The sequence below is a fragment of the Lycorma delicatula genome, chromosome 3 (genome assembly GCF_047948215.1).
Source record: "Lycorma delicatula isolate Av1 chromosome 3, ASM4794821v1, whole genome shotgun sequence".
NCBI lineage: Eukaryota > Metazoa > Arthropoda > Insecta > Hemiptera > Fulgoridae > Lycorma > Lycorma delicatula.
Genome location: NC_134457.1, coordinates 133394416 through 133466504, shown reverse-complemented (window position 1 = coordinate 133466504; position 72089 = coordinate 133394416). Strand labels below are relative to the sequence as shown.

The 72089-nt window shown below is 30.7% G+C and overlaps 1 protein-coding gene and 1 long non-coding RNA gene across 4 annotated transcripts in view; one reads left to right on the top strand and one right to left on the bottom strand.

Annotated features, from left to right (window-relative positions):
• LOC142322015 (epoxide hydrolase 4-like) overlaps positions 1-16706 on the top strand; it is an 18994-nt gene extending 2288 nt beyond the window's left edge. For all 3 annotated transcript variants that reach the window (XM_075360595.1, XM_075360594.1, XM_075360596.1), the window contains exons 3-5: positions 4876-4988; positions 6344-6512; positions 12392-16706. In XM_075360595.1, the coding sequence (XP_075216710.1) occupies positions 4876-4988; positions 6344-6512; positions 12392-12575 (466 nt within the window). In that variant the 3' untranslated portion in view covers positions 12576-16706. The remainder of the gene's footprint in view (positions 1-4875; positions 4989-6343; positions 6513-12391) is intronic.
• Positions 16707-33715: 17009 nt separating this feature from the next.
• LOC142322014 (uncharacterized) lies at positions 33716-57106 on the bottom strand. The gene is made up of 4 exons (XR_012755762.1): positions 56966-57106; positions 55124-55217; positions 42737-42869; positions 33716-34105 (listed from the first exon to the last, which is right to left on the bottom strand). It is a non-coding gene; the product is annotated as an uncharacterized LOC142322014 (long non-coding RNA).
• Positions 57107-72089: the final 14983 nt, after the last annotated feature.

The following is a 72089-nucleotide window of genomic DNA, read 5'->3' as shown; positions in this document are numbered from 1 at the left end:
ATTAGCATTATATAAGTAAATAATAAGTACCATCAACGTCCACCTTGGTAAATACGTTGTAATATATTTAGGTTATGCCAGCTTCTGTGATGCAAGTGGTAGTGTCTTGGCCTTTCATCTGGAGGTCCCACAGAATAAGAAAAGAATATATATATATTTTAATTTTAAAGATTATGGGATCATACTAATAGAATAATTATGTAATTTCATAGCCAACATAAACAAATCAAGGCAATAAGTACAGTGTTTATTATTTTCAATTATTTTTATTTTCTCAGGAAAAGTTAAGCATCATTTAATTTTCTCTTTTTTAAACAAAAAGTCAGTGTGAGAAAATGAATAAATAAATAAATTAAGTAAAAATCACCATAAATTTTTAGCTGTATGCAAATGACAATTGCTAATATTTTTTATGCTTGAAAAGTTAAGTTTAATTATTTATTTATTCATTCTCTTATATATATAATTTCCCACACAAAAGGATACTAATTTATTTTTATACATTGGAAAACGAGAAAATACTAAAAAGCGATTTACAATAACTTTTTAACTTAAAATTTAAACTATATGACCATTTTGATAGTTTAACGATCATAATCATTGAATATATAAGAAATGTATAAAAAAGTAAATAAAAGAAATGATAATATTTACACAGTGATATTTAAAAAAAGGTATTTCTACGGGCGTTTATAAAATAAAAATAAAGAAAATTCAGAAGTCAATTCCTTAACTTTCCTGTCCTCATCGGTCAGGATATAATTCAGTTTTGGAAAAACTGTGTGGCATAGCCAGCAAGTTTAATCACAAAATTAATTTACTAAATTAATTAGTTTAATCACAATTTTATGTTTTTAATTTTTGTAAAATTTGGAGGTTCATGCAACAGCAGGCCTTTTTAATGATTAAAATTGAATAAATAAATAAATTGATTAAATAAATTAAAATTAATTTTTAAAAAAAAATTAAATTTTTTTAAATTTGGGAGCTCCCCATCAGGGGAGGGATATTAAGTTATCTTAATGACTTTATTGTTTAACACATTCAGATCATGGATACTGGTATTCTATGGCGATTGGGTTTCAATTAACCACATATCTCAGGTACAGTTGACTTTTTTTTTAATCACCATAACGTAATACTTCAGAGGATGATATGTATGAATGTGCAATCTTGTACAGTCTCAGTTCGACCATTCCTGAGATGTGTGGTTAATTGAAACCCAACCACCAAAGAACACCGGTATCCACGATCTAGTATTCAAAACCATGTAAAAATATCAGGCTTTACTAGAACTTGAACGCTGTAACTCTCGACTTCCAAATCAGCTGATTTGGGAAGACGCGTTAACTACTAGACCAAACCGATGGGTTATTTTCATAGACCTATATCATACATCTTGCCACTCTTTTAGTTTGGTTGTATTATATGATATGTTAAGTTTTTTGGTGAAATCTGTCAAAAAGAATTATAAAATATAATTTAAACAATTAAGGAGAAAATATTTTTTTTAAATTAATTTTAAATAAAATAATATTATTGCAAACTTTAATCATTTAAAAACTAAATAAAATATAAATATTGTGATATTGAATATTAATATCGGCACCAATATATATATATATATATTTTTTTTTTCATATGGAGTAGTGTCCCAAGAATTATCTGAACAATTTGGATGTCTTATTAAAAAAAAAGTGATAGTGCTATCAGTGAATGGTTGGGCTCTCTTTAACGGGTAACTCAAAGTTTTCCTCTGCAAATACTACATAGCACTTCATACGTAACTGCATATGTCGTCAGTCGCTATGAATTCACAGATGAAAGCACTGTGTGTAGAGTAGATTATTGAACCAAAATCCGACATAAAAGTTTGATGCAATTTTAGAACTCTGTATAACTTACAGCCTCCCTCTAGAACAAGTATTCGTGTATGGCATGATAAATTTAAAGAAACTGGCAGTATTCAACATAAGTGCAGGCAAGCCTAGTACATCAGATGAAAAAACAGACCATTCATCAGTCTTTTGTTCACAGACCTGGAAATTCAATTCTAAGTGCAGCGTACGAGTTAAATCTTCCGTGAACTACCGTTCATGATGTTTTGAAATTATTAAAATTGCGACATTATAAATTACAAATATTGCAGCACATTATACCACTAGTTCATACTGCTATAAAAGAATTTGCTGTGGAAATGATTGAAAGATTTGAAAGTGATAATTTTTAAGTTAACTCTTAAATAAATGATTTTTTGTTTTCATTTTAAAAAATAAACATATAAAGCATATTATATTATTAAAATACCAAAAATTAGGGAAAAATATTTTTAAAATGGCATTTTTTATAAATAAATAAAAATACTCTACGTACGTAGTAGAAATGCAACATGTATTAGAGGTCCTACATTTAATTCCTTATTAGAAGTCTATGCTATCACGCATGTTCCCTACTTACACTAAATGCTAACATAACACTGGAAGAAATAAGCTTACCTTCATTATTTTCTAGTAGATTATTTATTGGTTAATTAATTTTTATTGTTTTTAACAACACAGATTCATTTCAACTAGTTTTCACAATAAATTATTTTATCACTTGATCATGAGTGCTTTTAAATTTTAACTTTTCAAAAGTGTCTCATATAGATCACTTTTTACTGTCTCAGAGCACTTATATTACTACGATTAAACTGCACTTTAATTACACACTTTATAATCACTCGAGAAAAGATTTCAGCCGGTTTTTCACCTTGGAATGCAAAAAACAGATCACTGAACGTTGCTCAACTAATGTGGAAACTTCAAGCAGCACGTCATCGTTAAATGCAATATTTGAGGTTATAAACCAAACAATTTTTATTCCTCAGCTGTTCCCAGCTCATCCCAATGATGCCAATCCAAAGTCGTGAAAGTACAAAACTCCTCCTTCAAATTGTTTCATTTCTACATCAATTTGTCTCTTTAATTATTGAATGTCCCTCTTATAAATATATATATATTTCACTTTCTTGTGGACACGATAACTGTCATAATTTTGCGTCAATCATTTTCAAATTGATACAAAATAGACAACGACCTAAAATCCCTGTCGAGTTCGTTAATGGGCAAAATTGGATCATGGTGGTGGAAATGGAGGGGGCTTTTTCGATAAAATAAAATATCTATAACGTTTTTATTAATCGTTTAAAGGTTCCTACTATTCTTTGAATGTGGGCCTTTTCTTTCTTTTTCCTGTTTAGCATCCGGTAATTACCGTTCAGGTAGATTATAAATTATTTGTGCTCTTTAACACTGTAGGGCCCGCATATAGATTTGAATATTAGTCAGGAAAGGGAAGTGGTACAAGACTACCAGGGGAAAAAGATATTGGAATACATTGGTAATATTGTGTCGTATTTTTCCTAAGAGTGCCAACCATATTTTGTACTTGGATAACTTATATTTCTATAAAATAAAACTATCTTAGCAAAACGTGTTATGTACTGACTGGGCACGTACTTCAAAATATACTACCAAATTGTAAATTACCGGATAAAAAAGAGTTCATAAATATATATCTCGAAATAATTTATAAATGTAAGTCTTGTACAGTCTCAGTTATACCATACCTGAGATGTGTGGTTAATTGAAACCCAAACACCAAAGAACACCGGTATCCACGATCTAGTATTCAAATCCGTATAAATATAACTGACATTACTAGGACTTGAACGCTGCAACTCTCTACTTCCAAATCATCTGATTTGGTAAGACTAGTTCACCACTAGACCAACCTGGTTGGTTTTGAATAAGAGCCTAAAACTTAATAAGGAATGTTTTTTGATATAACCAACCATTGGCCCAGGGGGTGGAAAAATGGGTTTTTGAAGACAAAAAATCATACTTCCTTTAATAGGCACAGCATTGAATCAGTTTAAAGTGATCCAAACATTACCTAAAACTTTTGTCTGAAACAATTTTTGATATGACCAACCCTTACGGTAAGGTATGAACAAAATTTTTCTGGAATTGTAAGAAGATGGGTCTTGTATGCTAAACATGAGAAACTTTTTTTCTCATGCAACCATTGTCGTGTTGAGTAAATTTGAAGTTTTTCGTTACTTTAAGATGGAAATCTTTTGTATCCCCTATTTGCACTGGTGAAATCTACCTCCACCTTTTTTGATTTTGTCAGTTGTTGAAGCCATGTTTGTTTAATAAACTGATTCATGTATCTTAGCAAAATTAAACAATGTCAGGTGCAGATTCACCACATGCTGTTGGTTTTATTAGCATTTAATAACCACAGCTATACTACTATTTAAGAGCAACATTAATAATTGTAAAGATACAATTAGAAACAGCTCAATGTTTAATTATAGTTAGTTAAAGAACATTAGCTACTGTAAGAGTTTTTCCTTTATTGTGACTGTAACATGAAGAACAAATTGTAAAGGTAGAAAAAAATTGTTAATATGATTAATTTAATATTGCTATTTAAATATTTTTTTATTTTTCTAATGTGTATATCTGTTCAACTAGTGAACAATAAGCAAACCCTCCCCATGGCCCAGTGAGATGAGGATGATATGTATTATTTGTAAATGAGGTGAAATCTTGTACAGACTCAGGTCGACCATTCCTGAGACATGTGGTTAATTGAACTCCAACCACTGAAGTACACCAGTAATCTGTCTAGTATTCAAATCCATATAAAAGCAATTTACTTTACTAGGATTTGAACCTTAGAACCATCGGCTTTGATAATCAGCTGTTAACAACTGATTTGGAAAAATTAATTTTCCATTAGACTAAGTCGATAGGCCTTTTTTTTAAATATTTAACAATGCACAATGGTATTTTTATTAACATTTAATTAAATTTAACTGCATAGGATAATTGCACCAGATCTACGGGGAAATGGTGATTCTGAGAAACCAGCTGGAAGAAAGTATTATCAGATAAAATACCTTGTTGAAGATGTAAAAAATCTTATTAATGCTTTAGGTAAATATATATTTTTTATTTATTTATTTTTTTTTAATTACTATAATATCTAAGTAACATGACAGCACTTATATTACATTTACTGCTAGAATTTAAAAGTTGGATGCTTCTAATAGGATCCTAAAATTATTATTACCTACAAATAACAAGTATTAATGAACAGTAACAGTAATATAAAATTATCGTAACTTAACAAAATGTATAATCAATGTCAGGATGCTTTCATGGTTTTTGTATCAGGTTTGAATCAGATTGTAAATAATTTATAAATAAAGTAGAACTAATCAAGAAGGGAATGTAAAAGCTCCCTTATACAAATGAAAAACAACAAATATATTAAAATTCAAATAAAAGCCTGACTTCAAAAATTGGAGTTTATCAATTTTGGCTATATCTTTACTTAAAATATTGCCAGGCTGGAATTAAGAAAGACAATCTGCTATCAGAGTAGCATACTCTGGACCAGAACTTACTCAGGACCAGGGTTAATAAATTGTTAGTAGCTGTTTTTAACCTCATGACTTGTAAAAGTCAATATTTAAATAAGGCTTAAAAAAGACTTCTTTCAACTGACACTTTATCTTCTGACACATATTGTGTCAGATGGCTGAGACCAAGTTTATATATGGCCCATCCACTATAAAGTAAGTACATGACATACAAAAAGCACCAATCTAAGTCTCTCTCTTAATCATGATGTTCATTACATAGCCAGTCCCTACAATGAACAGAGAAAGTTTCATTCATAGAGCTGAATGTCATATAAATGTCTGTAAAACTTGGCATGTTGATATGCAGCCATACATTTAATTAATGAAGCAGATTACAGGAAATAACTTCTTATCTTACTTTCGTTAGTAAGACATGGGACATGGCCGACATGGGATGCTTATTATTTTTGAGAATGCTTATGTAATTCTCAGAATGAATTGTAACTCACATTAGGTCATCTACAACCATTACGGTTGTAATAATTAACACCTATAACATGTTTGAAATTATGCTTTTGATTTCTAAATCATTGATTACATATAAAGATGTAATTTATATCTACTTTTAGCAATTTCATAAAACTACATTCTTTGGTTTCTATTTTATTTTAATTAATTAATGAACATAACTTCAGGAAGCAATATTAAAATATTTGGTGTTACTTTTTGGAAAAACTTTTTTTTCTGTTTTATAAAAGCAAAGTTTTTCCTTTTGAGCTTTATTAATAAAACAACAACATAAAAAATTTGTTATATAATGGTCTGTGACATCTAATATTTAATTGTTTTATTTGTGTGTTTTTTGTTTTGTTTTTTTTTTTTTAGAAACTAATACTAAATATTTTTGTATTTCAATCATTTCAGGACGTGAAAAAGCCACAATAGTAGCTCATGATTGGGGTGGCATAATTGCATGGTTCTTTGTCATGATTTACAGTCAAATGGTAGACAGTTATGTAATAATGAATGCACCACATCCCATTATATTTAGAAAATTTATTTCAACTAGTTTTACACAATTAAGGATGTCATGGTAATATAACTAGATGTAATTATATATTAGAATTAATTTTTTTTATTTGCTATTCAACTAGATTGAAGCATGTCTACAATCCTTTCTTTTCCAAAATATTTTTAAAATGGTTTGGAAATATATCTGTATTCCATCTGATATTTTGGATTCTAATCTGCTTCAGATTTGAAATTTTTCAAATACTTTGACTATTTTCTATACCACACTACCACTTTTAACTTTCATGCCTATACAGTGAAAAAAAATGCTAGTATATTGTATTTTAGCCCCATCCAGAAACCCAAACTTTCATAAAATATTTGATCGGATGGATGCCTAATGGAAAGCTTGAAGCCCTAATATCCATACCACTGTTAATCTCATTTCCAGTTCTGCTTCAGTTAGACAATTTCTCCACATCTCATCTACATTCAGTATCCTTTCTTTCCAGTCCAGAGTGTCTCGTGCATAATGGTTTTCACACTCACTGAATCCATACTAGGGATATGGAAGACTAATAATAGGTAGTATACATTTGAATAGAATAATGGAAATTATGGTAGGCTTATGAGTTAGGCTTTAATATAATTTTTTTAATATAATTTTTATGTAATTGAAAAAATAATATGGTATTTTTTTTTATCATTTCAATATAAATAAAGAAAAAAAAAGTTGAACTATATAAATTTGACAACCGTCACTGACTCATTCATTACAGATTATCCAGTTCCTGAATAAGTAAAAAGTTAAAATTTATCAGTTACTCGCAAGTCCAAAAAAAAGTAAAATGAATTTTCGATATGATATGAAATTAGTACGCTAAAATCCAACATAGCATATTCCAAAAACGTAATTTTTCAGATATCGCAAAAAATTATTTAGGAATTTTCTGAAGCAAATTTAAAAAAATTACATTGTTCTGATGTAATTTTTTTAAATTAAAACAATAACAAAAATAGCAAAGTGATGATACTCTTGAAGACACCACAATTCACCATGTACAATTAACGGCCCGACAGCCCATAATCCTTTTGACCAATCCTTCTAAGCTTGTGCATTACAGAGACGGCATCCACCACTACTTGTTTAATATGTGCCTAAACAGCAACATTTCGTCAAACAAAACACCTAGGTAATTTTGAACCCTAACTTGACTGATTACACAGACTTTATATTTAATGTGGGGGTTTCGACTGTATGGTAATTTGTCTGCTCCCTTCAGAAGCATATACTTTGTCTTGGCACAGAAATTTTTTAAATTTTGATTGTCCATTCAGCCTTCTGCAGCTGACAAGGCCACCTGCACTCTTTCTTCCAGTTGTGGTCATTAATTTTTTTTACCATGAACTGAAATAGACAGTCATCGGTGAAAGCCTGGGCCGTGACCCGTTCTGGGAATGTCAGTCTCAGAAATCCATCAAAAATCAGGTTCCACAGCAGGGGATTAGAATGAAACCTTGTGGGCTTCCCCTGGTTACAAATTTTTCCACAACTAGGCATGCGTCTTTGTGAACAGAGCCATGCAGATAGATAAATAGTCTCAGACCACGACCTGCAGGGCTTCAGGAACATTGCGACATTCCAAAACTCATAGAGGCTAGAACTCCAACACAAGGAAGGAAGTGATCATATCAATGCTTTCCATTCATATCGATGCTTCCCTGGAGCCGTTCCACAACCAGCCGTACCAGCAACTTACCGAGAGCCAGCAAGAGGCTGATGGGTTGATAACTGCTGACCTCACTAGGATCCCTTCCAGGTTTTAAGAGCACCCTCAACATAACCAGCTTCCAACAAGTGAGAAAGCAACCCCAGGTAAGGCACCTTGAGAACAATCTACCAAGTGACTCTCTTATGACAAGCAAAAGATGGTGAAAAAATCTGGGTCAAGTTGGTCAATCCTAGTAAATTTCTCATTGCCATTAGAGAAATCACCCAGTCTGTATCAACAGAATCCACAGCCTGCATGTCAGGAAAGGGTGTCCATCCCCCCTAACGCCGATTCTGCTTCACCCTTCAGAGCATCTGGAAATAGAGTAAACAGAAATGCCACAGAAATCTGGTAAATCTGAAACAGAAATCCACAGAAATGTAAACAGAAATCTGGTAAGTTGCCCCAGGTATTAAAATGTGGTCTTGGCCATCAAACCCACATCAGACACTAGACAGAATGTGCAATGGCTTTGGCCGGTAATATGATTTCACAAGCTGCCAGGGGCTGCCTACCCTGCATCTCGCGCATGTAGTCAACATTTGATTATATACATTTGGCACATGTCTTGCCAACATTTGAGTTTGGCTTCCTTGATGGCATGAACATATTTTCCATGTAATTGCTGGTACATCTACCATGCGCTTGTGGTATTCCACAACCACATCATTGATGCTACTGCAGTGATGGTACTGTTTCCTAACCAGATGTAACCCTTGCACACAGCATGCTAAGGTCAGAGGACACCACTTTTTTCTAAGTCTCACTGCGAATAGCAGACGGTCCATCAGATCATGTGAGCATCATATGATCCTTGGATCATATGATGTTTGATTCTAGCGTATCAAATATAAACCACCAGTAATTAGATAAGTTAAACTTACCATATTAATATCCAATAGTTGATATTCACAACCAAATTGACAAATTATAAAATGAATAGGTTTTAATGTATTTATAGAATTCAATACCAACTGAAGATCCTGCAAAAATCGTATTGGATATTAATATGGTAAGTTTAACACTACCATCCATTCCCTGAAATGTGAATTTAGAAGTGGTCATCCAGACACAAAATGATTAAAATAAGCCTAAAAATTTGTTAAAAAGAGTTTAAGCAAAACATTATTAAATATTGTATTTATTTATCATTAAGTTATCAGTCATTTGACTGATTTGATATGATCCTCTTCCTTGTTTTAGTTCAGTGGTAATTTTTTAATAACATAATTAAGTATAGTATTAATCAGTCACTAACTTGAAAGCATAAAATTTGATTCATAATTCCCTACAATGAAAAATTTGAACTAAAAATATAAGGTCTGTGTAGTGTTCTATATTTAATTAAAACGGTACTCATTTATGAAATGAAATCTCATTTATCTCTGAAATTATAGCAGTTTTAAAGGAAATCAATTGATTTCCTTTAAACAGGTTGTGAAGATGCTTTTTGAAAATGGAGTCCTTTGTAGAGTGATTTATTGCAACTGTTACAGAATTTCATGAAATACGCATAGATTGAAACTATAATTATACAGAAAAAAGGTTTAAAGTTTATAATATGGGGTAAACCTTAATATTTCTCAATAAATTGTTAATAAGATAGATATGTTATATTGAATATAAGCATTTTCTTTTTGTAGTAAATACACCCTAACAATCTGACTTGAATGTTTAGAAGATTCTAACAAAGTTTCTCTTCTCTCCTCTCATTCATCTTAAGATCTCTCTATTACATACTTTATCAACCCATCTAATTTTCAATTACTACTTCCTGTAACACCACATTACACGTCTTTTTCTTTTTGTTTTTCCTATTGACCAGGGTCTTCCAACCATTAAATACTATATTATACATAACATTTTTAAGAATTCTTTCTAATCCATTGATGTATTGCGTCTAACTGCTGCGTCCAGGTGCAAAGCCTCTTTTCTTTATTACAGAAAAATATCTTCTTTCAAATAGTTCTTAAAGTTGGTACAATATAGTTTGTTCTTGCACACTAGCCGAGCCTGCAAATACAATATTTTGCTAAGGAATCAAATTAGTTTTTTTAACTTATTCTGTAACATAATTTATGGAATATACATTTTGTCTAATCTTTTGAGTCAGAGAACCTATTTTAAAAAGTAAAAATTTGAAACTCATATGCAAAATGTTTCTAAAATGGCAGGATGGCTATACTGTTTCAGATACTGCTTTTAAAACCAAACAAAAAATATCCTTAGGAAAAATGGCAGTTTCTCCTTCATTCTCTCCCTGTCCGTCATTTTATTATTTTTATATAAAAATTTATATCTCAAGTTCGGATAGAGGAACACATTAGTGATATGGTAAACGTCTTGGTAATAGTTATAAAATTAGCAAAAAATTATGACTTATATACCTTTGCAATTTACAAAATGGCAGCCGTGTTTATTTTTCAATCCCATATTTCTCCATAAATATTAGTTTTATCAAAATTTGGTAAAATATAAAGCCTTTTATTTTGAAGAAAATGAAGTTTTATGTTTTAAAATGTGATAACAAATAGTCAAGATATGGCGAAAATTGATGTATTTAAATTAATGTTGTAATTTTCATGAGCTCCACTTTGCATTCAATTTGATTAAATATGAATTGTTTTTATTTATTGTTAACTCTAGTATCAAATTAAGTAATAATTTTCTCACAATAAAATTTAATATTAAATAATTTGATACTAATTTACAATACTAGAATTAACAATAAATAAAAAGAATATTTAATCAAATTGAACACAAAGTGGAGGACACTAAAACAGACACAAAATTAAAACATTAATTTCCCACCATAACTCGGCTCTTTGTTAACCGATCTAAAAAAAAAATAATGTCATTTTGTTGAAAATAAAAAGCTTAATATTTTAGCAGAAACATACATTTTGAAAAAAGTAATATTTATGGAGATATAACTGATTGAAAATAAACATGGCCACCATTTTGTAATTTGCGACGGTATTTAAGTCATGATTTTTTGTTAGTTTAAAAATTTATTCGAACTTTAAACTATTTGAACTTGAGATACAAATTTTAATATAAAAATAATAAAATGGTGGACACAGGGAGAACGAAGGAGAAATTGCCATTTTTCCTAAGGATATTTTTTGTTTAGTTTTACAAGTAGAATCCGAAAAAGTACAGCCAGCCCATCATTTTAGAAACACTGTATATATAAAGTTGAAGATTTTCCTCTTTTCACATACCTAAACCTTCCTTAAGAAATGTTCTATAGAAAGGTGAAAACCACATCAGAATCTTTCCCACCAGTTCTCCATATTTTAAAATAATTGTTAAGAGACTTGAGTTTTGTCTGCATTAAAGCTTTTCTTGTTTATGCAAATCGCTTTTGATTTCTGCTTTACTTCGATCCTTGTTATTTTTAATAACTGATTAACAAAATTGTAATTTCTATTGTAAGATAAATATATTATATTTATCTTAACATATAATTCATCATGTTGCTTTTCATCATATTAAATTACTTTTATATTATTCTTGTTTATTTTCATACTGAATTTCTTTATTAGCATTAAATCAATGCCATCTAGTATTTCTTCAGACTCATTTTTTATTTCTACCAAAAAACATAGTCATGAGAAAATCTGAACAGCTTTTTTTGTCTTCGGATAACTATTGCAATCTTAAATTTGTCCTTCAATTACTGTGCCACTTCTTTTACATATAAAGTTAGAAATCAAAGGGTTCAGAATAACTTCCCTGACATACTTCTTCTTAATCAAAGATTCCCTTTATCTTTTACTCTGTTCCAGGTCTACCCGTTTCTTATACTGATAACATTCAAGTCTTCTTTCTCGTTATTTCAGTTTAATTTCCTTAAAGTTTTAAAAATTTTCCTAAAATCATTTATCAGATGCCTTCACTTAAGGAAATAATCAACAAATAAGAAAATTTTACACTTTTAAATTATATATTTGTAAAGATTTCTTTATAAATACATCCTCCCATTCAAAAAAAAAAAAATGTGTTTAATTTGTAAAGATTCTTAGAATATCGACCAGACTATTTAAATTGTTAAGTTATTCTATACTAAATAAAAAAATTACATTATAATTAGAATAAAACCTATAAGTTTTAAGACATAAATATAAAAAAAATTATTTTAACAGCAATTTAGATTACATGAAAATAATTTTATTATTGTTTACAGGTACTTTTTTTTCTTTCAAATACCATATTTGCCAGAGTTATTTATACAGTTGAGAGATTTAAGATTTCTAAATGTAATATTCTATACTAAGAAAAAAGTGTCACCATACAATGAAGAGGATAAAGAAGCTTACCGTTTTACTTTTGCTAAACCTGGTAATAATTTATTTTTATTATTCATATGAGGGATGGCGGAAATGTAACACACACTCGTAAATAAAAAGAAATAGTCAAATGGAACAATTATGGCTTAAAATCACATTTCATTTGCTACAAAAACTTACATTTATTTTTCTAAACAATCACCACTTACAACTACACATTTCTCCCAATGGTGAACTAGTTTGCTCATTTTGTCAATGAAGAATGCTGGAAGTCTTTCCTTGATCCATGACTCATCTTCGATGATGAAATGAATAATATTTCTCTTTAATTGCAGAAATAAGAAAGATCATGAGGAAAGAAATCTGCTGAGTATGGATAGAAAGGAATAGGTTCAAATTTTAGCTTCACAAGAATCTTGACTGTTGAGTGTGTTGTGTTTGACCAAGCAGTGTTGTATTGTAGTATTATTGCTTCTGTGGTCTCCTAAAGGGTCTTAATGTCATAATCTATTGAAGGGAATTTACTTTCAAACTGGTTTCCAAATAGTAACAGTAAGTAAGTCACATACACATGTTCAGAATTTACAAAATTTTATTGCAGAGGATTGTGTTTTGAATTGTTTTATTGTGGTGAACCAGAATGCCAGTATTCCATATGCTCTGCTGTTTTTCTTCTGGGTTATAAAGATGTACCCAAGTTTCATTTCCCATTACAATATTGAAAAGGAAGTCATGATATTTTTCAGAAACGGTTCTTAACATTCCTTTTGTTGTTTGTTCCTTTCTATGAGTTTGCATCATTTTAAATTCATTTATTCACCTTTTTTTGGTGTTTCTCATCAGTCATAAAAACTAATGGACCATGGTGAGGTTCATCCTCCATATTCGCTTTATCAGCTTTTAATGTACAAAATTCTACTATTCGCCTGCTGAAAGACTTCAGTCAACAGTTTCATCAATGTAAATAACATTTTAGATGACAATGAATGTCACTAACGTTCATTTTTTCTGCCATTAAAAATTCATTCTCTATATATTAGGATGCATTAACATAGCAGGTATACTTGATTCTATAATAATGGTGACTGACAGAATATGAGGACATAAGTAAACAAGTTTTGTAATGTTAGCAGGGGAATGAAACTAAAAGATGGCAACACCTGTGTCACTTTATATGAAATTTTGTTCTTCTGATACATTCCAGTGTGCATTTCATTTCAGATGCCACTCATACTTGTTAAACTTTGTCACAATTGAATACTGAATACTGTATTGGACTAAGCTTTGTTTGCATGGGAGGAATATGGTTTATGATCTGGCATGAATAAAAGATGTTCTTATGTTCTTATTAAAAATATCAGCATTACAAATCTTATTTTTTATATTGTACATTTAGAAAGTTGATTCAGTTCTGACATATGAGTATTGATTATAAAACAATATACATAATGCATGTCTTACTAAAAATAATTAATTGCAGTTAATGAAGCAAATTATTTTTTAATTGTATTTTAAAATAGGCAAGGTAACTCATTATCTGATTCCTGTTTATTGCCATTATTACTATTACTGAGGACAGACAAAACCAAAAAACCAAAGAATGTAATATTGTAATGTCGTGTAACAATTCAGTTAACTTTTCAGTTTTTTATTTTTAATTTTTCAGTTAACTTATTTTTATATTTCATATTTAAATTTTACACTTTTTAATATTTAAATTAACAACTTGTGTGGTCATAATGTTAGACTAACAGTATTTTGATAAACAATTATTTGAGACGCATGTATTTGGTTTGTAATCAATTCGGTCATAACATTACACCTCTGAAAGTTTTTACATATTATTCAATACTAGTTGTAGAGCACATGATTAACAATAGATAGTATATACGCTCAAACTTTAGTGAAAAGTAACGGAAAATATTGCTATTGTGATAATGTGATTTTGGGTAAATTAAAGAAAGAATAAAGTGATAAGAAATCTGAACTTGGTATAGATGATGATAGGGTTACTTTCTACAAGGAATTACAAAATATTACTAAATTATTTTCAATTCTTTTTTAATTTTTCAAAAAATGTATTTAATATCTTATTTACAGCTGTACTTTGTATTATCTGAATTCAATAAAGAAGTTTCAAAATTAAATTCTATTTGAGAATTATCCTTTTAAGTAAATTATCAGTTTTTAGAAAAAAAAAATACACCCAAAAACAGCTGATACTGAGGTCTTTCAATTAAATAACTTGAACTCAAAGAGTAAATAACTCCATTTCCAATTTTTAACTGTTTCTTTATTTTAACAATTAGTTAAAGTTTTTTGAATAGGAGGCGTAACATTTTTTTTACTAAAAAACAAGACAATATTTCTTTATACATTTATCAGAATTATCTAAAAGTGTTTTTTTACTCACATATTTTAAGCTTTCCCTACTGTGGAGTTTCTGCTGTAGATTATGCTCCATTCACTTCTCAATTTTTTAATGAAGACTTCACCTTCATTACAGTAAAAGTCAGCTCATTTTGTTGTTTTATCTAGTGACTTTTGACTTACTTTTGTTTTTCTTGATGGTCATTAAAAGAACAATAAATAGACAAAATAATTCATTCCATAGATAACTAAAATATATCCTAAATGATAGTAACAGTTTAAAAATGTGTGGTAGGTGTCATAATCATGTGTAATGGTTGTAGGTAATCTGACATGTGATAAAATCAGTCACAAAACTGACATGCCACACTCAAGATATCAAACTCTAATTTTAGGTTTACTAGTGCATGGTTACCTGCAAAGCGATTTCCCGTTGCCTTTTTTAATAAGTTTATATACTGTTGCATACCAGCATTTCAAGCTTTTTGAAACGCTGGTGATGTTCAACCCTATAAGTCTATAATTGAAATCTTCACTTCATTTACATCAAGGACTAACAGTGTAGTGAACACTATTACTCTCATAATTCTGACTCTAGTTTTCATATATCACAGCCATAAAAAAGTTTGGAACAAATAATGTGTAAAGTACTAATAAATAATGTATAAAAAATAACCCAATCAATTATACTTCATCATCCCCCATTCATACCATTAGAACACCCAAAAGCCTTTCTTTATGTAGTGCGCTTACTTTTGGGAAAGAAAACTTTATTCATAAACTTAAACAGAAAATTTATTATACAGAATGGTTTTTGATAACTAAACAAATGAGATGGGATTTGCTAATATAGGAGATAGAAATCAATTGATAAATATTTCTCTAAGGTTTTGTTTTGAATCTTAATTGACTTGTCAAAAAAATCTATTTATTTTGACACTTGACGGTCTCACATGTATAACGGAGACATATATTTGTACCAGCATAATTGTTGAACTAATGGGGCTGACATACATTCTATAATTTCTCAATGTCATTTGAGTGGGAGGTGATGAATTCCAGTTGGAGACTTTCCAATACTCATAAACTTACTAAAAATACTCAGAGATGTCACCTTTCAAAAGCACGTAAGTGTTAACAAATATGATTAATATTACCAAAGTTATATGATCCTAAAGCCATCCTACTGGGAAAATACAAAGAAATATTTTCCTCAATCCCAATATTACACAATTGTGTATCAGTTGTTAGCCAAAGATTATTAATGGTAGAAGATTATATAATGGTACTGCATTATCATATTAATTTTGTCTTTGTGTTCCTTGTACTCTCCTTCTAACAGGCTGAACAATATTGATGAACTTGAATTATGGTTTCTAGCTACATAGATTATCTTCTAATCTTCATTTAACTCTGAACAAATGTTTACTTTATTTTTGATTGCAAATAGCAAAAGTTTTAAATAAAATTATAAACTTAAAAAATTAAGAAATGTTAATAACAAAAAGAAAAATGTAATGCAGTCAATTAATAAAAAGAAATTTTTTATAAACTTCCAAAGTTACAATAGGTTAATTTATTTTTTACTACATGGTATACTTATAAAATAAAGAATTAAGAAAGTGTTTGTTATTTTATTACTATACTTTTAAAGAAATGTAACCTTTTAATTGTTGTATATTTATTTGTTTTTAATTAAAATATATGATTAAGTACTTATTTAAATATTTATAATATAAATTACAATTTTATATTTAAATCATTAGGTTAAATCGCTTTTTAGTTACGATAAAATATTATAATATTATAACATAATTTATATTCTTTTTGTCACAATAAAACATTATTAAATCAGTATATATGATCTTGTATTATTTCATATACACTAGGCTCTTCTTCAGTGAGATGTGTGGTTACTTGAAATCCAACCAACAAAAAAATCACCATTATCCACGATCTAGTATTCAAATCCATATAAAAGAAAAACTGCCTTTACTAGGATTTGAACTTAGAACTCTCGACTTCAAAACCAGCTGATTTGCGATGACAAGTTAACCACTAGACCGGCCTGGTTGGATTATAAATTAGACCTAGTAACTAATTATATTCTCTGATTATAATTACTAGCAAAAACTTATTAGTTCTTTGACATTTTGATTCATACTTCCTATTATGACATTATTTTGATGATGTACATAATTATGTTGTTTTTTTTTGTATAGCCTGGCGCTAGATAAAAAAAGCTTTCTTTGGCGTACAGTTTGTGAAATTGTAGAAAAACAATTACTTGAAAAATTATTATAATTAACTAAATCAAAATGAAAGAGTTTGTTTGACATTACAGAGTTTGTGTATTGGATTAAGCAAATTCCAAAATTTTTGTGGGTTGCAAATAACTCCCAAATCATCATTTTATCAGTCTATTTCATCATGATTTCAAAAAATTGAAATACACTGCTGCGTTGAGAAAGATAATTTTGAAGGCAAGGCTAAATAAAAATTAAATATGTTTAAAAAACCATATTACCATGTTATACTTTGATCTATTAAAACATATTAAAGCAGCCTAATCATTAGAGACCGGATTATATGTAACATATAAAGCTTGAAATATGCTTAAAATATGCATGAAAAGTGTCAAAACATGCAACTAAATAAAAAAATAGTAATTTTTATTTCAAAATCAGCATACAGTTAAAAAGTAGTTGAATAACATATCGATAAATTTGATAATTAAAAATTATTTAACATTTTGTTACTTTTGTAAATGTAAACAACCAGTTACTGTTCCAAATGTTCAGTAGTAACATTGTGCCTTCGATCACTTCAAAATATTTTTATAAATGGAAAAGAATCATTCCACATCCACTGAGGTAACTGGGCAGTATTTGAATTTAGGTGCTATGTTAGCACTTATTGTTTCTAGCAAAAGTTCACCCGTCCCATTAATAAAACTATCAATTTGACACAAAGGTTCAAAATCTTTGTGTTTACAAGGAAAACCAAGGAAAAGTTTACAAGGGAATACCTCTGGCAATGTGGAGTTCATTTTGCAGATTTTATTCATTAATTGAATAAATTCAGTCAACGCCAAACTTGCGTTTCAAGTTTTTTAATACTAGCAGGTATGTGGAAAAAATGAGTGCTAATCACAGCTATGTTTTTTTTATACTAGAATAGTTAAATGCTTCCTTGAACTGACAACTGTCAAAGCCTCTGCACCAACAAAGTCGTTTACTACACCTTTGATGGCCTTGAAATGTTCATTGTAAAACACTACAGCTTCAATCCATGTTTCCCGAGTTAACTACTGGTTCGAAAGGTAAAGGCACATTTCGCAGTTTTTTTTTTTATAGACCGTATTGCAAGCTGGTGTCTTAAGAAACTCTTTCTTTGTTGATAAAACCAGTTTATTTACATTCCCAAATGTGGATTGGGTGGCGAGAGGGGGGAGGGGAAGAGAGAGTGATGTAAAGAGCTTGAGCATTAGAGAAATAGATTTTAGGAAATTAAATAAATTTTGCCAAAATATCAATAGTTTTAATGACACAAGTCATATAACGTGCACAGTCAAGAATATGACACACAATAACAATAATCCGAAGGGCATTCTGAACATAACATGAGATGATATGAAGAATCCATGCCTTAATCTGGTATATTCAAACGATAAACGACCACTTCCTAACAACAATCATCTTAATGACTATCATGGGATTACGTAGCGCATTTTAACAAAAAATGTTTCAAAAAGCAGGCTTAATCAGAACAGATGACCTACAAAATTTGGCAACTTTTGTAGAGTTTAATTCTAGTTTCTAGTAATTCTAGTAATTCAAGTTTAATTCTAAACTTCCTTAGTAATTATATCAGCTTTTGCCTGAGTTTCCTAAAGGGAACCTACCTACATATAGTAAATTTATTTATAGTAAATAAACCTCCAGTCGAGTAATACAAATAAACTAAATAATTTGAAAAAAATTTTGTATATACAAAAGTTACATTGATAATTATGTTACTTCTTGACATTGAATTTGGGAGCAAACTGTCATACTATGACCTCAGCTTGTCTATTCCCTGCTCAAAGTACAGTGCCACCAAGTACCTACCTTTGTCTTTATACAAGAGTTCATCATTGTTTTTTAAGTGTTATGTAGCTTATCAATTCCTCAATTCTTAGAACATATGAAAATCAGATGGTGCCAAATCAGAGCTGTAAGTGGGATAGCAAAAAATCTGCCACTATTAACTTGTTTAGCATACCATTAATGCTAACGATGTGAGGCTATGCATTGTCATAAAAAAAAAACTAATCCCTTGCCATATTCTGTATCGTTCTCCTAAGCTATTCAACATTTCACAAAAACTGTCAATGAGTATTATCAATCCAGGTTCATAAATTCTGCCAACAAAATTTCTTTTCGATCCCAAACATGGTAGCCATCATTTTATCTTTGTTAGAATTTGTTTTTTTATTATCTGCTTGTTGAGTGAGTGGTGTGTACATCACTCTTTAAACTCTTGTCTCAAAAACTATGAACCGAATCTAATTTTTAAGATATAACTTTGGAATTAATTAACTTTGGAAGCTTGGGAATTATTAAAATATTATTTTATTCATATAAAATCATAATTAACTTATCAGTAAAAAAAAAATGTAGTTATTAATTATAGATTAACATATATTCTACTTTTTTTTTTTTTTTTCAACGTGTATTACAATATTATAAAGGTATAAATTAACAATTACAATAATCTGACTAGAATTAGAAATTTTAAGAGTACAAAAATTTAACGTAACTCATACTTTATGTCAGATACAATATATAATATTAGTTAGCAATAAATTACTTGAAAACTAATAAAAATGTATTATTTTTTAGTTTACAACAGTTAAAATTAATATCTAAAATAAAAAAAACAATATTATTATTATGATATTCTTCTTGTTAACTAAAGTCATTAACCGAGGTGGAAGATTAGTAATTATTTAACAATGATATAGAAATAAAGAAATCATTTTTTTGGTAAATTATGTAATATGAAAATAACTGAATACAAAAGCGATAAGTTATTTTTGTAATATTGGAAGTCATTTCTGTGTTTAAAATTTAATAATACTTAACCTCCATCCATAATTATAAGTTCCAATGCAAAATCATTTCCAGGGATTTTCATACCATTTTAATTTAAGAAAACCTCACTTGCTATTTCTTATTTCAAAATATCACTATTTATTATGGGGGGTAATTATTTTATTTTATGGGGGTAAGGAACAGGTATGTAGTTCAGTAGTACTCCTTACCGTGCATTATTGTTAATTTTTTACGGCAACTGCTATTTAACATTGCTGATATAAATATTTACATCCTGTATGAGTACAAATATCAAATAAAGGTGCATCAATGAACTTTTCTCTCTTTAAGTGAACCATTTTTCTCCTTCTGACACATATTTATCAGAGATAAACTCTCAAATAAAAACATAATACAAAGGTTAAAAAAGCTGATAACAAAAATGTAGTGCTTTCCTGGCATCAGGTATTTATTCTTATGTAGTGGAAACATAATGATACATGAAAAAGTTACCTAAGATTTCTTTTTTAAGTTTATAGTAAAATTATCATTATATGTTTAAAGAAAATTTTAAAAAAGTTTCAATTTTTGGGGATGATGGAATTTGGGGGAAAATTATTTAAAAAAATAAGAAAGTATGCATGCATGTACTAAGCTTAATATAAAGTGGGTTATGTTTGCAAAATTTTGAGAAAATTGGCCACAAAAAATTATCTACCCCATCCCCAGGAGATATTGACCCCAAAATTTAACAACAAATTGCCCCATATACATGAGTCTCTGTACAAAATTTCATCGAAGTCGGTTTATCCAGTCAAAAGTTCTTGCAACATAGCCCTTAAGTTATGATGCCAGGAAAGTAAAAATATTAAGTCTAAGATTTTTAATTACAGGTTATTAAATTTTCTTAAGGTTAAATTAAAAAAAAAAAATAACTCCATATTTTACTTATTGTGAAAATATCTGAAATATTTTTTTGTAATCAAACTAAATTTATTTAATAAACCATTTTAAAATCCCGTAATGCTGTCATTCATTTTTGTATCTATATAATTGTCTGGTTTAATAGTTTATTATATACTCTGATATCAGTTGACAGTTCAAGTGATTATTTTTTTTGGCAGTTATGATCTAAATGATTTAAAACATAATTTTTAAAACATTATATTAAATAAATTTATTAAGATGTCCAAAAAAATAACTTTATTTGATTATTTTTATACCTGTGTATTTCTTATGATAAAAGTGTCTCACTATGGTGAAACTGTTATATAATCAATGTGTTTTCCCCCTCTTAAACCACTTATTTTCAGTAAAATCAAACAAAATTTATCTATTGTTTTATATACAGATGGGAAATGACTGTATATGATATCTAAGAAACACACCTGATTAATATTTCAATAGAAAAATCTGTGCATTCATATTAGATTTTTTTTCAGTTCATATGACTATCCTGTCATACATAGCAACTACTCCAGCTCTTTGGAATGCATTCAGCAGTTACTCGAAGTCTGTCATATGGGCTAAAAATACTGAGAAGGGGGATTGGTTTTTAAATAGCAGCCCCAGCTGAAAGGGCTGGCATACCTTGGTAATGTCAGGTCCAAAGAACAGCTCAGAACTCAAAAGTAGGAAGCTCAAATAACATCGGACCCGACATCTTTGGGGGGAGTTAAAACCATAGTCCTGGTGGGGAGTACTATCTCTGGGTATTCCTTATTTGAGGCAAAAGCATTTCAAGACCATAATCCTGGTGGGAAACTTCCTTCTGGGGTTCCCCAGGCAAGGCAGAATTAAGACCGAGGCTGAGTTATACTTAATTGTAGGTTCGGCTCTGGAGAACGGGAAATAAGAAAAAAGCATTTAATTTGAGATACATCATGAACTGTGGGGTTATGTTTAAGACACCCAGGGATGGATTTGAATACTAAATCGTGGATACCGGTGGTCTTTAGTGGCTGGGTTTCAATTAACCACACGTCTCAGGAATGGTCGAACTGAGACTGTACAAGACTGCACTTCATTTACACTCATATATATCATCCTCATTCACCCTCTGAAGTATTATCTGAAAGCTAATTACCGGTGGCTAAACAGGAAAAAAGAAAGAAGGGATGGATTTTTCAGGTCCTGAAAGGTTCTCTCATATAACCGTGTTTGCTCTCAATTATTGTATAAGTGAGTTTATTTTTACTTATTTTGTGTTATTTTTGCTGTTTCTTTGGTTTTTTTTTTAACTGTGTTCTGTACTGTGTCACGTCCACAAATTATCCAGTTTGTATTTTTGACACCTATTTTTGTGGGTTTATCTGTGATTTACGTTATATTTGAATTTCTTGCATTATTTTGTGTGTAACTCTAGCCTACAGTTGCTAAGACACGTTTAATAACAGTGTCAGCTGTTCATTTATTTGTTTACATTTTTTGTTTGCTTTGTAACTTTGTATTGTGTTTGATCTTTTCAGAGCATTTGGCATAATATTTTGTTAATATGTTTGATCCGAATAACGATACAGTAACCAAGAAATCTGGTGCCCTGTCTTGAAAAACAAGAACAAGCAGTGCTCTCACAAGAAAGGTTAAAGCTAGTGGTTTGGATAGAAATCCTGCCACCACTGACAAGGGCATGCTTGAGGCTACGGGGTTGTCTTCTCAGGAATGTCAGAAATGGATTCAGGCGTGGCTGAACCTACGAACCCTTCCTATGTTGATTTTGAGGAGAATGGAGCCATTGGCTGCCACTTGTTAATGAGCTATTGATGAATCTTGCATGACTGATCAAGAGTCATGCTGCGATGCAGAGCGAGTGGGGCAGCCTATCACACCGGTTAAAATGAGTAGTTCTCAGATTAAAAAATGGAAAGGACTGGTGCTACAGCTGATGGCAAGATGCAGCTTGAGAAAGACGGTCTGGATTTGCTAGATGCAACTGATGAACTTCTTTCGTCATTCACAGATGGTCAGTTTACAGGCAAGAATTTATATAGACTCATTAGGAATGTGTGGTATTTGACGCAGGACTTTGTTGACCTCAGTTTGGAACTGACTAATAGCAAAAGCGACGGGTGTGATAAGGAGACTCAGATGTCCAAGATTACCCATGATGCTATTGAACGAGTTCTTGAGTCTGGTGACATTGAAGATCTTGCTGAGGTGGCCGGCTCTCACTGGAATAAGGACTTGTACTCCAAGGCGGACGTCAGGAAAGGCCTATGAGCACCTATGCTTCAATGGTTTGTAGTCGTGTGCCTGGGGTGTGTTGGAGACTGAACTCAAAGGCTGTCATTCCCGGTGGCACTGTGCTCAGAGACAACCCTTATGAAAAAATTTGTTAAAAATATAGCTGTGTTTTATACCTCAAAATTATTTAAACGTGTAGAATAAACATTGTTACATATTCTGAAACATAATTTATGATGTGTTATAACATTGCAACCCTTAGAAACCACCCTAATGACAAAAAAACTTAGTTTTCAACAATTTAAAATGTTTTAATGGTGTATTTATAGTGAATTATAAACTATTTACAGTTGTTAATGTAATTTATAATTTATTGCTTGCAATTTTTAGAAGATCCTGAAAATAAATATTCTTTTGTTAATTACACTAAAAATACTGATTTTCTCATAAGATTAGTCTAAAAAATTTATGCGAGTTTAAGGTATTAATAGAAAAAAAAAGAAAAAAAAACATTTAATAACTAACAATATTTTAATTATTTAAAGTATTAATTTCAATAAACAGCACAAAAATATGTGTAATTCCAAAACTGAGTATAATTTGTAATGAGAATTATCTCAATATCATAAACGCGCAGCGTTGTTATTAATAATTATTGCGTTCTTGCATTTGCAATTATGTCTCTTAAATATCCAGCAATTTAAAAATAGTGTCGATAGGTGAATTATGAAAATATTAAACGTATATAACAGTTACTTGAAAAAATACATTATAGAATTTATAATGAATTTTATTTAATACAGTGTATTTACCTTTTTATCCGCCTTACTACCAATTTTGCTGTATAGTCAAAATTGCTAGTCGGCAACTGTATAAAGGACTTTTTGGACTGGCTTTATTTGACTTATTAGAGCATTTTATTTGGGGTGGCTGTGCAATTTTGCAAAATATGTTTTGTTACGAACATTGTTGTTTTTCAATTGTTAATAAATGCGCCTAAGAAAAATATGACGTTAATTAGGCGAAATCTCGAGATACTGAGGGTTCCCTTGCTCTACAGTCTCAATTCCAACACCTTTTTCCTTGAATCCTTTTTGAAATCATTGACCTCATTGGATTTTTTGAACTCTATTAAATAAACTCGTTTATTTGTAACACTTATTATTAATTCCAAAATTTTAAAGTTTTTTTTTTTAAATTAAGTAATAAAACACGCATTTGGATAAAATATAATCGATGAGTTATTTATATATTACAATAACTACGGCAACAGCCTTTTTTTTATTTTGAATAATAACCGACAATAAATGTTAAAAGTTAAATATTAAATTGAGCAGACTAGCCGGTGTTTTTATTAAAATATTCACGCAAATTAAAATCATTAAGTTTTACTTAATAACGTGTAAATGTTTCTAAAATAAAAATAAATGTATTATTACATTTTTAATTAAATTGCCTATCAACAAACAAACCTACTGAAATATTTTTAAATTTCTAAGATAAACTTCATTCTTTTCTTACTCGTATACCGGTAACGATAAAGCAGGTAAATGAATATTTAAAAATGATCGAAACTTTGGTTAGCGATAAAAAATATATTTATTAAATAGATACATTTTTTACCGCTTGATCGTAAGTTTACTAAAAGTTTTTGAACTACAATACATTTAAAAACGTTTGAAATTTTACTTACTTTGGTTTTTGAATATTTAGATCTTTTTAATACATATATATTGTTCTACCCGACTGTAATTTCTTTCAAATTCTTAATGATAATTGCAGAAATTACATTCAGAAGCGTGGCGCCCGTATTTTTAATAATCCAATACTTTTGATATTTGTTTAAAAAAAATATGTGCAATGGCTCATCGTCAAAGCCACTGTGACTTCATGAAAAAAGTAATTCAAGATCGGGTTCAAAATTTGCTTTGAAATTCGGTTATAAACTATACCATGCTGTTATGCCTTAATGGTGTTTTTGGGGAGGGGTTATAGTCGGTGAAAGCCCGACTCTACTATATATACGGGCATACGGTGGCTGGTAGAGCTTTCCTCACGCACGCAGTAAATTAAAAAAAAAAACTAAATAAATAAATTACAAACATTAGAAACTCGAGATTCAGGAAATTAAAAGAGTATAAAAATTTAAATATCTCTGAGTAGTAATAAGTATATATATGTATATATGTATTTTCCATAAAATTTACATTAACGGCTTGACTTACTGCGATGAGAACCCAAATGACTCCATGTAATTAATACTAAGTGAAGTGTCACCTATTGAAACGTCACTTAGTGTTAGTAACATTTTACTATTAACAAATTTTACTAGTCCTACTGTCTTAAGAAAGTAATATAATTATTTTTTTTGGCCCTAGGATGTGAGATCCCAAATAGTAACGGGATAATATAATACTAATCCATTTTCAAAAATCTGATGTGGACATCATATGACTTCCTTGTACGCCTATTAAATTACATTTACACGTCTTTAAAAGTACATAAAAGTTCATTTTATTCAAAACTTCTTATATTTTTTATTTAATTATTCATCGTAAAAACGTTTTTAAATTGAGAGGTTAATAATTATCAATAAATCAATATATTTAAATTTAAAAAAAGTTAAAAGTTAAATTAAAATAAAAAGGAGATGAAGTCTGATTCGAACCGATGTGCCTTCTCCTTATAAAATCCAAATATTTCATTAATTAAATATTTATTTGGCTATAACTCGGGAACCGATGAAAATAAGTACCGCTTTTGATATATCCTTGAAAATCTCTCGATGAGAACTTATTACTGCAGTTAAGAAAAAGTCCAAAATCTAATTTTTTGGAAATTTTTGGTCAAGTCGATTTTGAGTTAATCGAGATACGTAAATACGTACACTCGTCACGCCGAAACTAGTCAAAATGGATTCAGGGAACGTCATAGAATTTATATTTCTGTTGAAATCTAGAAACCGAAATTTTTCGTTATCATAATATTTCCTTTACTTCGTCAAAGAAATAAAAAAGTTAAAAATATATATATCTGTTTGAAGTCGGATTCAAATCGACGTGTGCGTGGTTACGGATCCGATACGTTCTCAATTACACCACATAACTACTTGATCGACTTGAAACAAAATTGATAAATAAACTAATATAAAATTGCCATCGGACACCACAAAAAACGTGAAGCCATGTGGTGTCCACCGCAATGCAATTGTGCGACTGTCCACTTTATTAAAGATTGGAGAATCGTATCTCACTTTCAAATGAAATGCAGCAAAAAATGTTTATATATAATTTAATAGGCGCATAAGGACGTCGTCATACGGTGTACACGACAAATTTTTTATATTTAGTATCTTCATGTTTTTACCGTAATATTATTTCACGTGTGTATTTTATAATTAATCTTGTATTTTGTGAAGCTGCTCTGATCAAGGTTTACTGCGGTTTCCCTTGATCCATCCACACAAATGCTGGGGCAGTTGCATATTTACCCGTTCTCTGATCGGTTTATTCAGTGCGTTCGGAAAGTTTCTGTATGCTGGAATCACGGAAGCGTAATGACGAAACATTCTTTGTAATTTTATTTCATTATTTCATATAAATGGACAGCTTATAACAAAACGGGAACTGTTTATAAAAGGCGTTTAAAATGAACTCCTCCAACACGTTTGGATATATTTTCAAATACTTTACCCTGCTGATATACTGGAATGTTTCGTACGTATGCCGTTATTGCGGTTTTATTTCATCAATCGTGCGTGATCTGTTGCGATGCGATGCTTGTTTCACTGCCCCCCGTAGAAAGTAATCAGGGGAAGTCAGACTGGATGATCATGTAGGGCACAAACTCCTCAAAATGATTCCTTCACCAGGGAAGTTTCGTAAAAACGTCATTGACCTGCTAGCTTTCTTTTTTTTTCTTTTTCCTGTTTAGCCTCCGGTAACTACCGTTTAGATAATTCTTCAGAGGATGAATGAGGATGATATGTATGAGTGTAAATGAAGTGTAGTCTTGTACATTCTCAGTACGACAGTTCCTGAGATGTGTGGTTAATTGAAACCCAACCACCAAAGAACACCGGTATCCACGATCTAGTATTCAAATCCGTGTAAAATAACTGGCTTTACTAGGACTTGAACGCTGTAACTCTCGACTTCCAAATCAGCTGATTTGGGAAGACGCGTTAACCACTAGACCAACCCGGTGGGTTTGACCTGCTAGCTATGTGCGCTGTGGCTACACGTTATTGTAAGCAACCGTGACTGATTTCTAGTTCTGTTAACTGAATAATGAAGTTCGTTAAAACAGCACTTCGCAAAACGGATCATTATTACGAGTATATATATATATATATATATATATATATACATATATGTATACTGAAATAGTACATTTCAGTAAGAACAGACTTTGGCAGAGACGGCTCTCATGTAATACAACCAAAACCCTTGAATTTCCTGTCCCGTACTCCTACGGAACTACTGAACGTCGAATGCTGCCATTAATTTTATCATGGGAATCAACCGTCCATGAAATACAAGGCAGAACTGTCGATTAACCCACCGGGTCGGTCTAGTGTTGAACGCGTCTTCCCAAATCAGCTGATTTGGAAGTCGAGAGTTCAAGCGTTCAAGTCCTAAGTAAAGTCAGTTACTTTTACACGGACTCGAAATACTAGATCGTGGATACCGGTGTTCTTCGGCGGTTGGGTTTCAATTAACCACACATCTCAGGAACGGTCGACCTGAGACTGTACAAGACTTTACTTAATTTACATTCATACATGTCATCCTCTGAAGTATTATTTGAAAGGTAATTTCCGGAAGCTAAACTGGAAAAAGAAAGAAGGACTGTACATTACGTAATTGTTTATCGGGGTCCAAATCTCTTTGTTGAATGTCAAGCAAATGTCAGGCTTAGCCGAATTAGATCTCTCGATGGATTTAGGATCGAAGAATTGGACAACTCCAAATTAACACAGGAAGAAGACTTTGCAATAATAATGCATTATCAGAAAAGCATCGATGAGAAATCTTTTATTAAAACACAAAAAAAACGTTTGTTGAAAATTGTGGTTAATTAAGGAAATGAAATAAAAACTTCACTATTTCGTTACTTTGTATAGTAAATGTTTGATTGAATATTTTTTTAATATACCCAGCAATGCTTCGCTGTTGCTAGATTTGAGTATATTAAATGAAAACGATTGAAAGTTTGATAAAACATTAACAAAATGAACGTTACAGAACTTTACAAAATTTCACTTTATAATTTTTCTCTATTTCCCTTTTCCCCTAATTTCTCTTTTCCTTTTTCCCGCACGTAAATCGGGTCGGGTTCAAAATTACATACCGATTGTATAAATCGTCACAACTATACTGTCCAAAAAATGCTCCCGTTAAAACCCATCAGGGCTAAGAATGGGGCGGGGGTGTGGCAACCGGAAGCGTAACAACGCGGGTGTCTTCCCCTCCGGGGTTGGGAAGTCCACAAAATGACAGTAACCGTTTTTTAAAACGGTTATAATTCCAAAAAATAGTTCAATATAATTATTCTAACTTTAATGAGCTTTTTATCTTATAGAATTTTAATCAACTTTCCTGACAGATCACACGATATAAAATTATTTTAAATTTGCTGGCCCGTCTAGTCAGAATTTGAACCCTCGGGGCTCAGGTCAGTCCGGACGAATCCCGGAGCCAACTCACGGGCTCGGGACGTACTTTATGGCCGCAGAGCACGCCGCTGGCCATTGTCTTCTACCCTGACGGCACCATACCCTGGATCCCCGCACTGTACGTTACTCTCATAGTTGTGAAAATATAATTATATTATTCAGGCTTTATAGAAACCTGAAAAAGATACCAAATTACGAAAGATAGAATAATAGTAACTATGGTAACCAGAAATTTTAAGTCGAAAGCCTATATAATAAGTAAAATGAAAAAAAATACGGTTTACGAGGTATTTAATTTTTTATTTCATCTACAAAACCGAGCTGTTTGAAATAATATTTGAACTAATGTTATTTTTTTTGCTTGATGAAATTCACTACAGAAACTCTTATTTTGGTTATGTATAAGAAATGTGATTTTTGCAGCGCGTAAAAAATGTTATGCCTGACCGGAATTCGAAGCCAGGAACTCCGAACGAAAGACAGAGACGCTACCACTCGCGCCAGAGAACCCCACAATCAATTTCATTTCCTTATATTATAAAATCTGTTTGTAAGTGTTAATTTTAACGCAATTTTTTTTTTTATATTGTAAAATATTAAAACCGAGCAAATCTTTTGTTTTTATTTGTTTTAATTCTTTAGCAAACAAAAAAATATTCATGTAGCATTTTATCGACCTGGATAATTCGTTTTCATTATTAAAAATGATATCAATTTATAACTAAATCGGACGATTACCGTACATTAATTTTAGAAGTAAATCTAAACTAGTTACATTAAAATCCGCTTGTATAGCCAAGTTATCGATTGATTCTGAATCGATAGTCGAAATCTATCATGATCGATAGTTACAATTTATCGATTCAACTACCATCCTAAAGATGTTACCTTTGCATTATATATAGAACTATTCCATATATAAAATGAATGTTTGTTTGATTGTCCCATATGCACTCCTATACCGTTCATTGGATTGCGATGAAATTTTGGTGAGTTGTACGCAAAAGTTTTTGAATTGATTTGGCCCGCTAAGTGGCGCCGAGGTCGAGATATTTCGGAAAATTGTATTTACAGTCCAATTTGCTCATATTTTTCGAAAACGACAAACTGTTGGTCGACACACAATTAACCCTATGTAACCATATAGTGCGTGCGAAGGACGACGGGAATGCTAGTATAAAATAACCCGACTTACGTCGCTGCGTAAAATGTCACCGATGTATGACGTCGGGAAATAAGTTTAATTAATTAAAGTTGCACATTTTTGAGAACTCGGTTGAACCGTTGGAAGTTTAAGAAAAGCGCATAATAAAAATAAGTTTTCTTTGCTTATGTACTTACGGGAAGGTAATTTTTAATATTATTTCTAAAGAAAACTAAATATAAATTGAAGTACAAAATTTATCTGATAATTTTTATATTTTAACGTATAAGTGAGCAGTTCTGAAGCAATACTTGTCAAAGAATTGACTTAATGAGGAAAATTTACTTCATTTTTAACACAATTCAATATAATTGTGTCAAGAATGCAAAACTCTTAGGAAAATTTAAATAAAACCTCTTTCTACAATTTCAAATTATTTTATCGTATCGCAAGGCATTTATTTTTCGCCGAACAAAACAACTGTAGTAAATCATAAATAAATCCTAATGGCCTAAAAATAATAATAACAATAATGTGATTTGACCCCCCCCCCCGAATTTATTTTGTATATAATCGTGTAATTGAGGGTACAAATTAAAATAAAGGACTATATAAATTTTCTAGCCGAATTTATTCGAAATGTATAAGAAATTTTACATTGCAATAAATTCATTAAATTAAAAGCTGAACCTTAGATTTACGTCTTTAATTTTCTCTTCCGTTCTTGCTATTTTTATTAAATTATTCCTTTTTTGATTGTCATTAGCTTAAATTGTATTACAGACCTACCGTTACAATGCACATAGCGGTCGTAAAATTGAGATTATATATATAGGTGATTCAGGAGGAAGGAAACATAATTTAAGAATTGATTATACAGCTTGAAATAAGCAAAAATATTCACACAAAATTAATATAGTGGCTTCTAGGTCAGCCGGTCTTAGGTTTAATTCCTGACAAGGGTTCAAAATTTTTTCGCTTAGGCTTGTCACCCGTTGACAAGCAGCACGTTATATTAAGTAATATATCGAATTCGTTTAAAATTCCAACTATTCTTTGGATAAGGACCTAAAACTTATTTAAGCAAAGTTTTTTGATATCGCCAACCGTTGACCCGGGACGTGAAAGAAATCGAGTTCGAAGACAAAAAAATCATTCCTTCCGTAATAGGCGTAGTATCGAATCGGTTTAAAGTGGTCGTTAGTTCTGTAAACATTTCGTAAAATGTTAGATATGACCAACCCTTACGGCAAGGGATGACCAAAATATTGCTGGAACGGTAAGAAGATGGGGTTTGTCGTATCGAGTAAATTTGAAGTAAAATAATTTTAGGACGGTATCTCAGAATGGATTTGACAACAAGCTTTGACGTGGTGATATGCAAAATTATGTGAAAGTCAAATTAAAAAACTTAATTTTATTCAAATTAAAAATTTGATGTTTTTGACAATTATTTCTTATGCGTGATGAATGGCAACTTTCATTTAGTTGTAAATGAAAGACATCAGAATGATGTTAATAAACAATGGGCAACGTTAAATAAAATGACTTTTTTATCATTAAACATCGAAAAATAATAATATATTTTTTTATATGAGTTTCTACAACTTGAGGTGTACTGTGACCGTTTTTGAAATTAGCGGTAAAAAATGTTTAATAGCCGAAATACGGCAAGGGTTTACTTAAGCCTTGTTTTTGTGAAAAAATTGTTGTTTTGCTATGACCTTTAAAATGTTGTCGTAACCTTATCCTAAACTTTGGTCCTTCTGATGCGTATAATCAAAGTTGTTGCCGTGACTCGAGTCTGCTTTGATGTTTAAACCGGTGTCAAGTGGTTACCTTACCCGATGTTGAATTTAAGAATTCAAAAAAAGCCTTAGTCGGTAAGCTGACTAAGGCTTTAACAGCATCTGTGTGAAAAGCGGGGAGCGTTCGTGATTTATTCGTTTTTGCCGAGTTCCTTCTTGGTATCTGGTGTTTGATTTAGACATGCACCTACCTCTGAAAGGGCCTTGTAAATCGATCGAGTTTTTGTTTTACAAGGCACGTGGTGAAGAAGAGGTAACGACAGCTAGTGTAAATACCCTGTAACGAGCAACGGTTCGCCATGGTAGGGCGGCGAGCTCTACCTGGGCTTGCGCTAAGACTGTCTGGACTAATCACTGTGGATACTACCAGGATACTACCTGCATACGCTCTTTTCAGAGCGTTTTTTCGTAATTGCATGCTCTTGGGTAAACTATCCAGCAGCGGCTAAGAGGTGCGAAATGTGACATGAGGACAATCAGGCCTCCGGCTGTTCGTATCTCGCTGCGTACCGTTATCGCATTTAAGGCTTGTCTGACAAAGTATTAGGTGTCAGAGTGTAAGTAGATAGATTAGTTTTGCTTATTCTAATTAGTTAGGGATGCACTGGCGAAGAGATCGGTTGTATAATCTGAAGAGTCTTATGGGAAAACTCAGGCGGGTTAGAAAGCAAGAGGATGTCGGGAGGGGAGTAGAGGATGTTAAAGTCTTCTCCTGTGATGACGAATCTAATCTAGGCAGGCGAATACGTCCACCGGGATACCAAAAATCAGGCTGAATAGTGATTTCGTTAAAGCTGGTGGCAGTTAATTCTCCCACTAGTAGCATAATTTCAGTAACAATGTGAGCAGTTGTTGGATTTCCTGAAGGCATTCGAAGCGCCTCTCCAGCGGTTCGCAGACGAGTGATATCAAGGCTTAATGAGTAGGGAAATGTTCTCTGCTTTGCCGAACGGATTTAAGACGCTTGCCTCTAAACCAACTGAAGTCAAGGAGGTTGTAGTTAAAGGAAAGAGACAGTGTCCGTCTCGGTATCAGCGCCCAGCACTTGTGCTTATTAAGGCAAAGCGGAAACTCAACGCTGCCTTAAAGGCAGCGGGAGGCAAGCAACCAGAAGTCATATTCATAAACAGGAAAGAGGACTCCACAAAAATAATGAAGAAGGAGTTTCAGGCTGCCCTCCAGGCCAATTTGAAAATTAAGAACATAAAGAATAGTAGGAAAGGTCCGGTTGTCACAGCGGATGACAAAGAGACAGAGTCGTTTCAGAATCTGTCGTTAGTAAAAGGCTAAAGGTCAAAGCGCATCAGAAATGTAAAAGTCTGTCAGAAATGTCTGTAATAGGCATTGACCTCACTACCGAATGCGGATGAGAGCAAAATAAGAAGGTATATTTTTATTAGAGGCTTATTAAATTTGTAAATCTGTTGCTTGATTTTTAAGTAAATCAAGAGGACTTTGAGTAAATTGAATTGTAGGACAAAACTGTGGTTGCAGTCAACACTTGTTTTGTTGGCGTGAGGATAGTATTTTTGGTGTTTAAAGACACAATCAAAAATGATTTGAGTGCACGGTCTAATTGAAATAAGATAAGGAAAATGTTTGTGTGAAACCTTCGGTGTTAGGGAAGGCGCGGATCTGATATATCACATTTAATAAAAAATATTATGTCTGGAAATTAATTTATGACCAAATTCAATTTATATTTAACAATTTTAACCGATATTAATTAACAAGTTAATACCTTTTTCTGTCTTAGAGAATACAATATTACCAAATTTTTTGTTTTACTTTTCAAAACTGCAAAAATAAATACCGGTGCAAAAAACAAAAGTTCAGTTATGTAAATTACTATTAAAAAAAAATTCTGTTAATTTTCAACTAGATCGGCAATTCTGATGACGTAATTTGTTTTGTCAAATAATATATTAATACAGGTAAAAGTAAAAAAATAATTTTGAAATTAGTTAATTTTTATTTTAAATTGAAATATATATTTTAAAGCGATTATTATGAAGAAGATTACAAAGTTACGTCGGGAGGGATTCATTAGAACGATTAAACAACTGTAATACCACCACTGACCAATCAGAAACACAGAAATGTAATTAACTTGTTTTTCAATTCAATTCTTATAACAAAGTTGTTTGTCTATTTTAACGTTGGACGGATTACGATATGTAGCGAGGGAGTCGCTCGGTCTCTGCGTAAACAACCGATATGATTGACCAATCAGAGACGCAGAACGGTTATCAGTTGTTTTTCAGCTTGTACGTTATACGAAGTAAGACATCTCTTTAGTTGCGTCGTAAACGTTCACCTGTGCACATGTTCGTGTGGTAAATATGAACAATCTTCTGTAAAGAAAAACCACACAATTTAGGACATTACTTTAAAGTGAGGAACATTTATTTTATTGTATGCAACATAGATTTATTTTTTTTAATATATCGGTTTTAAATTAACATTTTTTTCTTAATTTACGGTTTAATGAAAATTAAAATTTAACGTAGAATTTTTAAAGCACGTTGCTACAGTTTATATGATGATCTTTTTTACATGAGATTTTGTTTTTTAATTTAAAATCTATTCTAGATAAATAATAATCTTCCATTTTACAAAATTTGTTTTATTCAAAAAAAGAGGGGTGATGTAATCTTTTTTTGAAATGGATACATCAATAATGCAAAATTTTTATAAAATGAATTACCGATGAATTTTATGTATAAACTAAAATGAATTTTATTCCGGAAAAAAGTATAAAACATCTTAATATTTTCAATAATTTTATAGGAATTGCCTAATTTTTATATTGCATCTAGATACATTATTTGTATTGTAAATGTAATTTATATGTATTGAATAGACATGTTTTTTCTTGCGCTTTGCTACCTTTGTCTACTGAAAATAAGTACAAATACCTTAGTTCAATGAATATATCACAGGAACTATAACATTTTATTTATAGTTTGATATATCAAATACTTTAATTATTATTGCTGAAACAGGAAATGCTTTTTAGAAACTCTATTAAAAGAAAGTTTGCATTTTGAATTAGGAAAACAGTAAGGGCAGTTATGTATCATATTTAAAACACACTTATTCTTTTTTAGTTTTTTCAGATCGTAATAATTGTGTTATCTCCCCAACAGAACAATTGGAATCTTCTTTCATCCAAATCATTGAACCACATCTTATCGGACATCCACACATTTTCACATCTCATTATTCAATTTATTTTTTCTGCAATTCTGTAGAAAATTCTTGAAATAAAAGCCAATTATCACTTGTACTAATATTTTCCATTATTGCAGATATAGTCTTCATTTATTTCTCAAGAGTTTATAATAATAAGAAATTAGCTTTTATGTTAATAAAAGATAATTTAAAATTTATTTTTGTTTCCTACATTTCTAAATTTTTCCTGGATGTCAGTTGTAGTTAACTGCATTCATTTCTGGGTCTCTTGATTGTAACCTGAAAAAGAAATCCTGTGTAAAGCTGTTTTATTGCGTAATCAACTGATCTTGTTTCAGATATTTTGTCTAAATTTATTTCATTGTTGTTCAGTTCACTAACAGAATATTCAAATCCAAATAAAACTTGTTCTAATCCATTTGATCCATTACCACGTTTTGCGAATTAACAACCGGCACACAAATTTCTGAATACTGTAATACAATCAAAAAAGTTTAATCATTATTTTTAAATTATTTTCAAGAAAGTGACAATTTTTTCTTTATCTCTGATTATACAGGTGACTAGATGGAAAGAAATTATAAGGGCATAATTGTTTTAATTACTCATTTTTCTTCTAAATGAATTTTAGTCTATGCTTTAATATATTTTTTATGTAATTCTTAACTTTGTTAGGCTAGGTACTTTGGTGGTTAAATTACTGATTTGCTATACCTCCCTTGTCACTTCATTCATATCAATAAGTTAGCCGATTATTTCAAATAATTTCTTCATTGAAATCATTTAAATTTTTTTCTCTGTTTTTGCTTTTCAGTTACAATTATTTTACAGAATTTATTTAATTATGTATAGCCATTAGCAAAACTTCATACAGGAAGAAAAATACAATTCCAGTTTATATTCATGCCTTTAAGCAAGTAGTCAAATGACCATATACTGTAAAGGTTCCATTTATTTTCATAATAACAAGTAGTACGTTGTAATTTTGTTCTTTATGTGAATTCTCGGTTTTTTAATGTAATGTAAATAATAGATTTTTTCAAAAACATTAATAAGCATTATTTTCCTAACCTTTTAATTAAATATTTAACTTTAACCTCTTTGGAGAGAGAAATGTTTTTACTATGTATATTTCATATACAATTATGTTTACATGGTTTTGTTGACTCATATACAGTAATTTTAATAATACATAAAATAATTAGGAAGCTTGTAGCATGTACTTCTTATGTAGCTAGTAATTTCATGCATTTTTATGTAGCTTGTAATTGCATGTTCTTTTTATGTAGCTTAGAAATATAACGGTTTTATTGTAAAAAATTGTTTTACTAACATTGACTAACATTAATTATACTAATTTAAGTTTAGTTGATGGGTATTTTATGTATATCATTCATTCTGCTGTATATGAGTTGAATATCTAAATTTAAATGTAATATAAATCGATTTTCTAGTATTAAATTAGAACTGTCTTCAAAGAGGTTAAATTATAATTGATTCTAAGGAAGAGGATATTACATAAACCACTTGACAAGCTGTTTATACAATTTCTGCAGTTTTCTGTAAATTTATTATTTTTACTATACTTTTTTTTTAAATAAGCAGAATTTTGTGATTTGTTAATTCATAGTATTGGCTTTTTTCAATCGTATTTGATCTGTTTATGTAAAACAGCCTCGCATCTTATTTTCTTTGTGGATTTGCTTTTATTTTATAATTACACTAAAGTAATTTCTTAAATAAATAACCATATTTAACAACAAAATTAATTCTAAAATGTCCCTTTGATTATCTACATATAAACAAATCTATGAATATAACACAAATAAGATTTTTTAGCTTTCATTTAAAAAGATCTTCTATCTCACCCTAACTATCTAATGTTACATAAATCTATTTTTGACACCATCAAACAGTATTTGAAAGTATACTGGTCTTCTGCAAAGAACAATCGAGGAACTATTACAGTATATCCGTCAGGAATCATTTTAGTTCTATTTAAAAGGCCCATCACTATTACCGTTGATAATTTTTACAGGAATGTTAAACCTAAAAATACACTACATTAAACCTTTCATATGAGCAAACTATATACATAAACCCCCTGGTTTTAGTCTTCTAGAGTATATGCCATATCTTGCCTGGTGGTTATCCACTGAAATTATTAGTTTATCTTTCTATAAATGTATTTTTTTATAAACCATTTTCCAAAACCATGTAAAACTGAAATAGAGCACATTCTGTTTTCTTATACAAGAATAGAATTTGCGATTTAATGGGTACCTGTCACCTGCTATTAATCATTTTGCACCTCCCACTGTTCACATATAGAATTAAATTGTAATTATATTTCATATTGAAAAAAGTCCTCCTTATGGATTACTGAATAATATTTTTATTTTTTTCTATAATCCTACAGATAAAGGTAACTTCAGTATTACATTTAGTATTTGCATTTTTTAATACCCCCTTTTACACTTGGATTGTCATCAATCTCAACTTGATTCCATTTGCTTTTTTTTTTTTTTTTTTTGTCTTCAGTCATTGACTGGTTTGATGCAGCTCTCCAAGGGAATCTTGGACACATCTTGGAATCTTGTCATCTGTCACATTTGTCCTTGAATGCCTATTATAATTTATTTCCTATACTGTCACACCCTCCTTAAAATTTGCTGACCCAATTGTACGCTCAGGTACATGAGAATGTCAACCCAAAACAGCACATACAGTTTAGTCAAAATTTAGTGTAGAGGGTTTGATGCCCTTACTTGTGAGAAACTTTACAATAATATGTTACGCAACTGATATCTTGTTCAGACATGATGCTACTGACCAGGATGCAAAAACTGAGGCAGCTGGAGCATCCATCACCTCCCCATATTTCTAAATCAATATCACCCTGCGCCAACTCTTTCATGTTCATATACAAGCCGTAAAGGCAAAAGTCTGTTTTTTATACTTGACAGACCCTCATATCAGAAGAAAGAAATTCTGAAAAGTCAGAGAATGAAACTCAGCTACTAGAAGCAAATCTAAACCAACTGAACATAAGCTTCCTTACCACAATTCAGAAGAATTTTATTAGGTAAAGATGATTGTATCTTTTTTTTGTCTTCAGTCATTTGATTGGTTAGATGCAGCACTCCAAGATTCCTTATCTAGTGCTAGTCGTTTCATTTCAGTATACCCTCTACATCCTACATCCCCAACAATTTGTTTTACATACTCCAAACGTGGCCTGCCTACACAATTTTTCCCTTCTACCTGTCCTTCCAAAATTAAAGCGACTATTCCAGGATGCCTTAGTATGTGGCCTATAAGTCTGTCTCTTCTTTTAACTATATTCTTCCAAATGCTTCTTTCTTCATCTATTTGCCGCAATACCTCTTCATTTGTCACTTTATCCACCCATCTGATTTTTAACATTCTCCTATAGCACCACATTTCAAAAGCTTCTAATCTTTTCTTCTCAGATACTCCGATTGTCCAAGTTTCACTTCCATATAAAGCGACACTCCAAACATACACTTTCAAAAATCTTTTCCTGAGATTTAAATTAATTTTTGATGTAAACAAATTATATTTCTTACTGAAGGCTCGTTTAGCTTGTGCTATTCGGCATTTTATATCGCTCCTGCTTCGTCCATCTTTAGTAATTTTACTTCCCAAATAACAAAATTCTTCTACCTCCATAATCTTTTCTCCTCCTATTTTCACATTCAGTGGTCCATCTTTGTTATTTCTACTACATTTCATTACTTTTGTTTTGTTCTTGTTTATTTTCATGCGATAGTTCTTGCGTAGGACTTCATCTATGCCGTTCATTGTTTCTTCTAAATCCTTTTTACTCTCGGCTAGAATTACTATATCATCAGCAAATCGTAGCATCTTTATCTTTTCACCTTGTACTGTTACTCCGAATCTAAATTGTTCTTTAACATCATTAACTGCTAGTTCCATGTAAAGATTAAAAAGTAACGGAGATAGGGAACATCCTTGTCGGACTCCCTTTCTTATTAGGGCTTCTTTCTTATGTTCTTCAATTGTTCCATTTGCTATTCATTAGTAACTTTACCTTTTTTTCAATAATATAAATTATAGACTTTTGTTTTTTTTTAATTCCAATTGGGATTGGCCATATTATGCTGTGAAAATGCATTCTTAAGAGAATCTTAAATGGGGTAATTAAGAGGTCTGGATGGTAATGCGTACATCTGCACAAGTGCAAAAGGAAAAAAAAGAAATATGGAAAACACAAGTAAATTCATTATGATTAAAAACTCTGAGTAACTGATTTCTTTGAAGAATCTTCTATTTTTAGTATTGAAAATAATAGAAAAATCCCTTAAGTTATATTTCATCAAATCAATAACATTTTTTTGTTGAAATTATAAAACAAAAATCTTCTGGTTAATTCATATATATCCCGAGTTCAATCTTCTTATTCGGTTTCATTTTTAGATATACAGTTTCAGATTGTGTAATTGTAAAAATACACATATTAGAGTATTGCACAGATAGCAAATTTGCATTTATACTTTGGCACAGTTCAGGATGTATTATTTTAGGTTGTTACTCAACAGCTAGAAAATCTGATATGCTCTGACAATTCAGGGTGTATTATTTTAGATTGTTGCTCAACAGCTAGCAAATCTGATATGCTCTGACAATTCAGGGTGTATTATTTTAGATTGTTGCTCAACAGCTAGCAAATCTGATATGCTCTGACAATTCAGGGTGTATTATTTTAGATTGTTGCTCAACAGCTAGCAAATCTGATATGCTCTGACAATTCAGGGTGTATTATTTTAGATTGTTGCTCAACAGCTAGCAAATCTGATATGCTCTGACAATTCAGGGTGTATTATTTTAGATTATTGCTCAACAGCTAGCAAATCTGATATGCTCTGACAATTCAGGGTGTATTATTTTAGATTGTTGCTCAACAGCTAGCAAATCTGATATGCTCTGACAATTCAGGGTGTATTATTTTAGATTGCTGCTCAACAGCTAGACTCTGACAATTCAGGGAATATTATTTTAGATTGTTGCTCAACAGCTAGCAAATCTGATATGCTCTGACAATTCAGGGTGTATTATTTTAGATTGTTGCTCAACAGCTAGACTCTGACAATTCAGGGTATATTATTTTAGATTGTTGCTCAACAGCTAGAAAATCTGATATGCTCTGACAATTCATGGTGTATTATTTTAGATTGTTGCTCAACAGCTAGCAAATCTGATATGCTCTGACAATTCAGGGTGTATTATTTTAGATTGTTGCTCAACAGCTAGCAAATCTGATATGCTCTGACAATTCAGGGTGTATTATTTTAGATTGCTGCTCAACAGCTAGACTCTGACAATTCAGGGTATATTATTTTAGATTGTTGCTCAACAGCTAGCAAATCTGATATGCTCTGACAATTCAGGGTGTATTATTTTAGATTGTTGCTCAAATCTAGACTCTGACAATTCAGGGTATATTATTTTAGATTGTTGCTCAACAGCTAGAAAATCTGATATGCTCTGACAATTCAGGGTGTATTATTTTAGATTGTTGCTCAACAGCTAGACTCTGACAATTCAGGGTATATTATTTTAGATTGTTGCTCAACAGCTAGAAAATCTGATATGCTCTGACAATTCAGGGTGTATTATTTTAGATTGTTGCTCAAAGCTAGACTCTGACAATTCAGGGTATATTATTTTAGATTGTTGCTCAACAGCTAGGAAATCTGATATGCTCTGACAATTCAGGGTGTATTATTTTAGAATGTTGCTCAACAGCTAGACTCTGACAATTCAGGGTGTATTATTTTAGATTGTTGCTCAACAGCTAGCAAATCTGATATGCTCTGACAATTCAGGGTGTATTATTTTAGATTGTTGCTCAACAGCTAGCAAATCTGATATGCTTTGACAATTCAGGGTGTATTATTTTAGATTGTTGCTCAACAGCTAGCAAATCTGATATGCTCTGACAATTCAGGGTGTATTATTTTAGATTGTTGCTCAACAGCTAGCAAATCTGATATGCTCTGACAATTCATGGTATATTATTTTAGATTATTGCTCAACGGCTAGCAAATCTGATATGCTCTGACAATTCAGGGTGCATTATTTTAGATTGTTGCTCAACAGCTAGCAAATCTGATATGCTTTGACAATTCAGGGTGTATTATTTTAGATTGTTGCTCAACAGCTAGCAAATCTGATATGCTCTGACAATTCAGGGTGTATTATTTTAGATTGTTGCTCAACAGCTAGCAAATCTGATATGCTCTGACAATTCATGGTGTATTATTTTAGATTGTTACTCAACAGCTAGCAAATCTGATATGTTCTGATACAGTTCACGGTGTATTATTTTAGATTGTTACTCAACAGCTAGCAAATCTGATATGTTCTGATACAGTTCACGGTGTATATTATTTCAACTTTTTCCTTAACTGGTAGGAGATTCGATGTGCTCTTGCACAGTTCAGGGTGTATTATTCACATCTTAGCTTATCAGGTACCAAATATGATACAAAATTATTTTTAATTATAATTCTTGATTACAAATTGACATTGTAAATATCTATGTTGTATGCAATGAATAGTTCTAGCAAGTGCACGGTACATAAAGCATTCGTACCGCGTCAACCGCGTCGCGACCGTATTTCATCATCCCGATATCGTTCATCGGGTTTCGGTTGGGGGGTGCTGTGTACATAAATGTGTTTATATATTGGGTGGTGATATATAAATATGTTAATGTTAGAAATAGTTTATTCATAATATTTATAGTTATTCTGTGTTTATTATGTTTCTTTGTCTTTTCAGCTCATCACTTCACTACCAGCGGCTGAAGTCCTCCTTATAAATCAATTTACATTTTTTTTTTTTTTTTTTTTATTACATCACGTAAAAATTCCTCTTGTAGTTTAAATTGCTTTATACAATTTTTTTTGAAATATTAATGAGTAGGTTTTTAAAATTATCCTTTTTATAAATTATCTAAATTTTATTAATTTCATTGACAAAATTAATCATTTAAATAAGTTCAAGAAATTTAAAAAATACGTAAAGATATAGAGGCAATTTCTTAATTAACTGTAGCTTTTAAATCTGGTTATATATTTATTTTTATATATATATTTTTTTTATATTTATTATATTACATAAGCTATTCCTTAAATTTTTTTGGTAGGTGTTAATGAAATTGAAGGTTAGAGCATATTTATATCTAATTACAGTTTTAAGAATTTTTTATTTTATTTGAAAGATTTCAAATAAATTTTCAAAGATTTTTATTTAAATTTTGAATACCCCCTTTGCTTTCCCAATCAGCGTTCAGCCACCTGCTTCAAAGAAGATGCATGCTTGCATGTTAGTTTAATTTTTTCAAACCAGGGTCAGCTGATTTTAGAGGTGCCATAATAAATTATTTCATTTTATTCGCTAAGTTTTTTATTAAAAAAATTAACTTACACAAGTAGAATGATTATTTGAAAAAATTCATCTAGCTTAACAGTAATCCAAATTACTTCAAAATTTAATCATTTTTATATGTAATATATTTGCCTTTCATATTAAAAAGGTATGAACTGATTCTGGTTTTTAGTATGTAATTATTTTATCTTATATAACATATTTTGAAATTGTGGGGGAAATAAGTGATTGGTGTAAATAAAGTGTGAAATTGAAGTGCGATCAAGATTAAAGTGTGAAATTGACGTTATCTTCCTCACTACAAAAATTTACAAACTATAAATAAAAATAAGACTTGAAATAATACAGATTACCAGGTTATATTCAACATCTCATCAACTTTTCACTTCATCCTGCATCCTATATCTTCAGAGTACCAGATCGATCGATTCTTTCAGCTGCTCGATGGATTTGATCCTTGGATTAGCCGTGGTGATGAATGTAAAGCTGTGTACACAAATGGTAAAATATTAAGGTACTACTAATTGTTTACTACATCATATATATTTCCCAATAATACTAGTATTTATTAAAAGACTCCATCCATTTATGTAATGTTTAGCTTCAGTTAGAGCAACCAAGAAATGGAGCTACTCACTCTGTGGCTTCAACCAGCCACTATCACTTTCCTTGTACCAGGGGCCAAGGCCAGGGTCAGGGCTTTACCCCACCCGATCTAGTCTAGTGGTTAACTCATCATTGCAAATCAAATGATTTCAAAGTCGACAGTTCTAAGGTTCAAATCCTAGTAGACTTTTAAATGGATTTGAATACTAGATTGTGGATATCGGCATTCTTTCACGGTAGGGTTTCAATTAACCACACATTTCAAGAACGGTCAACATGATACTGAACAAAACTACACTTAATTTGCATTCATACATATCATCCTCTTAAGTAATACCTTATGGTGGTTCCCGAGGCTAAACAGAAAAAGGTATTAGTTTAGACCCCAGTTTACATCATTGATAGGTAACTTTCTTTTTTGATACTGCAGTTACTTTTATAAAAATTTTAGGTAGATCTGACATAAAATGTCATGCGCAGCACAGAAAGTTTGTGTGGCAAATTACAATATAAATGCAATAAAAGAAACATCAGTATAATAAAAAGCAGAAACTTAGTATACATATCAAGAAATACCATTATCTGGTCAATGCCTAATTTGTCTCTGATATATATATTTTATTTGAAATATAAACCACCAAAACACAGTAATTACATAAGTTAAACTTGCCATATTAATTTCCATTGACTGTTTTTCATAGTACCTTGCATCTTCAGTCTGTATTAAATTCTATTTTTATTACATTAAAACTTAATCTTTTTAATGAGTTCTCTTTTTTAAACATAAATTATAATATTAATTGTGAAAATTTAAATGATATTATGAACATAAATGTAGTTGTGAAAATATTTATAATGAAAAAAAATACAAATCAATTAAAAAGAATTAGTTATAATTTAATACCAACTGAAGATGCAAGATACTGCACAAACTGGTTATTGGAAATAAATAAGGTAAGTAAGTATAACTAATCTAATTACTGTGATTAAGTGGTTTATATTTCATATAATGTTAAATTTTAAATATATATATATATATATATATATATATATATATATATATATATATATAATTTGTGTGTGTATATATATATACACAAAAATTTTTATTTATGAATTTTGTTAGTTAGAGCAATGAAACTTCATAAGTTTACTATGTACATTTCTTGGCTTACGATATTTCAAGAAGACTGTTATTCATATTTTTATTTTAACCTTCCTAATAATATTTTGAGTATTTATCAGTTAGCAGTACATCACTTGATTTTTTCATCATTGTTAATAAAATTGAAATGCAATATATAATTAAACTAAATTATTCTTTTTGTTGACAACAATCATTTGTTTATAATGTAAAGAATAGTCATGAAAAGCAATTGGATTTGAGAGATTTCATAATGTAAAATGAATGAAATAAGAATCAAACTATTGTCGTTACAGTCATCTTTTCACTTGGATATCCCGAAACTTTTAATTATAATAAAAATGAATTTTATGTAAGTTTACAGATAGAGAGCAGGTTTTGATAGATGAAACAAAGCGATATCTTCATTTAACGCATTATTTTAATAGAAGATATATTGTGTGAAAATTTAGAAGTGGTTTCACAAGTTTTTTTCTTTTTTGACAAGGAAATTCTGTTTAGTCCTTTATTGTTTTGCTTGCTTTGGCGATGAATCTATTGCCTGACAGCGGTTTTAAAATTGAATGAAACCATGCTCGCACCTCTTTGTCAAAATTTGTAGAATATACTTGCAAAGTAGATGGTACATAAATAAATATTTCATGAATTTTAAATACCAGAGCGATCAAAGCAAGTGGAAACCTACATAAAATTGTGAAAATAATAAGAAAATAAATGATGCAGTTCATTCTATAAAAATATTAAGTATAATTTTAAAAAAATATATATATAAAAATTAGTAAAATGATCATGTGGTGTACAGACATCCTGTATCGATTTTTGTTACCGTTCAACATTATTCTTAGCTGAAAATTTTAGCTCGGCCAAACCGGTTCATATAACACACATTCCTGTATGTGATATAGATCTGTTACCATCTATGTCGGTGAATCTTAATTCAGAATAATTTTTTTGCTTCTATTCTTGGTAAAAGCGTTCTGATCTTGTACGAGAGGAATCCCTGCTGCCTTAAAAGGGGCTTAGAATTTCTTTGAGCGAGTTGTCTTGTTTAGCAATCCTTGTAGATTACGCCTTTCTAACCTCCACTTTATTCCTTTATTTTCTTCCACCTTGATCTATTAGAATGGTGTTTTTCAATGATTTCTCACTGGATACCTAACGATGTCGGAGATGTAAAAAATTCAGTGTTCTTGGTATCTATCTAGTCTGGAATAGGGTAAAGATTTTCTTATGTACCTACTTAGCTAGCGATTCTATTTCTGTAAAAAATGTCTATATAAATAGTTCTACCAGGCTAAATATTTAAGGAGTAAAAATGGACCATCTAATCATTCCTAATAAATATTTTTGTTAGAAAAAGGTCAATGTTATCATAAGTGAAATGAATTTGTTAACTAAAACAAAACTATATTAATTTCACAACTGCTAATTGAATTTGTTTTATTTTCTTTTGTTTCAGGTAACTCAACGGTTCATTTAATAATCTAAGGGAGAGCTGCCATGTAAGTGGCCCTCCTTACATTGTGGTACTCCCTTTTACTATAGGATAATTTTCTATTAAAGGTACTTACTTTTGTTATTATTGTTTCATATTATAAATTTCCATGTTATTATTAAGTTGTGTAGTTTTTAAGTTGACAGTAATATTCTGATAAAATCGCGGTAGGTCCCAACTCCCAGTAGGGTCCCCTGATAGGAACTTTCCTGTAGGGAATTTTTTATGTGTACTTTTGTGTATGTTTCTGTTTCAGGTTCAACATAAATTTTACATTAAAATTACTTAGATAAGCAATGTAGATTAAGTTTATGAAAGTATATGTAAAGTTTTGTATATGTTTTTCAGGTACAATATTATTATGTATGTTTTTCAGGTAGATATTATTTTATTATTACTTAGTTAAGTCGCGTTTGCGATCCCAATCCCTGATAGGATCCCAGTAGGTTTCCCCATTGATAGAATATGATATTTTCAATGTATTTGTGTTGCATGGTTAGGTCCAATTCCTATTTCATAAAGGGGGAGGTTTTTTAGTCGGTGAGAGCCCGACACTACCGTCTGTTGCGGGCACAGACGGTGGCTGACACAGCTTTTCCCTCCTCCTACGCAAAACAAAAAAAAAAAAAAAAAAAAAAAAAAAAAATTAACAATTCATATTATGTACATTATTAATCTTTTTGACAAGTGATTTTGAGTTGTAGTTGCTGTACTGGGAGTACTTTCAAACTCATGGAAGTTGTGAGAAAAAAAATGGTTCCTGATTACTCAAATGTAATGTTGAAGGTGTAAAATGGAATATGGAAGCTAAAGAAAATTTTAGTTAAAATGACTATCACCGTAGTTTCAAATCTGGATTGAAGAAAGGTGAGTATCATAAATGACTAACAGAATTTTTAAAATGCAGCAAAACATGTATATTTAGAATCGTACATAGTGATTTTAACAAATTTTGGGTGCTGAATTCAAAACTTATAAATTTTGTGTAATACATTGCACTTATAGATACATAAGATTTATTTACCAATAAATGCACAATCTGTGTGATAACAATATTTCAAAAGAGTTATTATTTATGTGTATTCATTTACAATTTGTTTAAATCAGCTAAATTTTTGTTTGTTCAAACACAAATGAATTGAAATATGTTCAATACAGTTTTTAAATGTTTAAATCATCGGAACTGAATTTTTAAAATTTGTTGTCAAATTTGTACAATGTTTGATCAGTTTCTCTAAATAAAAACAAACAATAGTAGTCAATCATTCTCGCATCCCATCTTCCTTGGTACACTAATGCTGCACGGTCAGAATATCCTGACGGAAATGGTCTCCCTGCTCATCACTGACAGAGCCCAAATTTTCAGGATAAAAGTCTAGGTGGGAGTTTAAGAAATGAATTTTTACATACTAAATCTTTCTACAGAAAGATTGTAGTTGTTTTAACAGTTTATTAACAAAAAAATTTAGTTTTATCTTTTGTATTGCCTAAAAAACACCAATAATGTCTCTGAAGGACTTCCATGCAGCTAATGCACATTCACTAAGTTATCCTCAAATGTTAAATCCTTAAGCATTTTGATTTGTGGATTGATAAATGTACTCTCCTTGAACTTACAATCACTCAATTTAGGAAAACTTATTGTTAAATGATTAAATCCTCATCCATCTTGGTGTTTTCCATTGGTCCAATTGTAATGTGAAATTGTGATTGTATGATCTTACCACTCTTAATTAATGATAAATTCTTTACATTTTTTTCACCAGGCATAAAGTTCTGCTGGAATGGCCAGTTCTTTACTTAGTAAGACCTTTTGTACCATGACTAGTCCAAAAACAAAGAAAAACAATATTTTGTAAACCCTCCTTGTAAAGCAGGAAGTAAAGCACAACTTTCAAATCACTGCAAACTTGCCACAAATGCTCTTTGTATTTTATCGCTTCTAATACTGATGCCACATTTTCATACATTTCCTTCATGTAGACTGCATGAGCTAATGGAACGGATGTCTGTTTGTAACCATTACCTTATAAAACTGCTTTCATGCTAACTTAGTAGTCAATAAAAAAAGCCATTCTTCAGGAACATGCTGAATTCCAAGATCTTTCATCAGGGCATCGACATCAGTACAAATGCGCAATGAACTCCTCATAGTAAAGTAAGTTGAATAAGTTTTATTTCGTGTTACAAACACAGTAAATTTTGTTTTTTTCTGCCAAAAGATTCAACTGTTGTAGTCTAGATGTCAAGACGTTCAGCTTTCTGCTTTAATAATTTTAAATCACAAACTATATCATTAAGTTCATATTGTTGAATTAAGTGAGGTCTCATCGGATACAGGAAGAAATTTTTCAACATCCACTACATTTTTAGATTGTTTTTTTAAAAATGTTGGATTAGATGGTGGTACAGGTATAGGTAACTCCTATCCCCCATTTGGTACCAGCTTTGGACCTGAGGATACATCTGTATATTTTATGAACTTTCTTTTTTTGAATGAAAATCCAAATATATTTGTCATACAAAAGTAGCAGTGTGAAGTGTTACAAACCATCAGTACAGTAAATAGGAGGACTTGTTGTTTCCCCTTCAACCATTCGGTTACTGAGCACGATATAGAAATAACATGAGGCACCCAGATTTCATCCCTGGATGCGCAGTCAAAATAAAATTTATAGGCAGTTTTTATCGATTCATGAGTAAGTCTTTCTTTGAGATTTATGCATAAATTTACCTCTAATGAAACAATAATTGTCTGGCTGATTTGAGCATCCAAAAAGTTTTTCAGAGGCCATGTAGGAAATAAAAATGAGAAAAAGTCTCTTCAGTATTATAAAGAATTTATGAAAATATAGCAAAACAATAATAACTGTGTGAACACAACACACAGTATAGACAATTGAAGCTAGACTGAATAAAATTTTAAGCTCTGTAGTAGGCAACAACAGATACCTGTATGATGTCATCATACATGTCTACTTCTCATGATACATTGCCATTCTGTGGGACTTGCATGTCGTCTCTTGTCGCATTCAATCTTTTGTTTATGGCAAATGACTATAATTATTTTATTGATTTACATTTTCAAGGTACAATTTCATCCTAAGTAACTAGAACTAAAAAAGAATTATCATAACAGCTGCGGTTCTTCTATTATGTTTTAAAATAAATATTTAAACATCAATCAGGTTTAAGGTAATTCTTGATTACAAAACATTGTTCATCTGTTCTTATGCAATTTTAGGACAAATTAAGAAAAACTGCCAAGTTTTACGTTAGTAAAAATCTAAAGCTATCATGAAAAGTCCATTCTCCACAATGTATAGACAAATATGGCATCATGTACATGAATGAATTTTGGTAAGAAAAAAAACAGTGTCTAAATATTTTGTTATTTAGATCATATATCTTATAAACATATCTGCACTACAGTTTTCCCTAAAAATGCTCCACTCTCGGGCACTTGTTGCACTACAACACCAACTTTTGTAGAAATGATTTTAGAAATCCACCACCCATCCATTTTTGAACCCCTTGTTTGTTTCAATATACTGATTAACAGACAAATCTTTATCTTAATAAAGAGATTGTATTCAAGCAGTGTCTAAACAATAGGATTAACAATAAAAATCTCCAACTTGAACCGACAACTAAAGCCTTTGAGTGGCCTTTAGTGTAAGGTTATGCGTTTTCATTCAGAAGAATAATCACCATTGTGAGCAGTTTGCACGGTTTGATTTGTCCAAACTCCTTCAATTAATAATAAGATTCTGATGTTTCTGCAGTCCCAAGTTCCATGAATTCTGCTAGTAGATTCTTTTGTTCCCAAAATATTGTGACAATCATTTTTTAGTTCAATAATATAATTTGAATCTGTTTGGCTTGTTTCTCTCTAATTTTCTGGCATCATGACTATGTCATGATGCAATAATGGAGGCGCCTTCCTTGGTAAAATATTCCGGAGGTAAAATAGTCCCCCGTTCGGATCTCCGGGTGGGGACTACTAAGGAAGGGGTCACCAGAAAAGTAAAAAATAACATTCTACGAGTCGGAGCGTGGAATGTTAGAAGTTTAAAAAAGGTTGGTAGACTAGAGCATTTAAAAAGGGAAATGGATAGAGTAAACGTGGATATAGTAGGAATTAGTGAGGTTCGGTGGGAAGAGGAAGGCGACTTTTGGTCGGGTGACTTTAGAGTAATTAACTCAGCGTCAAATAATGGGCAGGCAGGAGTAGGTTTTGTGATGAACAAGAAAATAGGGAGGAGAGTGGAGTATTTCAAGACGCATAGCGATAGAGTCATTGTAATAAGGATAAATTCAAAACCTAAACCGACAACGATTGTTAACGTCTATATGCCTACAAGCACCCATGATGATGATGAGATAGAATGTGTATACGAAGAGATTGATGAAGCAATTAAACACGTAAAAGGAGATGAAAATTTAATAATAGTTGGAGATTGGAATGCAAGCATTGGAAAAGGCAAGGAAGGAAATATAGTGGGTGAATACGGGCTGGGCAAAAGGAATGAAAGAGGGGACCGACTTATAGAGTTTTGCACGAAGTATAATTTAGTAATTGCCAACACCCAATTTAAAAATCATAATAGAAGAATATACACTTGGAAAAAGCCAGGCGATACTGCAAGGTATCAGATAGATTATGTCATGGTTAAGCAAAGATTTGGAAATCAACTCGTGGACTGCAAAACTTACCCTGGAGCAGACATTGATAGCGACCATAATTTGGTGATAATGAAATGTAGATTGGGGTTTAAAAACCTGAAGAAAAGGTGTCAGATGAATCGGTGGAATTTAGAGAAGCTTGAGGAAGAGGAGGTAAAGAAGATTTTTGAGGAGGACATCTCAAGAGGTCTGAGTAAAAAAGATAAGGTAGAAAATGTAGAAGAAGAATGGGAGAATGTTAAAAAGGAAATTCTTAAATCAGCAGAAGCAAACTTAGGCGGAATAAAGAGAACTGGTAGAAAACCTTGGGTTTCAGACGATATATTGCAGCTGATGGATGAACGTAGAAAATATAAGAATGCTAGTGATGAAGAAAGTAAAAGGAACTATCGGCAATTAAGAAATGCTATAAACAGGAAGTGCAAACTGGCGAAAGAAGAGTGGATTAAAGAAAAGTGTTCAGAAGTGGAAAGAGAAATGAACATTGGTAAAATAGACGGAGCATACAGGAAAGTTAAGGAAAATTTTGGGGTACATAAATTAAAATCTAATAATGTGTTAAACAAAGATGGTACACCTATATATAATACGAAGGTAAAGTCGATAGATGGGTGGAATATATTGAAGAGTTATACGGAGGAAATGAATTAGAAAATGGTTTTATAGAGGAAGAAGAGGAAGTTGAGGAGGATGAAATGGGAGAAACAATACTGATATCTGAATTTAAGAGAGCATTAAAAGATTTAAATGGCAAAAAGGCTCCTGGAATAGACGGAATACCTGTAGAATTGCTGCGCAGTGCAGGGGAGGAGGCGATTGATAGATTATACAAACTGGTGTGTAATATTTATGAAAAAGGGGAATTTCCGTCAGACTTCAAAAAAAGTGTTATAGTAATGATACCAAAGAAATCAGGGGCAGATAAATGTGAAGAATACAGAACAATTAGTTTAACTAGTCATGCATCAAAAATCTTAACTAGAATTCTATACAGAAGAATTGAGAGGAGAGTGGAAGAAGTGTTAGGAGAAGACCGATTTGGTTTCAGGAAAAGTATAGGGACAAGGGAAGCAATTTTAGGCCTCAGATTAATAGTAGAAGGAAGATTAAAGAAAAACAAACCAACATACTTGGCGTTTATAGACCTAGAAAAGGCATTCGATAACGTAGACTGGAATAAAATGTTCAGCATTTAAAAAAAATTAGGGTTCAAATACAGAGATAGAACAATTGCTAACATGTACAGGAACCAAACAGCAACAGTAGCAATTGAAGAACATAAGAAAGAAGCCATAATAAGAAAGGGAGTCCGACAAGGATGTTCCCTATCTCCGTTACTTTTTAATCTTTACATGGAACTAGCAGTTAATGATGTTAAAGAACAATTTAGATTCGGAGTAACAGTACAAGGTGAAAAGATAAAGACGCTACGATTTGCTGATGATATAGTAATTCTAGCCGAGAATAAAAAGGATTTAGAAGAAACAATGAACGGCATAGATGAAGTCCTACGCAAGAACTATCGCATGAAAATAAACAAGAACAAAACGAAGGTAATGAAACGTAGTAGAAATAACAAAGATGGACCACTGAATGTGAAAATAGGAGGAGAAAAGATTATGGAAGTAGAAGAATTTTGTTATTTGGGAAGTAGAATTACTAAAGATGGACGAAGCAGGAGCGATATAAAATGCCGAATAGCACAAGCTAAACGAGTCTTCAGTAAGAAATATAAGTTGTTTACATCAACAATTAATTTAAATGTCAGGAAAAGATTTTTGAAAGTGTATGTTTGGAGTGTCGCTTTATATGGAAGTGAAACTTGGACAATCGGAGTATCTGAGAAGAAAAGGTTAGAAGCTTTTGAAATGTGGTGCTATAGGAGAATGTTAAAAATCAGATGGGTGGATAAAGTGACAAATGAGGAGGTATTGCGGCAAATAGATGAAGAAAGAAGCATTTGGAAAAATATACTTAAAAGAAGAGACAGACTTATAGGCCACATACTAAGGCATCCTGGAATAGTCGCTTTAATTTTGGAAGGACAGGTAGAAGGGAAAAATTGTGTAGGCTGGCCACGTTTGGAATATGTAAAACAAATTGTTAGGGATGTAGGATGTAGAGGGTATACTGAAATGAAACTACTAGCACTAGATAGGGAATCTTGGAGAGCTGCATCAAACCAGTCAAATGACTGAAGACAAAAAAAAAAAAAAAAAATGACTATGTCTCTCATAATATTATTATAAACATGAGATTGTAATCTACAGATTTTAGTTTCACTGTATGCTTGCTCACAAAAAATGAATTGCAAAACACATCTCACAGTTGGAAACAGAGATATCAACATGTCTTTCATCAATTGCTCCTTTACCAGCACTAAACAGAATGAACAATGTATTACATTATAAATTCCTGATCTGTGACTTCTGTGTAATAAAAGTCACGCAAGATATAAATGATACCATATAAAGTTGATATCTTTACATTTATGATGACACTATATAACAATTCAATGTCATGAACAGAATAAAAGCGCCAATTTCAAGGCTGAATATCATCTATAGTTTAGTCAGCTTCGTGCTGGTATGCAATAATTTTTGAGGGAAAGGCATCTGAAAAACAATTAAAATATCCATTTACCTCAGCAAGCCTAACTTGTGATGTGAGTTTTTATTAAGACTGGCTCAGCGTTTTTTTGGAAATAGATATGTGTCATGTCAGGTTATCTGTTGAGTGACTCCTTCAGAGACATAAAAATATTAATTATTATTATTATGAACTGACTCCTTGAGTCGATTGGAATCCCTTATTCCTCAAATAGGAATCTATATTCCATGAATATAGATTACATCTTTGAGTTTTATATTTGATAAAATTCTGGATAAATCTCTTAGGCTGAGGCAATAGCTACTTTCTTAATGGCCCCTTAACAGAGTGATATCTCTTTGCTTATGAGACTTATATCGCAGGCAAATTATTATATTAAAAGCACAACAGACTACACTTAGATGTCTTGATGAATTAATATACACTTCTTATAATTTAATTCACCAAATTTCTTCATAACAAAAAATATAAAATTAAATTTTATAATTTATTGGTGGATTGAATTATGTGTGAACTAAATATCATTAAACTAAAAATTATACTAATACAACTTATAGACTTGTCTGTTACTTATTTATAATAATTTAATAATAATTAAACTGGTAAGTTTTCTTTTTCAGTAATGTCAGATGGAGGACTTTTATCCCAGAATTTAATCATAAATAGAATTGTGATTTTCATCAAATTAGATTGGAGAGGAAACAGTAATTGGTGAGTTTTCTATTTAATTATTACAATATATAAAATGTGCAATACAATAAGTAAAAACCATTAAAAATTTAATGTAGAAAAGCGCTAACATCAATGTACATTTAAGAATGTTCAGCAGCTCTTATGGAGGGGAAGACCATGTGTAAGGAAAGATTAGAAGGGCTCTAACAAAAAGAAAAAAAGTTCCATAGGTGTTTTTTTAAGTTGAGAGAAAACATTTAAAAGAATTACGAAAACTTGGGATTAACTCATTGACTCTTGATTCTACTAATCTTTATTTATTTTATTATAATATTTAAAGGCTTAGCTCTAAAAAGAGGCTTATGAATGTAATTAAATTCCATTGTATGAATAATAATTTGTCTTTAAGATCAATACAATATTAGTAATAAAGCGATTAATTTGGATAACATCTGAAGTTTCAGGTTGCCTTTCAAATTACTTTATATAAGAGTTGAAGCATATCGTGGCAGATTTTAGTGTATCTCTCAAAGAGAGAAATGATCTACTTAATTTTCATCAGAAAGTTTTTTATGTTTTTTGGGGTAACAGTGACATCTTTACTTTCACTGTTGGGAAATGATATTTATAACCACCGATATTCTTATGCAGAATTTACAAAATTTGCTAGATTATTATAATTTTCAAATCATATAAAGACCACTTAGATTTTATTTTTTGAATCAAGTGTTAAAAGAATAAAGCTCGCAGAGACGAAAACCCTTTAAATCATTAATTCACTTTCAGGTGTGATTTTTGATTGCAACTTTCCTGTAAATTATGGTAGCAAATAATTTACTTTATAATCCACTAAAAATTTCTGTACCTGCACTTACATGTAGTTTCTGCCTTAACTTAGTTTAAAATTATATTTTAATAAATGTCATTTTGTGATAATAAAATTCTTAACAGTTAAGCCAAAAAATATAATTTTGATAGAACATATGAGATGAAGAGGTAATCACTGAAAATTAATGTAATCATTGCAGTTTATTTATTGACCAATAAAGAAAAATTCTATTTTAAATCAAACTTTTGGCATTTTGCAATGTTGTTCAGGAGAGGTACAGTGGGAAAGTTTCTGTTATCAAACCATAATTTCTAAAAAAAAAATAAACTCGCCTTACAGCTGCTGTTGGTGTAGTCTACTATCGGCATAAACTGTCACTTCCAATCTATTCTCAGCAATATCATATAAAATACACTTTCATGATTTATTACACCTTCAAATCTAACATTTGTCTCCGAGATCATCCTGTTATCATACAGCATTACTTTGTTCTTAGCACTATATTAAATTCTTAATCATATAAATTTATTACTTTTCATTTTACCTTCATATCTTTTGTGATAAAAAAGAAAACAAAAACACAAAAAAATGGGGAGTGGTTGTACTTTTAAAATATTGTTGCTATAAATTTATACATAAATTAAAATACAATACTATTGCAAAAAATAATTCCATTTTACAATTTAATTTAATCTTACCTGTAGTTATTCTATCTCTTTTTTTTTAGAGCTTAATTTATTGTTGAATTTACTACAAAATGAAGCTGTATTTGTCATATATCTACTAGTTTATCTGAAAATATAACAAGTATAACAAATAATATTATCAAGATACCTCACAACTTACTAATGAGAAATAAATTTAAAAAAAAAAGGGACTGATAATATAGATAGATAGATAGAATAGTTGTTGGTAATAAATGGATTTTTATTCTGTTTTTCATATACAGAATCAGTTCTTAAAGTATGTTCTGTATTACCTATCCAAATGCTACTTGAACAGAGTAAGATGTGTATTATAACGTACTTAAAATATCATACTCAAATGCGTGATATAATTAAAGAAAATGTATATGTATATTGCTATGTTTATTCTTGATAAATATTATTGTGCAGTGTACTGATGGGACAGCTTAACAGCAGATGTACTATTATACTGATAAGGTAATTTAATTTTTATATTTCCATTAGCAAACACGTCTAACAAGATGTAGCAATTTCCCAGTTTTTGTAAAGTATTTTAAATTCTTTAAGATAAAACAATTTCATTTTCAATTTTCTGAAATATTTTTAAAACTACTTTGTAGCTGTGGTATCAGTATCGGAGGAGAAACTTTCTTTTCAAGTTGTACCTCACAAATTGTGAACAGGTAGTAGAAATTTTATCTTTGACAAAAATGCACATGTAAATTTAGGTTCTCACTTCAAAATGTAGAATGTAATGCACCTCATATAAAAGTAATTGCTTTCTTTATTGTTTATTAATGATCTGCCTCAAAATCTTTAGCCATTCATTATAACTCTTCTCACAGGTAACACAACTACTATTTCTAAAGATAATTATTAAAAAGAAATTGAGAAATGTTTAATTGCAGCTTCAAAAAATTATTCAATGGATGCATTGTAACAATCTAAATTAAAATATGTATAAAACAGTCACATTGTGCTTCTCGGGTAGACATAACATTGCAGATTGAATGGCCACAATTCCCATTAGGGATATTGATAGCATTTTTGTTGTCCGCAGTTTTTGATTTGATAAATTCTTGTGGGATGATCAAACTGATTTTGTTTGTTAACCAAATGGAGTGAACAGTTTTACTCTGAAGAATCTTTACAAAACACTAAGCTTGTAATCATTATGAACATATATTATGCCTAAATAATTTCTCGTATAATGTGTAATGTCCAGTTTTTGGGTTTTTTAAAAACATGAGTTTTGAAGAGAAAAAAAAAGAAGAGCTTTCAGTTTATTACCGATGCACACTTTATGAGAAAGGTAACTGTACAATCAGTTTATTTTACAATTAAAAGTTTACTTTTACAATAACAATATTGTTCTGTTGATGAATTAAAAAAAAGACAAACATATGATTTACCTTCAACATGTACAGATATACTATATGCTCGTAATAATTTTCAGTAACGATTTCTTAGCTGTTAATTATTTTGTAGTAATATTTCAAAATTAATGTATTTACATTAATATAATTTCATGTGTTTGATTAAATAATTGGTACTTACTTATAACGCCACTGCAGCTACAGCTTTATTTAAAAACAAAGTAGTCAATCAGATTTCGGTGAAAAATTGGCCGATATAGAGTTTAACATAGATTCAAAAGAGTATCTTTATTAATTTTAATACATGGTTATTTATATTTACTTATTTTATAAATATAATTTAATCAAACTTAACCTACGCTCGCTAACCTTGACTAATTAACAGGATTTTGTTCCGATCAGAAAAAAACATTTATTTATTAAGTGGCAAGTTATGTTAAATAATTTGTTATAATATAAAAATAAAAATCACCCTTACCAACAATTTATATTATATCCCAAGGTATTTGGGTCATTTGTCCATCCTCAGGAGAGGTATTTTTTTGTAAATTAAAACATTAAAATTAAAAACGTAAATAAAAAATTATAACTATATAATATAATTGATAACCTAACAACAAGTTTTCATTGCTGTAACAACAAGTTAGGCAAGTTATAATTATTAATTTAGATAGAAAATCATCTTCAAATTTGATATGTTCATTGATTAATGTATTGTTATTAAAAAATATATAAAATTTTTAGAGATTGCTTATTTTATAATAATCGGTGGAAAAATCTAATATTTAATAAAATTATTTGTTATTATTTTTGTAATAATTAGCTGTAATTATGTCACATTTTTATAAAATGTGATAAGCATAATTGGATTTATCGAAACAGCCTTTCTTTATACTATTATTATGTTCTTTAGCTCCAATAGAAAACGAACAGTTGGTCACAATAATATATTCTAGACGGAGGTTTACACGTTTTAAACTATAACCAACTTGTCTAAGATATTTATTTATTTGGAGGTTATTATTTTAGTAGAATCGCTATTGTTTATAAAATTTAAATATTTTACTTAAAAGTAATAGAACGTTAAATACATCTAATTTTATTTTTTATTTTTTGAAATTGACATTACACCCACTGGGTTGGTCTATTGGCGAACGCGCGTTTTCACAAATCAGCTGATTTCGAAACCGCGAGTTCCAACATTAAAATCCTAGTAACTTTAATACAGATTTGAATACTAGATAGCGGATACCGGTGTTCTTTGGTGGTTGGGATTCAATTACACACACATCTCGGACATGGCCCACCTAAAACTGTACTAGACTACACTTCATTTACACTCGTACATATCATCCCCAAAAGTAATACCCGATTGTGATTCCCAGAGGCTAAACAGGATCAAAAGAAGAAAAAATTAATTGAAATAAACTTATATACAGAGTATACAAAAAAGTTCTTCCAGGATTTTCATAACATATTCTACACATGAAATTAATGGAAAAAGTTCATATAAACATACAGCCTAAAATGCTTAGTTTGTGAGTAATGTCTAATGACAGATTTCACCCAGACTTCAGCAACCCCGGTGAAAGAGGTCATAATGAAATTTTTTGGACATTAATTAGGGAGTAGAAATCACTAGATTTCTATGGTTTTTTACCTTAAAAGTTGAATAAAATATCCACCACAATTGTATCTGCAGTAGTTTTTAAGTAATCTGGGATGAAAATCAATAAATTAGGGTAAAAAACAGTTTTTATGTTTGACATACAATAAGTTTGTTAAATGTGTAATAAACATGTAAAACCTTTAAATAAAACTTGTAGAGAACTTAATTCCAAACAAAATGGTGTAAGATAAGTCTAATAAAATAAACATTTAGAAATATTAAAATTTTATTTAGAAACAATACAGAAGATCGTACCTACTGGTTTATAATAAATATTCAAAAACAAGCCCGCCAGTTTCAAAACATTTCTTGGCTCGCGTCTGCTTTTGTAGCTCTTCATAGTTCTTCAGGGCTATCTTTAAGTTACTAGGCAGCGTCCATAATGCGAACAATTAATTCCTCATGAGAATGTATTTTTGTTTTATATACAATATTTTTCATACATCTCCAGATGTAAAAATCTAAAAGGTGTTAGATCAGATGATCTTAGTGGCTAGGAATCTGAACCTCCACGACCGCTCCATTTCTCAAGGAAATGATGGATACATTATCCAAATGTAGGGTCATATCATGACAGAGAGAGTACACACTTATAATTTAAGATTTCATCATATGATCATCGGGTTCAGAAATTAAGGAGCCAAGTCACAAACTTCATCAAATTATAATTATTTTTGTTGCCTTCATCAGTTTGTAAACATCAAAGATTTTAAAGATTAACTAGACAGCTGTTTACAAGGTACTTAATGTAAAAATCATTTAAAAATTAACTAACTTAAGAAGATGCATTAATTTAAGAATATAGTGTAAATTCAAGTGAGTTGTATTGCAGTAATATTATTTATATTTAAAATATTGATTCTTTTGAATACTGTTGTCGATGTATTGAAAATTACTTCTTTAAAATAAAAGATTTGTCGGATGTTCAAATCCACTGAAATTGATGAGACAGACTCAAAGACTAGTTTGAATATTCTACATTCCAAATACTATCGATTAGACATTTTATAACCGCAGATTTACTATTGTCTAAAATATTTATTCAGCTCATGAAATTACTAAAATCTCATTTACCACTGTAAAAAGGTTCTGTACATTAAGTGAAATGAATTTTTATTCCAGTAACAGGCTGTACTATTATCTGTCTTATTGAGTTCAAGATAATATATAAACTTTGAACAAAGTTTAACATTTTGAGGTTGTAGAAGGATATACTTTCAAACTGATTTGAGCAAAAACCTTTCTTCTTTCGTTAACATTGTTATAACTACTTACCACTGAAAACCAAATCGAAAACTACAGCTGATTTCAATAAACTGACATACAGATCTAGACAGTTAAGTGTGTTTGTCATTGTATTGCCAACTTGACACGACTGAATAATCAACATTTTGTAATACCAACATCATGGATTAAAATTATTGTATGCTACATTTTCTATTGTTAATTTTTTTTTAAATTCTTTTGTTATTTGTAATTATTTTTTACCTAGTGTCAAGTGAATTTTGCGCCACTCTGTAAATAATATTATTTGTGATTATAATTACATGAATGTTCTGTTCATTAAATGTATATAATTATATTCTGCTGAACTAAAAGATTCATCTGTTAGCCTCGTAAAAAAAATTTAAATTATAATGGTAATATATTATAACTATAATGTGAAGTCATCCTGAAGTTAAAAGTATTATTAAAACACTGAAAAAACTGATTTATAAAACAAAAAAGAGGCAGATTCAAACATATGAAATCAAGAAATAAAGAAAGAAATCAGATTTTATAATGGTCATCTAAAGATATAAAATATGTCAAGGAACAGATACGGATTACAATAACAAGTGATTTATTATGAACAATATATTTATGATATTCATTGAAATTACACAATTAAAGAAAAAGGTTGAAAAAATAAATGAAGTACAAACTAAAAGAGAATGATGTGAAGTTAAAGCCAAATTAAATAGGAACAAGTTTACAAGTTATAACAAAAGTAGTTTCCATAGAAAGCCAAATGAATAAATTTAAAAGATAAAAATAATAAAGTCAATAGAGTTGATATATTAAAAGGAACGGATGAAGAAAACAGGAACGTATAAGACAAAGGATGCAGTAAAAGGTATCAAGTTAAATACATTCATTGGAAATCGGCTAAGGAAGATGAATTGAAAGGTGCTGAGGTAGAGTAATGACAATAATTAAAGGAAACGGGTGTAAACAAAAGTAAGGAAAAATTTTAGCGAAAACAAAGCTGAAATGAAATAGCAAAAGTGCATACAATAGCGTTTAGCGTGGTAGAGAGTTCTAATAAGTATCACAAACATGGCAAGTAACTATACAGAATTTAAAGTTATCGCCCTAGTAGAGGAAATGAACCAATTTTGAAACAACCAAATTTGAAAAGCATCAAGAGACTTGAACAAGGAGCAATAACTGAGATGTACAATCAGAGTAACTATGTTATGTAGACAAAAGATGTGAGACCTCTAGTGGTTAACGCGTCTTCCCAAATCAGCTGATTTGGAAGTCGAGAGTTACAGCGTTCAAGTCCTAGTAAAGCCAGATATTTTTACATGGATTTGAATACTAGATCGTGGATACTGTTCTTTGGTGGTTGGGTTTCAATTAACCACACGTCTCAGGAATGGTCGAACTGAGAATGTACAAGACTACACTTCATTTACACTCATACATATCATCCTCATTCATCCTCCGAAGAATTATCTAAAATGGTAGTTACCGGACGCTAAACAGGAAAAAGAAAGAAAAAAGGTCTATAAATTCCAAGTATATTGGTTTTTTTCTTGTTTACTCTTCCTTCTATTATTAATCTGAGCGCTAAAATTGCTTCCCTTGCCCTTATACTTTTCCTGAAACCTCATCGTGTTCGCCTAACACTTCTTTATTCTTCTCTCAATTCTTCTGTACAGAATTCTAGTTAAGATTTTTTGATGCGTGACTTTGTAAACTAATTGTTCTTTCTGTATTCTTCACATTTATCTGCTCTTGCTTTCTTTGGTATCATGACTATAACACTCTTTTTGAAATCTGATGCAACTTCCCCTTTTTCGTAAATATTACACAACAGTTTGTATAATCTACCTATTGCTTCCTTACCTGCACTGTGTAGTAATTCTGCAGATATTCCGTTTATTCCAGGAGCCTTTCTACCAATCAAATCTTTTAATGCTCTCTTAACTTCAGATCTCAGTATTGTTTCTCCTGACTTCCTCTTCTTCCTATATAACACCACTTTCTAATTCATTTCCTCTGTATAACTCTTCAATATATTCCACCTAGCTATCGACCTTTCCTTTTGTATTATAAATCAGTGTACCATTTTTTTAACACATTATTAGATTTTAATTTATGTACCACAAAATTCTCCTTAACTTTCCTGCATGCTCCTTTTATTTTTCCAGTGATCATTTCTCTTTCCACTTCTGGAACACTTTTCTTTAACCCACTCTTCTTTCGCTAGTTTGCATTCCTGTTTATAGTATTTCTTAATTGTCGATAGTTCCTTTTACTTTCTTCATCACTAGTATTCTTATATTTTCCACGGTCATCCATCAGCTGCAATATATCCTCTGAAAACCAAGGTTTTCTACTGGTTCTCTTTATTCCACCTAAGTTCACTTTTGTTACGATTTGCTTTCCATGTACAAGTTTCAAACCTATGTTGTGAATTATTCATAGAAAAATAAAAATAAGCTTTAATTAAAATAGAAACACATAAAATAATGTTTAGGTAAATACGTGAGGGCAAAAAATAAACATGAAAATGTAGTTTTAGGACTTTTCAGTCGATCCTTAAAGTCCTACAACTGCGGGTTGTTTCTGATTCACGGCTTACATACACATCTTAATTTAAAATACTTATGATTTTATTTAAATATAATAGTTTTTCGTTCATTTAATACAATGATTCTAACTAAAGCGCGTGCGCCCTACATATTTAATTCGCGCGAGTGTGGCGATACTAGCGGCAAGATGGTCGGCACTAAGTAAACTGATGTAATTTCACAACTTACATACAAAATATTTTGCTTGTGCATTCAGCAGACTGGTGTAGCCGCAAGGCTTGACGCACCATGTGCAGAGACAATCGGGCGATCGAGTTCGGACCCAGCCAGACCAAGAGTTACTTTTTTATACTTTAAATATTATACATTTCTCCGTAAGGAGTTGCTATTCACCTGTGCTTGCACGGGTGGACGGTATTGAAGTGCGGGGACTCTCGAGCCCCTGAGCTGAATGACTGAGTCCCCGTTAGAGGCGAAGCACAAAGAACCGAGTCCCGGTTGCTGGGTGATGGGATGCCGGGCCTGGCATTTCCCTCGTCTGGCGACTAGAGGCAAAGGCACCTCCCGGAACCGTGTTCATAATTATTTGGGGGTCTTTTTTATTAAATTTCAAACATATGTATTTATATATCTTAAGTAACAAATCACAGTTACTGAAAAATCAAATTGAAAAATCATTTCAATTTGATCGTTATAACCTATCAATCAGTAACAAACGCGTGTAGATTATGTGAATGATGTAAGTAATAAACCTTGAAATATTTCCAGATTATATCTAAAATAATAATCTGTGTTATAGTGATGTACATGAAGACACGTTAAAGTAAAATGGATTAAAAGTGTATTTAAAAAAATGAAATTCCAAAAACCATTGGAATTTGCATCTAGATTAAAAGTAGGAATAATTATGTAAATCTTGTGGTTGTTTAAAAATATGTCTGCTTTTCAAAAGTTTATTGTAAGTTGATCATTAAAAATTATACTTATATTACGATTTAAAATTCGATGGAAAGAATAACAGCAGCTGTTGAAGCAATTCCTGCAGACATGCTCACGAGAGTGTGGAAAGAGGTGAATTATCGGTTTGATGTGAGTAGGTGCTGTAAGTGGTGCTTATATTGATTTAGATTAAGAGGTAAAAAAACTTAGTTTCACTTCCATGTAATAAAATACATTTATTTGTAATTCATAATTAAAAAGTAAATTTAATGTAAAACCATGGAGTTTTTTGAACATTTTTCTTTTTTTTTATTGAAATTATTTAAAAATTCAAAAAAAATGTTGTTTGTCCAGAAAATGTATTAATTGCATTTTAAATAAATTATAAGAAAAATCAATTGGGTCAGTAAAAAAAAAAAAAAAAAAAAAAAAAATCAGTAAAAAGAAACATTAAATGGATCAGTAATTTATTAAAATTACCAGGAAAAGTATATAAAACCACTCCAGTTACCATTATAGTATGTCGTAACATAACTATTATGTATTGTATTGAGATACAGGAAAACAGTTTTGTTTTCTGTTCTAACAGAGGTGAATTTTTTCCATGTAATTAAGTTCAGTTTAATAGAGGTGACTATTGTTTTTAAGACAAAGGTGATAATTTTTAAATTATAAGTATATTCACGATTACATTAATGAAAAAAGGAATCCATAAAATATGAACATTGTGATAAAGAAAAAGTAACCATTGACTACGAATATTATAAAGAAGGCATTTGAAATCTTAATAAAATAAGCGAATAAATGAAAACTGTAATATATATCAGAGATAATGATGATACACACACACACACACACACATGTAGGGTGAAGCAAGGAAATATGATGGTTTTTAATTTATCACAAAATTGTTAATTTTTGCTGAAAATAGCTTATTGGCAAATACACATTTGTTATTACATAGCATTAAATGATAGATGTTTGGAAAAATCACGTCTTTCTTTCGTGCCTTTTTGTTTATGCATTGTTGTAAGTGTTTTCGGAAATTAGCTTTCATTCTTCGTACCAGGTCTCTTGTCAATTTGGACGATTTCTTGACCAATACATCTAAATCCTTCAATTCATCTAAATATGTATGGCTTGGTATCATAGATGCGTGAATTGAGGTATCCCCACAAAAAAATTGCACATTAATAAATCTGGATACGAGGCGGTTGAGAAACAGAGGATAAATAACATCCATTGACACTCGGGCAGTGTGGGACGTTGCCCCATTGTCCTGAAACCACTCACACCATAACCATCCCCCCTCTCCATAACTCAGACAAAAGAAAGATATTCATCTCAATGTAGCATTAACAACTGCAGTAACACAATTTTGTTCAAAAAAATAATTACCAATCACAAAATTTTTCCCCAATGCCCACCAAACTGTAACTTTTGGGATGTTCAGTGGTTTTTGGTGGATTTCTCAGGGATTCTCAGCAGCCCAATAACGACAATTCTGTTTGTTAACTCCACTATTGAAGTGAAAATGAGTTTTATCAGTCATCAACAAGACAATGTTTTCATTTTTCACATAAAGTGATTACGTAGTGGATGCAAAATTCAGTCGCTGAAGGTAATTTGTTTCTTTTATCTTCTGCACAACCGCTTACTTGTATGGATGATAATGTAGTTCTTCGTATTAAATTTGCCTCACCAAGCAATAGCTGATTTGAAGTTTCTCAACATGTCTCCGAGTAGAGCAGCCTAGACTTCATAAACATGGTTGCTCTAATCTTTTCCACATTTTCAGGAGTATGTACTGTACGTGGGGGGGCACCTGATGGTTTGTTTTTCTTCAGTGAGCATTCTGAACGAACATTATTAAACTAATATCATATTGTGTTACGAGTGGGAACAAAGACACGGTGGATATTAAATCTGTGTCAAAACTCACACTGACTGCGGTCACTGATTCATCATTTTTCACAAACAGTCACATGCAAAAACACAATGCTTTAACTTACACGGCTGCATGATGCTGACTGAAAGTGAAATTCTATGAACAAAAGAACAGAATGTCCCCATCCGCCCTGCTTACCCACTCAAATTGGCCGAATAATATAAGTTTTATAACCATCCTATTTCTCTGCTCCACCTGTATGATATATATATATATATATATATATATTACAACTGTGTCTATTGATTTCTTACTACAAATTTTAATATTTTCATTACATTTTATTTGTTTACAGAATGTAAAACTGCACTATGTTGAAAAAGGCAATCCCACTAAACCATTAATGATTATGTTACACGGATTCCCAGAATTCTGGTATTCATGGCGTCATCAAATAAAACAATTTTCAAAGGACTTTTGGTCAGTTATGTATATTTACGTCTTTATTTAAGATATTCCCTAAACAAATTTAAAAAAATAAGAAATTATTAGCGTTATATAAATAAATAATAAGTGCCATCAACGTCCACCTTGGTATCCTGTACGTTGTAATATTATTTAGATTATGCTTTTTTTTAAGATTAAGCTTACACCAGCGTCTGTGGTGCAAGTGGTAGTGTCTTGGCCTTTCATCTGGAAGTCCCACATTCGAATCCCAAACCCACAGGCTAAGAAAAAAAAATATATATATTTTTATTTTAATAGATTATGGGGATCATACCAATAGAATAATTATGTAATTTCATAGCCAACATAAACAAATCAAGGCAGTACATACAGTATTTATTATTTTCAACTATTTTTATTTTCTCAGGAAAAGTTAAGCATCATTTAATTTTCCCTTTTTTAAACAAAAAGTCAGTGTGAAAAAATGAATAAATAAATAAATTAAGTAAAAATCACCATAAATTTTAAGCTGTATGCAAATGACAATTGGTAGTATTTTTTATGCTTGAAAGTTAAGTTAATTATTTATTTATTCATTCTCTTATATATAATTTCCCACACAAAAGATACAAATTTATTTTTATACATTGGAAAACTAGAAAATACTAAAAAGAGATTTACAATAATTTTTTAACTTAAAATTTAAACTATATGACCATTTTGATACTTTAACGATCATAATCATTGGATATTTAAGAAATAATGTATAAAAAAGTAAATGAAAGAAATAATAATATTTACACAGTGATATTTAAAAAAATATATTTCTACGATCGTTTATAAAATAAAAATAAAGAAAATTCAGAAGTCAATTCCATAACTTTCCTGTCCTCATCGGTAGGATGTACAATTCAGTTTTGGAAAAACTGTGTGGCATAGCCAGCAAGTTTAATCACAAAATTAATTTACTAAATTAATTAGTTTAATCACAATTTTATGTTTTTAATTTTTTTGAATATTTGGAGGTTCATGCAACAGCAGGCTTTTTTAAAGATTAAAATTGCTTTATAAATAAATTAAAATTGAATTTAAAAAAAAAATTTCAATTTTTTTAAATTTGGGAACTTCCCATAAGGGGAGGGATATTAAGTTATTTTAATGACTTTATTGTTTGTTTAACAAATATATTTTGAGCATTAAAATTTGAAATTGCAAAAAAACAAATTTTCATTTTGAGGGCTCACATTCAGATCATGGAAACTGGTATTCTGTGGTGATTGGGTTTCAATTAACCACATATCTCAGGTACAGTTGACTTTTTTTTTAATCACCATAAATAATACTTCAGAGGATGATATGTATGAATGTGCAATCTTGTACAGTCTCAGTTTGACCGTTCCTGAGATGTATGGTTAATTGAAACCCAACCACCAAAGAACACAGGTATCCACGATCTAGTATTCAAATCTGTATAAAAGTAATTGCCTTTACTAGGATTTGAATGGTGGAACTCTCCACTTCGAAATCAGCTATTTTGCGAAAAACACTATGCCACCTCCGTGGTTTGGGTACAGTCAACCTGAGACTGCACAAAACTACACTTCATTCAAATTACATCATCCCTACTCATCCTCTGAAGTAATACCTTATGGTGGTTCCAGAGGCCAGAAAAATAAAGTTACTACAGTAAACAAAGTGAAAATGTTCCTTGCAAGGCTAAATAATGCCTACATTACAATTCAGTATTAAACAGTACATTCAGCTAGGTGACAAAGAAATCATTTCACCCTCATTTATCTAACAAATACCTGTTATTTTTTTTAGAATGGCTATTCAGATTTTTGCAGTAAACTCAGTCTGGTGTTAAGTCACCACAACTGTAAGGTTATAGCATTTGTATTAGAAACATAAATAAAAAGGTACTGAATTGTTAGGGACAATGGATTAAAGTTATATAACAGGTTTTGATTTCAGAATAAAATACTTAAGTATTAAAATAATCAACTGTTTCATACAATATAAATACAAGTATTGCATAATGTAACATATTCCCATATATCTGGTGTCATTAATAAGCCTTGGGAGCTTCTGAAGTAAATAATCTGTTAATGAAAAAAGTATGTATTTCTTTGATTAATGTAATTAACAATTAAAAACATATACACATTAAAAGAATTTAAGTCACTGTACAATAATCTTAAACGTGTCACATAATAAGTGTTCACATTTGTCATCCAACTGTGCACTATATCAACTGGTGTAGAGTGATACAATATCAATGGACTTACAGTTGACGTGTCATTAATCAACTAGATTGCAGTTCAAAGGTTATTTTTTATACGATGTAATTTGTTGATGGTTTAAAGAAACGGAAAATTTTGGCATTTACAAATCTCTTACATTAGAAGAGAGCTGTCTATGATGATTAACTCAAAGAAATTTATCGCTTATCACAGCTTGGAGATTCCTATTTTGAAAACAACCAACAATAGTTTTTTCATAAGGCATGGAAGACTGCGCACCTATAAAAAGTTGCCTGAACAAGAAATTATAGCAAAGGTAGGTAATCAGCCTAAATAACTTGCATCGTTGAATTTATCCCAAAAAATTTGATAGATGATTATAACTTAATGAAAATTATCATTAAGCACATAACTTTCCTGAGACGAAATTGTAGAATGTATTAATAAATAAGTGAATATTAGGTCTACTTACATTCCTTGAAAAAAATTTTACAAGAATTATTAATATCGGCACCAATATATATATATATATATTTATATTATATCGGCACCAATATATATATATATATATATATATATATATATATATACATATATTTTTTTTTTTCATATGGAGTAGTGTCCAAGAATTATCTGAACAATTTGGATATCTTATTAAAAAAAAATGATAGTGCTATCAGTGAACGGTTGGGCTCTCTTTAACGGGTAACTCATAAGGTTTCCCTCTGCAAATACTACATAGCACTTGATTGCATATGTAACTGCATATGTCATCAGTCGCCATGAATTCACAGTGTGTAGAATAATTATTGAACCAAAATCCAACATAAAAGTTTGATGCAATTTTAGAACTCTGTATAACTTAAAGCCTCCCTCTAGAACAAGTATTCGTGTATGGCGTGATAAATTTAAAGAAACTGGCAGTGTTCAACATAAATGCAGGCAAGCCTAGTACATCAGATGAAAAAACAGAGACCATTCATCAGTCTTTTGTTCACAGACCTGAAACATCAATTCTAAGTGCAGCGTAGGAGTTAAATCTTCCGTGAACTACCGTTCATGATGTTTTGAAGAAACGATTAAATCACGTCTTTATAAATTACAAATATTGCAGCACATTATACCACTAGTTCATACTGCTATAAAAGAATTTGCTGTGGAAATGATTGAAAGATTTGAAAGTGGTAATTGTTAACTCTTAAATAAATTGTTTTTTGTTTTCATTTTAAAAAATACACATATAAAGCATATTATATTATTAAAATACCAAAAATTAGGGAAAAATATTTTTAAAATGGCATTTTTTATAAAAAAAAAAAAAAATACTCTACATACGTAGTAGAAATGCAACAATATGTATTAGAGGTCCTACATTTAATTCCTTATTAGAAGGCTATGCTATCACGCATGTTCCCTACTTACACTAAATGCTAGCATAACACAGGAAGAAATAAGCTTACCTTCATTATTTTCTTGTAGATTATTTATTGGTTAATTAATTTTTGTTGTTTTTAACAACACAGATTCATTTCAACTAGTTTTCTCAATAAATTATTTTATCACTTGATCACGAGATGCTTTTAAATTTTAACTTTTCAAAAGTGTCTCATATAGATCACTTTTTACTGTCTCAGAGCACTTATATTACTACGATTAAACTGCACTTTCAGATATATACAATGTAAAAAACATTAATGATAATCAAAAAGGTATGAAAATTTGACAGACCTACTCTAAATAATAAAGAAAAAAAAACTTAAGAACACAATAAAAGTTAATTATGGAATTCCCTAAAACAGTTATATTTCTTATTATAACAAGCACAATACCAAATTTTTCACTCTTTGTCTGGGAAAACACTTTACCTTCTCTTTGTTGCAACAATTTCTTTTGCACCACATAGCCCAGTGACCAATACTATCTGTTCTAACATCCTTTGGTGGAATGTATTGTTTAGGCCCTTTGTGCTTCTTTGCCTGAATGTTTTGTTCAACATTACTTGGTCTTCTTCTTTATATTTCCATTACTTTCAATTAAACACAATGTTTAAGCCATTCTTTCATATTCTTTCATATTTAACATATTTTAATCATTAACACCATTTACTTGACTTACTTCTCAGTACAATTGCAAAGAATCAATAACAGTCCAGAAGATGTTGAAAAATTCGCAAATACCATTTTCTACATTTTACTTGTACATTATATCACCTCACATCACTATCCGCATCGTCAAAACCACTCATACTATTATTGTACTCTTAACAGTTGAAGGACATGGAATATTAATAATTTTTCTTAGTTTTATGTCATACCTTTTAATTTCTGAAGGTGATTCACTACCAACATATGTGGACAAGAAAGTGGCAATTCTATTACCCTTCAATAATATTGCAGCTAAATCAACACTTTCATGTGTCATAACTTGCTCCTCATGTGAACTACGAGGTAATTAAGTTTCATGAACTCTTTTTTATCCGGTAATTTACAATTTGGTAGTATATTTTGGAGTACAGTACCCAGACGGTACATTCCTCGTTTTGCTAAAATAGTTTCTAAAGGAATGGAAATATCAGTTATCCAAGTATAAAATATGGTTGGCACTCTTAGGGAAAATACAACACAATCTTACCACTGTGTTACCAATATCTTCTTCCCCTGGTAGTCTTGTACCACTTCACTTTCCTGAATAATATTTAAATCTATATGCGGACCCTACAGTGTTAAAGAGCACAAATAATTTAAATCCCCACTTGTGTTGTTTCTTAGAATTGTAGTGCTTCAATATGAATTTATAATGCTGTATTTTGGTACAACATATTTGCTCATCAAGAGACAACCTTTGATCAAATGTTATTTTACCAACTGCTGTGTTCAAATGTTCTACAAAAGACCTAATTTTTGTGAGCAGTAATGAACAGGATTACTTGATGGGAGATGCATCTCATTATTATTAAAATAAAGAACTGCCTAATATTTTCAAAACCTGTTCAGTCACAGTCTGCTTTAAATTATAAAATCTAAATTTACTGCACCAGTAGGATCTTATGCTGGTAATGATAAACTGACATGAATATCAGTATTCTAATAAATTTTTTAATCTCCAAGGTAATATTTACTGGATTTTCTTGTACAGAAAACAGATTAGTTTTTTGTTCAATCTGCTCTAAAAAAAACTGTCACTTATAAAAAAAGGTGAAAAATCTGTATGGTATATCCAGTTCCAAGATTTCAGTGCTGTATGGTAATAGTAGAAATGGAAACTGGGATTCATTGTAATTTAGGTGCTTTTTCTTCCATACTTTTAATTGTTTTTGTTAGAAACAGTATTTGAAACTGATTTTCTTGTTTATGGCATAAAACTATATATTGTTTGTGATTCCTCAACCGTATATGTACTTCAGTTTGAAATTTTCACTGGTAAAAAAAAAACAAAAATTCCATAAGTTTTCTTTTCCAAAAACTTTTTTCTGATTATCTTGACAAAGGACATACAATATTCACGGACCGGTTTTACAGTTACCAGCTGCTTTTGGTTTTTTTATGGCAGTGACAGACTGATGCTGGATGTCCTATTGGAAAGAGTTGCCAAAAATAAATTTATTAAAAAAAAAAAAAAATGCTGAAAAGAAACGAGTCTACACTTAATTATAATAAAAATAAAATGGATGGATAAAAATGACCAGATTATTTCATACTATCCATTCTGATGTAAGCAAATAAATGGCTGAAAAAATTATTTTTCCATTTATTTATCAACAAAATTGCCAGTGCCTTTATTTTATCATGGGAATCACGACCATCACCCGTGGGGCATAAATGTCATTTAGAAAAATTTATTATATCAATTGGAATGTCTTTAGGATAAAAGGCAGGAGTTCTTGCACAGTAAACCACACCAACAGCAGTAAAAACAAAGACTTACAGGTCATCATCACTTTCCTTAGAAAATACCCCAAACTGAAAAGAAAGTACAGTCCTCAAAAGGTCTGTAAAGTCTGCTCTGAAAAAACAAAGGCAGCCTCAGGGAAAGCTAGAAAAAAGGAAACTACTTGGTGGTGTTCTGAGTGTGCAGTAGCTTTTTGTATACCTGACTGTTTCAAAATTGACCACACTGAAGCTAAGTATGTTTAAAACAGTACCACAATTTTTTATTTTCTTCATATGTATGTAACTTTTAGAACATCATAATTTTAAATAGGTAGAATAGGTATTTAATACAATATATTAACTGTTAAACAATACATCATGTACAGTAATTAAATAAGAAAATTCAAATGCATAAAAACAATGGAACACATAAGGGAATCTTAAATATAAAATAAATGCAATCTTGCAAAAAAAAAAAAATTGTTTGGTTTTAGATATTAGCCTAAAAAAATTTAACAATTTAGATTAACTGCATTATCACCTATAACACCATATCCGAAAAACAAAACCTTTATCACAATATTTGTGATGATAAAGGTTTAACGCCAATAATGTATGCTGTACTAGATAGTGAAAAAAAGTATTAAAACAGAAATTATATCTACATTAATTGAAAATGGTGCCTATGTAGATGCTATAGATAAAGTTGGTCGAACAGCTTTATGCCATGCATTTTTTCAAGGA